This window comes from Brachyhypopomus gauderio, chromosome 5, assembly GCF_052324685.1.
Source record: "Brachyhypopomus gauderio isolate BG-103 chromosome 5, BGAUD_0.2, whole genome shotgun sequence".
Lineage (NCBI taxonomy): Eukaryota > Metazoa > Chordata > Actinopteri > Gymnotiformes > Hypopomidae > Brachyhypopomus > Brachyhypopomus gauderio.
Window position 1 is genome coordinate 4,364,865 of NC_135215.1, and position 58,835 is coordinate 4,423,699.

General features: G+C 41.2%; 2 protein-coding genes and 5 long non-coding RNA genes across 7 annotated transcripts; 1 reads left to right on the forward strand and 6 right to left on the reverse strand.

Moving 5' to 3' along the window:
* Positions 1–285: 285 nt before the first annotated feature.
* On the reverse strand, positions 286–1,181 carry LOC143513787 (uncharacterized). The gene is made up of 4 exons (XR_013130661.1): positions 1,023–1,181; positions 865–942; positions 595–691; positions 286–481 (listed from the first exon to the last, which is right to left on the reverse strand). It is a non-coding gene; the product is annotated as an uncharacterized LOC143513787 (long non-coding RNA).
* A 6,260-nt stretch (positions 1,182–7,441) lies between these two features.
* On the reverse strand, positions 7,442–13,102 carry LOC143513788 (uncharacterized). Its single transcript, XM_077004511.1, has 6 exons — positions 12,893–13,102; positions 12,269–12,409; positions 11,939–12,031; positions 10,912–10,983; positions 10,750–10,812; positions 7,442–10,492 (listed from the first exon to the last, which is right to left on the reverse strand). The coding sequence occupies exons 1-6, from the start codon at positions 12,978–12,980 to the stop codon at positions 9,939–9,941; spliced, it is 1,011 nt and encodes a 336-aa protein (XP_076860626.1). The 5' UTR covers positions 12,981–13,102; the 3' UTR covers positions 7,442–9,938.
* A 12,050-nt stretch (positions 13,103–25,152) lies between these two features.
* Positions 25,153–26,045, reverse strand: LOC143513789 (uncharacterized). The gene is made up of 4 exons (XR_013130662.1): positions 25,890–26,045; positions 25,732–25,809; positions 25,462–25,558; positions 25,153–25,348 (listed from the first exon to the last, which is right to left on the reverse strand). It is a non-coding gene; the product is annotated as an uncharacterized LOC143513789 (long non-coding RNA).
* Positions 26,046–29,755: 3,710 nt separating this feature from the next.
* Positions 29,756–30,539, forward strand: LOC143513790 (uncharacterized). The gene is made up of 3 exons (XR_013130663.1): positions 29,756–29,869; positions 30,221–30,313; positions 30,463–30,539. It is a non-coding gene; the product is annotated as an uncharacterized LOC143513790 (long non-coding RNA).
* A 235-nt stretch (positions 30,540–30,774) lies between these two features.
* Positions 30,775–44,124, reverse strand: LOC143514167 (uncharacterized). Its single transcript, XM_077005040.1, has 9 exons — positions 44,073–44,124; positions 41,874–41,925; positions 41,680–41,765; positions 37,513–37,582; positions 36,889–37,029; positions 36,558–36,650; positions 35,529–35,600; positions 35,367–35,429; positions 30,775–35,109 (listed from the first exon to the last, which is right to left on the reverse strand). The coding sequence occupies exons 5-9, from the start codon at positions 36,944–36,946 to the stop codon at positions 34,556–34,558; spliced, it is 840 nt and encodes a 279-aa protein (XP_076861155.1). The 5' UTR covers positions 36,947–37,029; positions 37,513–37,582; positions 41,680–41,765; positions 41,874–41,925; positions 44,073–44,124; the 3' UTR covers positions 30,775–34,555.
* A 1,122-nt stretch (positions 44,125–45,246) lies between these two features.
* On the reverse strand, positions 45,247–47,373 carry LOC143514168 (uncharacterized). The gene is made up of 3 exons (XR_013130777.1): positions 46,196–47,373; positions 45,865–46,050; positions 45,247–45,361 (listed from the first exon to the last, which is right to left on the reverse strand). It is a non-coding gene; the product is annotated as an uncharacterized LOC143514168 (long non-coding RNA).
* Positions 47,374–55,800: 8,427 nt separating this feature from the next.
* On the reverse strand, positions 55,801–56,697 carry LOC143513791 (uncharacterized). The gene is made up of 4 exons (XR_013130664.1): positions 56,538–56,697; positions 56,380–56,457; positions 56,110–56,206; positions 55,801–55,996 (listed from the first exon to the last, which is right to left on the reverse strand). It is a non-coding gene; the product is annotated as an uncharacterized LOC143513791 (long non-coding RNA).
* Between the last annotated feature and the right edge of the window lie 2,138 nt (positions 56,698–58,835).

Sequence of the window (58,835 nt, forward strand, 5' to 3'; positions counted from 1 at the left end):
ACATGGACCCTTATTACAAACCCTCTTCAATTTTTAAGTGTAGCAGATAACTTGAATCTGATAACCATGAATTGTTCTCCTGGTGCCAGTTATGGAACACAGAGGGCTCAAATTTACACTGCCATGTGAACCCTGACGGCTATGACCTACACACAATCTCAGGGTCTAAAAATGTACCACCTTGAATTCTACTCCAGAGCAGAATAAGGAAGTAGCTAGGGGCCATCTTACAGAACCATTAGTGGACTAGCTTTGTCTTTGAAAGAAGGCAAGTTGAGCAGCAAGTTCTCAAAAGCATTTATTCACAAACCACAGGCAGAGCAGATTTGAAGTTGCTGGAGCCTTTGATCATGCACAGGTCTGTATCCAAGTACACAGAAGGTTGTGGTCTGGAGTGCTGCAGGACGTTCAGGGCACAGCAAAGAATGCCAGAGGTCCCAACCCCATAGAGATGGTCCCACTACATCTGCTTTATTAATGCCTGGGAGGAACATGGGGGAAGTCGGTGAAAAGGAAGTCAGCTAAACAAGGTGAAGGCCAGGAACCATGCAAGGTCTCCAAAATGGGGAAAGCACAACAGTAGTAAAACTTTACCTTCCAGGTCATTCTTTCACTGGCTCAGGATTTGGACCAATCCCCGACCCTTCCACAAGCAGCAGTTTCTTGAGCTGGCCTGGTTCACCACGAGCATCTATAAACAGAGATTGCACCCATAATGCAGATAGCTGTAAGGTTTAGGTCAAGCCACAAAAAACGCCACACTAACCAAATTAAACTAGCAGCCATGAATACAGTGCATCCAAGACCTGATAGTTGTGTCCCAGTAACTGTTGGGAGACAGCGCAATACAGACAACACTCAAACCTTTGTAGTCTCTGATCACTCGTGATAGCAGCAGGCCAGTTTCACGTCGTTGTTCTCGCTCTCCCGTCGAACCGAACGCTGCAACACGAGAGGACGACAAACTCAGAAACCCAATAACTGAACCAATACAAATACAACAACCACACAGATAAACTTACCGAGACTAACGACAGCGATCAGAGTCATAAAAATGAAGACTCGCTGAAGACCCATTACGACTACACACTAAAATATCAAACTCGTTTTGAAACACATCTTTGCTGCTTGGATCGGACATTAAATAGCCGAGTACAAGTCGTGATCAGGTGTCCATCTCGCCTGGCCTTCATTAACAATTACCGTTTATTTATCTTTGGGAACTAAACAGTTAATCCGCGCAGTTTGTTATGAGCTCGTTTGAAGTGACGAATAAACGCGGTCTAACAAGAGGATGATGCGTAGATATTACATGGTTAATCGTTATAGGTCTAGTGATGGGAATTCTAAGCTTTCTATCCAATTGTACTGAAAATAGGTTCACTTCATGAAGCCTCATGAACCAGTGGACAATACCGCCATCTGGTGGACAGAGAAAGCAGCGTATTTTATTAATTCATTTTTAGCGTTTAATTAAAGACTTCTGAGATGGGATGTTGTAAGTAGGATATAAAATTCTTACAAATTCCCTAAATTCTGCGTCGTCAACAATACTAAAGGGCTGTGAGTCTTTCAAAATCATATTTAGCAATGCCTTGTCAATAATTTGTCTTGTTCCTAAGAATTAATGTGACTCATTTTGTATCTAATATACTATTCATAAAAATATATAACATTTCCTATGCACATGAATACCGATTGGAAAACGTACACATTTAAATGTATTAGTGTTAACAGCATTAACAAAAAATGTATAAATAAAGCTTGAATATGTAAATGTAAAACAATATAGGCTCTTCATACCTACATGACAATGTGGCTTTGAGGATGTATGGTTTCATGTTTTGCCCAAAAATGTCTTAGCACTGATGATGTATTGTTGTTGTAAGCCAACTGCTGTGAGCATACTAGACACTTCACCTGAACTAAAACAGTATTCCTGCAGTATTTTAAATGTAAAATAAATGTAGGGATTGTTACCGGTTAAATATACTAAAGCTTATTAAACAGTTCTCAACCTTATTAGATGGCATAAGCTCAGTGATCCCAAACTTCAGAACGTCCTCTTTTTCTGGCAGGTTCCATCTTTGCTATTAGATATGACAGTGCTTGTATGTGTATGTTTGTAGGCAGTGGCGGACTTAGCAATTTGGGGGCTCAAGGCGAATTTAGCTAGGGGGCCCATCAACATTAATATGCGAGAAATAAGTTAGCTAGACAAGGGGGCCCTACAGTGGGAGGGGCCCAAGGCAATTGCCTAGCAACGCCTCTATGCAAAGACCGCCTCTGTTTGTAGGTGTCTAGTCTATTTGTATTTCTCTCTCCCTCGCTCAACCATCGATGCACGAGCGAAGATTTGCTCCTTTTGAACCAGCCTCTGAAACAGTCAAGTGAACGTGAGCCAAAATGAAGCTTCGGACATCATAGTCACGTGATCACTTCAGAATGAATCAAGCTCCAACTCAGTGGTTTGAGGAATTATCGTTTTTTGAGACATGCTGTGACCCAGGGTTGCAACTACATACTTTCTGAGGTGTATGCAAACATACTAGACACCCCCCGCACTCCACTCCCCACCCCCGATCAACTCGGCAAATAATTTTCTGGCATCGATTTGGCGCCCCCTCTAGTGCAGCGCCCCTATGCGTTGCATACGCTGCATACCCCCTTTTTGCACCACTGCTGTGACCTCACTAATTATTAGTATGTGGTTAAAATAAAGTTCATGAATTTGGTACATACACTGAGGGCTCAACAAATTAACATTGCCATGTATCATGGTCAGTAGGGTTCATATCTAGAAATCACTTCAAAATCCTGCTTGGATTCTACACCAGAGCAGAATAAGGAAGTAGCTAGGGACCATCTTACAAAGCCATTAGTGGACTAGCTTTGTCTTTGAAAGAAGGCAAGTTGAGCAGCAAGTTCTCAAAAACATTTATTCACAAACCACAGGCAGAGCAGATTTGAAGTTGCTGGAGCCTTTGATCATGCACAGGTCTGTATCCAAGTACACAGAAGGTTGTGTTTACAAGTCAGTTGTGCTCCGCTAATTATGAGGGGCCGGTCTAAACCAAAAATGCCAGCCCTGATCATACACGACCCATTACTTGTCTGTATTCTGCATAACAGGATTGCAGCGTGAGTTTTTATGTTTTCTTAGGTTTTTGGGTACTGTAGCACCCTCGACAGGCCAAGTTGAGGCACTAAAGACCCACTAAAGGTTTAAAATAAATTGTACTGGCAAAATGATTTAGATCATAGAACTAAATCACATGCTGAGATCAGCTTTGTGTGAGTTTGCGTGGTATTTCTTGTGAGAAATAGTTTTCAGTAAGTTCCAAAATTTGGCCACTAGATGGAGCCCAAGTACTACCATACAGATATTTATAGTGACAAAAAAGACATTTTAGTGAATTAAAAGGTTTATTTCTGGTCAGGCAGTGCACTTTTTGTTATGAGATGTCATTTCAAAGTTAATTATCTCATTGTTCTGAGTCATACTAAGTAGATAAGTTTAACATCTAGTTTACTGAGGGGAGGGACCATTACTGTCATCATAAACAGTGCTCAAAACAAAGGCATGTAGCAACATCAAGGGCATGCACTCAAATCACAAACTTCCAAAGCCAGGTTAGAGAAAAATATTTACAGTGTGAAAGGGATTAGCTGATAAAGTATGTAAATACAAAGGCAAACTGAAAACTTCACATCAAAATTACACACATCAGAATGTTGACACATTTAAGATTACATAACAGCATGTTATGTCATTGTCGGCATGTTAACAGGACATTCTGAAAAATCGACAACATGAGTGTATGGCAGCTGATATGAACGTCTGTGTCTTCCAAAAGCTGGGGACAGGAAGGTTGGTACTTTATAAAACATTCTTCTCTATAGGAATACTTGCAGTAGATTTTGGGCTTTTATAATATGTTTTCTCCACATCCAGGTCACTCTACCCTGAGGTAACACATCTCAAATGGGTGCAGTGTGAATCCTGCAAGGAATGGCTACACACAGATTGTGCTGGCGTGAGTGACGAGGCCATGGACGTAATTTTGATTTCAAAAGTGGGGGGGACATGGATTCGTCGCTATTTAAATATTTGATTTTAACCGTAAAAACTGGGGGGGACCAAAACCGGCTTTTGAAAAAGTGGGGGGGACATGTCCCCCCTGTCCCCCCCCAAAATTACGTCCGTGGACGAGGCTACCAAGGATCCTTTCATGTGTGGCTGCAGAAAAAAAATGCCACTAAATGTTGATAGGTATGTGGTTACTTTGGTTTGGTTTTCTCTTGTTTCCAGTTTAAATGTCTCAGTCTCCTATTCATTTTAGGCTTTTATGAATGTTTGACTGACGACTCTTATTGTTTGTAGGACTCTTATGATACTGCATGAAGATGGAATGGAGGGTCCCACTGGCACTGAGGAAATAAAGGCAAGTCTAGCTCACTAAGCAAATATGGAAAATACACACCATCAAAACTGTTTTGTATGTCTAATACTCTGCATACAACCTCTCGGCAGAAAGTCCATCGAGAACTCCATTCAGATGAGCTAAAGTCAAGTCGGATGTATCTTTGGAAACATCCTGCAACATCATTACGACTCAAGCAGCTTTTAAAGCCAAAGTTCTGCCAATTAAGTGAGGAGAATGTATGTTTACATACACTTAATTAGTTAAGATATACTGCCCACAAGCACCCTGAATGATTTCTGCTTTCATATGTTCATTGCATTTCTGCATACAAAACATGCATGCATGTCTATACATTTAATGTGCATCTTGTCAAACATATGGCCAAATAATGAATGTGGGAAAACAGAATTGGTAATGTTATTTCATGTGAAACATTGCACCTTTATTTGGTGCTGGTAGTCACCGACAATGGTCAGTACCACATTTTTGAGAGTTCATTTAGTCTCTTATCCACTTTGGTGTGTCACACATACAAATATATGTGCAAAATAATTACTATGCAAGATTCCTTGTATATGCACCATTAGGCCATCAAACTGACTGAAATGATCAGGGCAGCTTTGAAAATGGGAAATGACCTTCAGGAACTGGATTTGTTCTTTGATGTCGTGATGCCTGAAGTAAGGAAAAATCAACCCAAGTTACACCACAACATTACATTCCTTTATTAATCACAACTATTTCCTGTATTTGGTTTTGACATCTCTGATGCTATTATGTTTGATGTAATCTATAAATCTATAAAGTTTTCATTACTGTTTTTCATAAGGTGACCATCAACATCCTCATGAAACATGAAGGGTTCTCAAGGGACATGGCTGAGTTATTTATTGCATCAGGTTCTACACTTGAAAAATGACTAGAAATGTAAGTATTCCGCATCAAACTAAATTCTGGTGATTCTTTAAAAATCTCTTTTGAATCTCTTATCTAAGTTTTTTAACCTTTTTTTGAACCGTATATATTTATTTTTTTATTTTTTTATTATCTAATTTTATTATTTTTTTATTTATTTTATTTAATAAGAGAAATAACATTCTATTTTATTTTTAACAATATTTTGTCACTGTAAAATAATTTTATTTATTTTTTTGTTTAGTTTGTTTCCTCTTTGGTTATGTGAAATAAAGACTGTGGTATCCAACACTGGACATTTGTCTCAGTCTCTCTTTCTTATATATGGTACAAACAATTGCATACCGAAAATAGCCAAATAGGCTGTAGGAACTATGACAGTATCTCTGTTTAGGTACACTAGCAATATGTAATAATAGCGTATGTGTCAGACATGAGGAAATTGGGTGTATTTTTGGGTTATTTTGATGTGTGGATTTTTGTTGTGCATTTATTTGGATTATGTTTTTTTTTTGTGTGTTTATTTGCAGTGTGTTTCCACCTGGTGTACTATTGTCTGCGCTCAGAGGACAATTCTTCCCCATTAGAAGGTTCCTATTTAATTGGCTTGATGGACAACTCGGTAGCGCTTCATAGGACTCCTGGATAAAACTGACAACCAATGGCATTGCCGTAGGGTGGAGCATGCACTCGGTTGTTGGATAAAATACGCGGGTGAAACATTGGCAAAACAGGGTGGCAAAACAGGGTGGCAAAACAGGGGCGGGCGGAGGAGCGGATGGGCGGGCGGAGGAGCGGATGGGCGGGCGTAGGGGCGGGCGGGCGGCATACGAGAGCAGCGTGATACGCGCACGGACGGGGATAACCGGGCTGCACGATTGTACTGGGCTCGAACAGGAAGCTGCTGTCATTCCGCCAGCCTTGGGTAAGGGCATCGAGGGGCTGCATGACGGCAGTCTCAGCACCGCCACGAGAGAGTCACGCAGACCGAGACGCCGAGGCTGCTAGGAGCCGAAGCAGACGCTGCTAATCCAACCAGGCTTGAATCCCTCACCCTGGGAGTTGGTGGTATCCGCTCCCGGGTCAATTGTGAGTATTGTTCATTGATTTGGGGTGGAAGCTAGACATCTAAGCTTTGAATCAAACGGCGAGTTGTGTTGGTCGGAGTACTGCTCTTGGTGTTTGTCATCACAGTGGGCGGTTGCTGTGTCCTGTGGGACCGTCGGTCGGACAAAGTGGAGATCGCGCTGGCCGAAGAATCGCCCTGTACTACGGTTACCCCTCCGTCCGCTCGGATTGACTGTGTTCTGGCGACGGCCGTTCTTGTCCTCGTGATGTTTTTATTATTGTGTTTGAGTCATAACTACTGCATCTTAGTCGTACATTAAGCTGTCTGCCGTGTAGCCTGACGTTGGGTAAAGTTGTTCTTTTTATGATTTAAGTTAATGGGTTGCTGCAGCATTTCCAATTTCTGATTTTTGAGTTTCCATTTGTTATTGTGTCTTTTAAATAAATTGTTATTTCTTACATAATTTATGTTGGTGTCTGGAATTGCTCACCCCCAGATTTAAAGAACCTGCGAGTGGTAAACTTGAACACCTTGACGGTTTAAACTTAATTTAGAGTTCCTAGGCTCTTAAAACCCTAGGTGGCGTAGTTGGCTACATTGATTTATTGTAGTGACCCAGCGTGCGGCCCTACATATGCTGTATTTTCATTTGAAAACATTCAAGAAATTTATAACATGCAGGCGTGTACCCTAACGATATCCCACGGAATTGTTCGATCGAATATTTGTAGTTCCCATATTTTATCTATCGAAAATTACTACCAAAAGTATTTTTTGCTTTTTTGTTTACAAAAAGTGCGGGGCGCATGCGCAGCAAATACACTTGTTTAGAGGACACCGAACGCAAGCCAACAGAACTTTCGCGAGCCACCGCTCCATAACTGACGCGAGACAACGCTGTGAGCCACCAGGCAACTGTTGCGCGGCACTGAGCAATACCTGTTCGCGGCACAGGTATTGCTCTTGGTTAATGGTGCGCGACAGCAGCAACAGTACAGTACAGTTTTTGCACTAACCGGTTCTCCAAATTTGGCGGCCTTAGTCCACCATTGGTCCACCATGACCAGTATGGCAGTATTATCACGAAAAAAAAATCCACGGACACAAATGGGTCCGCATGGGTCACATGGGCACACAAGACACACGACCCTACAAAATCCCTGACCTCCTGATCCATACTAGGCCACCAAAACCATCTCTGAAGGAGCTTGAGGGTGTACCGGAAGCCAGGATGGGCAGCAAAGGGCGAGTCATGTCCCCATTCCATGACTCGCTTACATAGGTGTGGGTGGACAAACAATCACCCTGCAGGTTCACCACCCGGGCTAGGAGTAGTGGCTAGGGACTGCTTAACAGCAGCCTCAACATCCCACTGGATAGGAGCGGCAATCTTGGCCACACGGATGATGGTGCTGGGGCCTGACTGTTCCGGAGATGATGCGAATTGATGGGAGAGTGTATCTGGTTTAGCGTTCTTAGTCCAAGGGCGATAGGAGAGGATAAAATTAAATCGCCCAAAAAACATGGACCATCTAGCCTGCCTAGGGTTCAGGCATTTGGCTTGTTGGAGGTAAGCCAGATTTTTATGGTCAGTCCAGGCCATGAACTGGTGTTTGGCCCCCTCCAACCAGTGCCTCCATTCCTCAAGAGCCAACTTAACGGCTAGTAGCTCTATCTCCCACGTCATAATTGTGCTCAGCAGGTGTAAGACGGTGGGAGTAATAGGCGCAAGGGTGTAACATAGGAGGGGTGCCCAAACGTTGGGACAAAATAGCCCCGACACCCTGGTCAGAGGCGTCAACCTCAACAACAAAGGGGAGATCTAGATCAGGCAAACATAACACTGGGGCAGAAGTAAAGTGCTCATTGAGGGCATCGAAAGCCCATTGAGCCTCCTCAGTCCATCTGAACGGACCCGGCGTCTTCCTAGTAAGAGCTATGAGAGGCCCAGCCACATCACTGTAACCTTTAATAAACTGCTGGTAGAAGTTGGCAAAACCCAGAAACCTCTGAATCAGATGGAGTGACTTGAGGACTGGCCACTGAGTGACGGCCTTAACTTTAGCAGGATCCATGGCTAGGGTGTTCCTAGCCACAGTAAAACCCAAGAAATGTACTACTTGGGTATGGAACAGGGACTTCTCCAGCTTAACAAAGAGGTGATGTTCCATGAGGACCTGGAGAACCCTATGTACATGCTTAACATGTTCCTCTTTGGTTTTACTATAGATCGGGGCCCGGTACAGCGACAGCGCAGCCAGAGCTGACCTGAGAAGAGGTATCAGCGAGGCCAAGACGGTGTACAAAAGGAAGATAGAGGACCACTTCGCTGGAAATGACCATAGAATGATATGGCAGGGCAGAAATCACATCACTAACTACAGATGCAGGAAACCGGACAACGCTAGTACCGACTCCTCGCTGACAGAGGAGCTGAACCACTTCTTTGCCTGCTTCAATACAGTCAGACCAGCGACAACAACTACACATTCACCACTCTCAATTAGCACTAGCATGTTAACTCTTCAGGAACATGAAGTGAGACGAGTACTGAAGGCGGTGAATCCCAGGAAGGCGGCTGGCCCCGACGGCGTACCTGGAAAGGTGCTAAAAGCATGTGCCGACCAACTGGCGGGGGTTTTCACCTGCATATTCAACATGTCCCTGTCACAAGCCAACATTCCACCTTGCCTCAAGTCCTCCATCATCATACCAGTTCCGAAAAAAGTCCGTGGTGGAGAGCATAAATGACTACAGGCCTGTTGCACTTACACCAGTAGTCATGAAGTGCTTTGAAAGACTGGTCTCTAAACACCTCAGAGTCTGTCTATCTCCCAACCTGGACCCCCATCAGTTCGCCTACTACACCGTAGGCATGCACCGACTACACCTCCAGATGAGGGGTGATAAAAGGCATTTCGCATAGCCTTGGAGAACTGTTCACAGGTAGTGACAGTCTCTGATTGTTGTTCCCATACTGGCGTTGCCCAGTTTAACGCCTTCCCTGAGAGCAGAGTCATGACATAGGCTATCTTAGCCTTTTCTGTGGGAAACTGAGATGGTTGTTAAAAAATGAATGAACATTGTAGCAAGAATCCTCATTCTATAATGCAGTGACTCACTGAAACAGTAAGCACTGAAATTAAGTGGACGCGCTAAAGAGAAAATCACCTAAAGACGCCAGGGGAAGTATCCGGCTGGCAGGCGAACGCCACAACAAACAAAAAACCCTTCCTAAACTAAAGCAAAAACACACAGGAAGAGAAACAGCAGGGGAAAAACTTAAGAAAGGCCAGGGAGCGTCGCAGGAGGTAAGTACTCGAGCAGGAGACAGAACAACAAACATGAGATAAACTGGTGACAAAACACCAACGACCACAACCGGGAACCAAACTACATAAAAGGGCTGAGTGACGTGAACAAAACAAATCAGCAGCACTACTGATTGCGGAGACCCCGCCTGGAACTGGCTTGTGGACTCCTCCTAGTGGTGGTCCGGGGAGTCGCATCCGAGCCAGCCCTGACACTCACATAGAGAAGCCCATCTCTGCAGCTACATCCAGAATGTTCGGAATCCCCTCCAGCAGGTCTAGGATGTGCTCGGAGAAGATCACTTCTCCTTCCTTTGTAATGATGGCATCAAATATGTCCCGCTCCTCACTGAGAAGGTTTACGTGAGGTCTCTTGCTGGGTCTCTTGCTGGGAAAGGTCTCCCTCTTTCTCTTCCTCCTCATAGGTGGTTGAGTTGTCCTCTTTTGCCTGACAGCTTTCTCCATGCAGATTTGGTGGAAGGCCGCACGATATGACTCCATGTAGGACAGGTAAGAGGTGTGGCTGTGTTCATGCCAGTCCCTGTAGAGAGGCAGACACTGAGGATGCTGCTGGCAGAGCTGCTGCCAGTAGAGCTGCAGTCTGTAGTACTCTTTCAAGTACGGGTCCTGCAAGTAGAGCTGCTGCAGGTACAGCTCCTGGTCTGCATGAGGATCTTCTAGGCTGCCAGGCATCTGAGGACACTCGGTGACATAACCACCATCCCCAGTAAAGACAGGCACGGGGTGAGCTGAGAGCCAGGGTTTTGCACCTGTTATGGACACACATGGCATGATTCCAAAGACTGGTTGCTTTCATTACAGTACACAATGAATGACAATGTTTTGATTTTTGAGAATTTCAGTAAGTCAGTTCTAGCCCATTTGTACAGAATTAACAATATCTTATCAATGTTGATGATGTCATATTTTCTTTTCCATTTTTAAATTGTACACCATTGGATGATAATGTTTTGATTACAATGTTCCCAGCTACAAAGATTGTGAAAAACCTGAAAGCATTTCTTACCTACTGATGTTTTCCTGGTCAGGTCATGTGCAGGAAGCTGGTGGTTCTGCACCTCTGCCAGACCTTACAAACAAATGTAATAAATGTTTTTGTTTTTTACTTTATCATGGATGGTTATTTGGTTTGTTGAATACGCATGTAATCTTCAGTGTTACACAGTACCAGTGTGGAGTGGACCTGTGGGAGGGTGGATGACCCATACAGATGGTCCTTCTTCAGGTGCCAGTCTGGGGTCTAATCAAGGCAAGATCAGGCAGGTGCGTCAAACTTACTATTACATGTTACAAGTTTTGTAAAGTTTATTATGTCCCAGTACATATCACCTAAGGATTGTTTTTGCCAAAAGTTACAGATAAAAGCTAACAAAAATAATTCAAGTTAAATACAATTGATTTAAATAGAACAAAAATTAAATAACGAAATGTTAGAAACAAGGAAAATATATGATTAAAATAAAAATAAAATGTAGACATTTAAAAAACAAATTTGACATAAAAGATATAAAGTGCATCAAATCAAAGCTACAGAATAGCTATGCAAAACTTCACCTGAGAGCTAAAACAGCCGAATTAATCTGTAAGGCATGGGAGCACATGTTTTCTGTTTCTGAAAGTGGCTATAGTCTGTGCACATCTCATGACTTCAGGAAGCTTATTCCTCCTGACTGCAATGTAATGTAGGAGCAGTCATGGGCTGGTGTTAGGGAACTGGTCTTGTGACCGGAGGGTCATGGGTTCGATTCCCAGACCTGAGGCCATGATTGAGGTACCTTTGAGCAAGGCACCTAACCCAAACTGCTCCCCAGGTGCCGGGCTAGGGATGCCCAATGCTCTGGGCATGTGTGTGCCACAGCCCCCTAGTAATCACTAGTGTGTGTGTGTGTGTGTGTGTGTGTGTTCTAACTGCAAAGATGGGTAAGAAGTAGAGGACAAATTTCGATTGCGGTGAAAAAAATCACAATTAAAAAAATATATAAATATTTTTAAAAATAATAATAATGGCCGAAGGCCACGTCACCATATGTAGTCCTTATTTAGGGTCCGTTAATAAGTCAGACTCCACTGAGCCGAGGTGTGTGTATCGTTCCAGCATATCAGTAATGTAAGTCAGTTCTAGCCCATTTGTACAGAAGTAACAATATCTTATCAATGTTTATATGAAAGAAGACAGTCATCAATGAAGAACCCACCAGCAGGCTGGAGGTAGACTGGCTGCATCTGCCTCAGAACCTCCCCTTGAACATGGGGTTGAGGAAGGTGTCTCTGCCTCTCCATGTCAGGGTCTAAATGCAAAACACCAACCAAGGGCACAGAGAAAGTATGAGTGTGTACTGTTAAGAACTTCAGGTCTATAAGAAGGGCTACAGTGCCATGTGTATGCATGGGTCTGCACCTCTGATGGTTCTGCACCTCTGCCAGACCTTACAAATAAATGTAATAAATGTTTTTTTTTTTTACTTTATCATGGACGGTTATTTGGTTTGTTGAATACGCATGTAATCTTCAGTGTTACACAGTACCAGTGTGGAGTGGACCTGTGGGCTGGTGGATGACCCATACAGACGGTCCTTCAGGCATGTTAATATGGCCGACATTTGATGGTCCCGCCGTACTTCTGTGAGGGAAGGGTGCCGGTCCACCTTGGGAGTTGTAGGGCACACCTGAAAATCCCACAGCAGGTAAAGTAAAACCCAGCACAACGCACAGTGAGGCTCATATGCCTTGTAAGTGTTTCCCAATGAACAAGTGATTATAAGAAGGGTCATGGTGCCAAGTGATGTCATTAGAATGTGGGGAGAATGCTCTAGAATTTGTGATGTCATGTTTCCTAGAAACCTGTTTCTTTTTAAAAATGTTTATTTTTATTTGCTTTTTCCATGGCTGTGGGATTTATGAAAATTGTGCTGAGTCAAAGAAATAACCCATGATCCATTAATTATATTGTGCTGTACACAGGAAATAAATAGCTTGACAGTCATTAGTAGAATAAATAGACATAGGTTATTTTTCTAAACCTTAGAAACCTACTACATATATTCAATTTTTATTATGAATAAGGAAATCCATACTCATAAGAACTAAATCTACTGTCTTATATAGAAATATAATATTATGTACAGTATATGAAAATATATTTTTCTCACCATGAGTGGTAAACCCTGGTGTGTCTGTGAAGTAGTTCTGTTCTTCTCCAGGCCTTGGCAGGTGAGTTCTCTGGGGGTAAAAACTCATTCTCAAAATTAAAAGTAGAAAGAATAGAAAGATAGAAAGATTCAGAAAAAATAGAAAGATCTGGGATTGTAAATCAAAACTTATTTGTAAGATTTGTAAGATTTGTAAAGCTTGTAAATCACAGAGCAAATTCTCATATAACCGGTTCTGAGCTTTTCAGCATCAAAACTGAAATCCAAACATTCCACCTTCCCAACCAAACATTCTAAACCAAACATTCCAAAGTTGCTCGTGATATCACAGTTTCCAATTTTTTTAAGGGAACCCCGGCTGATAACATATGTAAGCCTTAATATCGTGTGATTACTCTAAATTATTAAGACACGTTGTAAAAAATCACAAAAAGTAGCAGATTTATTAGATTTTCGGTAAATTCCCGCTGCACGTAGGTCGCCATTTTTATAACTGCTGACGGGCGCAGCAGTTAGTGACGTCAAATGGTTGCAGTGACTGGCCGTAACTTTTGTCTTACCGGTTTTTCTATGCTGATAACGTGTAATAGCGAGCTCTTATTGAAGACTGACGTCGCATATAAGGTCAAAGGGCTTTCTTTTATACATGTCTAGTAGTGACTAAATTCCAATAGTAAGACTGAGTGACAGGCTAATATGTTGTGATTCACATTTAATTAACCCTAATCTTTTTGGCCGCTGCATCTGATGTAAACGTCATGTCCGAGTTGCGTTATCCGTCTTGGATGGAGAACACTACAGCTACGGACTCCTCGACTATCTGTAATTGATTCGTATCTAGCAGATTGTCAGATTTATCAATGACCGCTAATTATATTAAACTATATTAAATTTTGAAAGGTTTAAACGTTAGCGGTAAACGTTGTTGCCGGGACGCCAGTAGAGAATCCAGCAGAGGTGGGACCAAGTCAGTGTTTTGCAAGTCTCAAGTAAGTCCAAGTCTTTATACCTCAAGTCCCGAGTCAAGTCTCAAGCAAAGACACTCAAGTCAAGTCAAGTCTCGAGTCAAGACAGGCAATAGTCAAGTCAAGTCCCAAGTCTGAAACTTGGAATTTCAAGTCCTTTCGAGTCTTTTTTTTTTTTTTTTTTACCAATGTTGCAGGTATATTTTAAATGTAAATAATAGACATGCATTCTTTTTTAAATCTGTATTCTCCTCAAATCTTGATAAAACATGTGCAACTGAAAACACGAAGTATAAAAAAAATTAAAATTACACCTCTTGTGACGGGCGGGGGTGAGCAACAAAAAGGAAGCGATCACGCCAAGTCTCAGGGAAAAAAGATGGTTTAATATAAAGTGTGCAAACCTAAAACCCGTGCAATAGATCCAAATTAAGGATATAATGACCAGCAGTCAACTGGTACAAAGACAAGACATATATAGGCAAACAAACGACCCTCAGGTGAGACGGATCACGGGCTCCGCCCACCTGAGGGACGCACATGACGTCACCAAACAACGACAACAACAGCCGCTGTGGACAGAGGTGGCCGGTAGGGGTGCTGATATTTTCACAGTACAATACAAAGAACCATAACAGCATTTTCCCTCTCTTCTCTTATCTGGTTTCTTGGAGAACATGTGTGAGTGACACAAGACAAACAAATATAAGAACTGAACAATTAACAGGAATCTGCAACTTTAGACATTTCAGTAAACTATTCTGCATTGCATTTGCTGGCCAAAAGTCTGTATGTCATTTGTGCACGATGAATGATGTCCCCATAGCTGAAAACTCGCTCCACTTTTGTCAATATATTTTTTTCTCGACGTAGATGTCTTCAAATACACAATCCATGCTGAGATATAACTGGATATTATGATGGTGACAGAGAGAGGCTCTCTTCCCCGAGTTCAGATACAGAACCCAGGGTTGCCAACTCTCACGCATTTGACCGTCTTCACACGCTCTCACGCCACACATCCGATTTCTCACGCCGGAAAAAAATCTAGTTTATTTACATCTGATCCACATCTATGATTCAATGAGTTACTAGTTCGCTCTGGCACCAACCACTGGCGATCGATCGATCGCGATATAATACTTAATTTGTGTCCATTTTACACCCCGCCCTGTAAAAATTTACGTTCGCCAACCCCCCATTTGATTGGTTGTGCTGCAGCTCATGCACACACAGAGCTGTACAGAGTGTGGAAAAGCAGAGGACTGGTCTGCGTCAGAAGGACGGAAATGAAATTAATGGGGCGCACTTTATAAATATTAATATGCGTTTTAAAATTTAGATTTGAGGTAAAAAAAATCAAGTCTTTGCAAGTAAACAGGTTCAAGTCCAATTCAAGTCCCAAGTTATTGGTGTAAAAGTCCAAGTCAAGTCTAAGTCTCTGAATATTTTTTCAAGTCAAGTCAAAAGTCTTAATATTAATGACTCGAGTCTGACTCGAGTCCAAGTCATGTGACTCGAGTCCCCACCTCTGGAATCCAGCGCATGTTTATGTTCACGTTTCTTCGTGCGGCTCTCACTCCACATTCTGGGGCTTTTGGACTTTCTGTGTAGGAAAACTGTGGGCACTGCATTGTGTTTTAGTCTACGTTTAAAACCAACAGCACCCGTCAACTCTCTCACCAGTCGAGCTCTACTGAATGACTCAAACGCATCGGGACTGATGTGAGCAGAGCCGCGGGTCTTTTGGTAGCTGTATTCGTCCAGTCAAGTTTAGCGCGCTGCAACCCGTTTGACGTCATCTACCCAGCAGGCATTGCGCGTCAGAAAACATGACTGCGCCCATATGTCAAATATTTCGAATAAAAGCGTTGATTTGTAAATAAATCTGCTGCTTTTGTGATTTTTTTACAACATGTCTTAATAATTTAGATTAATTACAGCATATTAAAGCTTACAAGTGTTACCAGCCGGGGTTCCCTTTAAACCAAAACACCAAATCAGCCAGACTGCTACAATAACCTGGTTGTTGGTTCATACACATGGTTCATACACCTTTTCCCTGGTCAAATTCAAGCACTTTCAATGTCTATTTTCAATATTTTCCAGTACCTTCCAGCTTTAGTGAATTACAAATCAGTGATTCTTGAGACAAGGGACAAAACAAGTCTGCCAGATGAAACTCAGATTTGGGGTTACAAATATACATAAAATTGTTTTTACATTCAACCAAAAGACAGACCAGGGCAATGTTGGCACAACTTATGATTTTATGTAGTTGTATAAATATTTTTTTCATTTTACAGTTTTTCTCAGTCGATTTGGATCATTTCTGAGATCAGAATTGAAATTCTCAAAACTGTTAATTCAATCTCCACATCTCCTTGTCACTTGTGCACATCATAATTGCATTTCTCATTGTGTTTCACATTTTGCAAATGCTTTTGTACATTTTGCAAATGAACATGGACAATTGTCTGTTGTTTTTTACATTATCAATTTCTTATATCATGTTTATCAAAATGTGTTGTACAGAATGTTTGTTGAATTGTCTTACCCTCCAAAACATTTAGTCTTTAGGTCACCGCCTGGGTCATTGTATGCAAAAGTGCTGAACATGTCGTCATAATCTCTAAGTCATCATTTTATATTTAGTTATTTAGTTTATTTATTTGTTATATTTTGGTCATTTATCATAATTTGATTAAATTGTTTGCAGGTGAACATTCAGTTACAGTAAGAAAGGGAATTGGTGAAGGTTTAGATCAACCAATGGTTTCAACCACAGGTCAGAGGTGCATCTCACCCTGGTTTAGCATTTTCCTCTTGGGTTGATTACTGCCAGTTGGGTTGATTATAAACCAGTTTGTGATGACATGAGAATGACAGAACGCTACATTGTCCCATCACAAATGTCCTAGTGCAGTGGTTCCCAAAGTGGGGGGCGCGCCCCCTAGGTGGGGCGCGGAGCTATTGCAGGGGGGGCGCGGAGCTTGAAAGTAAAACGTGCACATGTGTCAATATTAGGGATGCACCGATTCCGATATCTGAAAAAATTCTAGATCGGGTATCGGGGACAATGTGACCGATCCATAAAAACAGATCTATTCAGTCTAATTCTATGCTTGTATTGCTTGCTTTTCGGAGTTAGTTCAACCTAATACTCGCGCTGGTGGTATTCCACTTATTCCGTTGATTTGCTGGTTGACCAAAATAAACCTGGGCTCCAGCAATACTTCACTGTTCATACATGAACTGGTGAGTTGTCCAAAGCTCATTTAATGCGTTACTTACAGAAATAAAATAAAGAGCAGTGGTCTGACTCGGTCTACGACAGAAAGCTAAAAAAACAATATTCCATACGCGCGCTCAACTCGCTCCCTTAAAGAGACAGTACACATATTTCTGGCCGTTACATGCTTTGTGCTCTGCGTGATGTCTGCGCTTGCAAACTAGCCGCATATGTATTGCTGTTTCTCTTATTTCATCTCCTTATTTATTTTAAATTATATTTAGAATTCTTGAACCATTTAAAAGGTTTCTTGCAGTTTATTTTTTCACGTTTGACCAAAGTTGTGAACCTATTGTTTTTGTAAGTTTCAGGTTCTTTGGTATTATTTATTTTACATTCAATGTTATATTCATAATTGCACTGACTGAACAAATGCAAGTTGTGTTGTTTTTACATGTTTTATGTGTGTTTAAGTGTGCTATACTGGTGCAGAGTTTTCAATAAACTTGTAATTCAGTATGTCTGTGTTTTAAAAAAAATGCTTTAAGTCGATTCAGCACAGTTTTACTCTATCAGATCGGTATCGGCAGAGGCGGTCTTTGCATAGAGGCATGGCTAGGCAACTGCCTTGGGCCCCTCCCACTGCAGCCCACTGTAGGGGCCCCCTGATTAGCTGACTTATTTTTCGCATATTAATGTTGATGGGCCCCCTACCTAATTTCGCCTTGAGCCCCCAAATTGCTAAGTCCGCCACTGGGTATCGGATCAGTATCGGCCGATACGAAGCCTCAGATATCTGAATCGATATCAGAAGTGAAAAACGTGAATCGGTGCATCCCTAGTCAATATGAGGGGGGGGGGGGGGGTGTAGGGGGGGCACAAAAATATTCTCATCTACTAAAGGGGGGCACGGCAGAAAAAGTTTGGGAACCACTGTCCTAGTGTTTCCTCCCACCTGTTGACCAGTTGTTGGTAGAGTTCATTCAAAAACGAAAGAAGGAGGTCACTGTTATAGGGACCAATCTGGCTTTTGTGAAGGACCAAACCAGCACTTGAGATTGCAGAACAAATAGTTATATTTGCTTCTCTCTTGACCAGGTACATTACTGTACTTCATTTTATTTAAATGCTTAATTGATCTATATGTACAAAAAAATATGTATTACAGTAATAGCTTTTCAGCTGCCTTTGTTTTTGGAGAACTTTGCATTTTATACAATATTTAAGGTTTTGAACCTTAGGTTTTCATTTTTGACATGCTGTGTGCAAGCATTTGTAAATAAGACAAAAATGATCCAGAATTTTGTTATTGGATATTGTGTGTATAGAAAATGTAAGCATTATGGAAACATGTAAAATGACTGGATTTTGTGCAAAAACAACATGAATTGTACTAATTGCATAGCCACTGAAGACTGATGTTGTGTTCACTGTGTTTAGAGTTTTGAAAATGTGACTACAGATTGGACAAACGCATGTTAGCAGTCATAAAAAACTGTAACAATATTAAAACATTTGTCAGTGCTCACTGATTAAGTAATGCATAACAAACAATATAGCTAAAAAAAAACAGCAAATGTTTTCTTCCCTTTGACAATAATGTATGTTGCACTGTTATGTTGCACTGCATTTACTTGACTTCTTGTTAATCACTGAGGACCAATCACTGGTTTTCCGTGTTTCCCTGCGTACACCAGCCTGTGGAGAATCTTCCTTTCCAGTGCCGTGGCCTCCTGTCCTTGACCCAGCCTCCAGAGGTCAGGGGAGCCTGGGGTGCTGATGTCTCAGTAACCCCCAATGCCCTGCCTGACAATTACAATTACCCACTATCAACTTTTATTGTGGACTTAAGATGTCCAGTGAAATGTACCTGACACTTGACAACAGGTTTTAGGTGTTTTCTTGTTTTAAAAAATTCCCCCAGAGTTTACTTTTTTAAAATCATTTTTTTAAATTGTTTGATGGTTTTAGAGTAGAGAGCAATATGACTCAGCTGACAAATAGTTATCCCATCTATAAACACAAGTCACATGCAAAATTCAGAAAATGCTGTTGCTACCCCAAAACCGCTTCACCAGAATACAACCATGCTTCTGTTCATTCTTCACAGCAACCAAGAAGAAGATTTCTGCATGATATTTCTGCATGATATAACACAGTACACTGAGTGAAAACATTAGTGAAAGTGGTAAGCAATTCAGTAACAGTTTGTACAGCCCCAGAATACATTAACAGACAAACAAGAATGTAGAACAGTTTAATTTGCTAGATTTCATGCAAGTTCGGACAGTGTCAGGTTACAGAAACATTTGCTGGATGTTAGGGTAATGTCATCAGGCAATAGTGATATTTGAAGCAAAACAGGAGACTAAAGCTGTTCTGAAACACCTGGCTGCAGTTTTGTGGCGTGAGGGGAGAGCTGAAAAACAGCAATGCAATGGTTACAGCAGCTCGATTATGCTTGACTGACAAGAACACAATCAGTTAGATACCAGAATAATGCCTTCCCTTTACTGTATGCATGTGGAAGCGTAATTCATCTGGAAGAGAACAGACCAGGAGCAGAGCAGGAGCTAGCTTAATCCACCTGCTGAGCAATGGAAGATACACTCATGTGTATTTTTGAAAATCCGGCAGCAGTTTTTTTTTTTTTTATGAGAAAGGATCCAAATAGCCTTTTTTGCCAGTGATGCCTCATATACTAAAAGGGATTGTCTTCATTGGTTACTAAAGTGGATGTTCTTTGCGTGCCCATACACTCCAGTGACACTCTTGCATGCACCCACCAGGGTGTGCTGTTGGAACACAACGGTGGTTGGAGGCTGCCGGTATCCTCTCTCTATTAGACATCTGTCTCGTTAAACCTTCCAGACAGTGGGTTTTCTCTGGCTCCAATGATCAGCATGTCAGCATTATCTATCAGACAGAAGGGGGGAAGGGAACCTAACACATGAAAGACCAACTGTTGCAGATGCTTAAGTGAAAGTCAGAAACGGAGCGAACCTACTGCTGTTAAATATCAAGCTCCATTCTTACTGTCATGTCATGTCCCTTGAAGTGTTGTTTTACCTTTTAAAACGTGTTATTGGCTTGTGTGCTTCACGAGTTCAAATCGTGTGTTTATACACGTGTGTTTATACACGTGTTGACACATTCGTTGTTTTCTTGCTGTCCTCTTTGTGACAATTTGTCATTCCCTATTTTTATCCTAAACACAACCTTTTCGAAGAGCCTAAATGGTTTTAACACACAGGAATTTACAAACGTCCCCAGAACTATTCACACTTGAAGTAACTCCCAGTCAGAGTTTCTAAGGTAAAACAGGACAGGCCTCCACAGTCTCCTCCATTTTACTCCAGTCTTGACATCGCAAGGGAAACTAAATCTGTCATCCACATTGACAGCAGTTGATATTTTGACTACTTAAAATGGAATCTATGAAAACTCTGTAAATACTGTAAAATGTCATGAAATCAGGGAGAGACAAACACAGATCATAGTTGAAATGTGTGGAAGAGTCCACCCAGCACTCTACAGTCATGGCCAAAAGTTTTGAGGCCTCAGGTTTTTATGGTGGCAATTTGTATTAACTCTAGATTGTGAAGAGTGATTAGATGAATTACAATTAATAGCAAAGTCATTCCCTGTCATGAAAATGACCGTATCACAAAAAATACTGCATTCCAGCCACAGCATTCAGCAGACTGGTTGCTTTTAAAGAGAGTAAGTTACAGGGTGATCTGTGTAAAGTTAGAGATAGATGGGGTGATGATGAATGTCATCAGTGCTTATGCTCCTCAGGTAGGTTGTGACTTGGAGGAGAAAGAGGAATTCTGGAGAGAGTTAGATGAAGTTGTTTTGAAGGTTCCTAAAGAAGAGAGAGTGGTTATTGGAGCAGATTTAATGGGCATGTTGGTGAAGGAAACAGTGGTGATGAGGAGGTGTTGGGTAGATATGGTGTTAATGAAAGGAATACAGAAGGACAAATGGTGGTAGATTTTGCTAAAAGGATAAAGATGGCTATAGTTAACACTTAATTTACGAAAAAGGAAGAGCACATGGGCACATGGGCAACACGGTGGCTTGGTGGTTAGCACGTTTGCCTCTCAGCACTGGGGTCTTGGGTTCAAGTCCCTATCTGAGTGGAGTTTCCATGTTCTCCCTGTGTTTGTGTGGGTTTCCTCTGGGATCTCCGGTTTCCTCCCACAGTCCAAAAACATGGAGGTTAGGTAAATTGGCAGTCAACAAAAAAAAAATTCTCCCTGAGTGTGTGTCTGTGTCTCTATGTTCAATAAAAAAAAGTAGTGTCTGTGTCTGTGTGTGTGCTTGTATGCCCAGTGGTGGATGGTGCTCTGCCACTAGGGTCTGTCCTCTCTCCCCTTCCTGCACCCCATTCAGTCCCCCAGGGGACTGTGGCTTCTGGTGGAGAGTACGCTGTGCGCAATTGGCTGCCGCTTCTCGCCGGTGTGTGTGTGATTGATTGTCTGTGACTTGTACCTGTGTTAAATTGTAAAGCGCCTTGGGAATCTGGAAAGGCGCTATATAAATCGAACATTCATTCACAGGGTAAGGTATAAGAGTGGTGTTACCAGGGGAGAGTGTAGCTAAACAGAATAGGATGGTGATGTGTAGGATGTAGATGGTGATGTGTAGGATGTAGATGGTGATGTGTAGGATGTAAATGGTGATGTGTAGGATGTAGATGGTGATGTGTAGGATGTAGATGGTGATATGTAGGATGGTTTTGGAGGTGAAGAAGAGGAAGAGAGTGAGAGCGGAACCTAAGATCAGGTGGTGGAAGTTAAAGGATGAGGACTGTGGTGTAAAATTCAGGGATGAGGTGAGGCAGGTACTGGGTAATGGTGGTGGTGTTCTGGATACCTGGGATGAGACTTCAAATGCAGTGAGGGATGTGGCTAGGAAGGTACTTGGTGTGACCTCAGGACAGAGGAAGATAGACAAGGCGTCGTGGTGGTGGAATGAGGAAGTTCAGGAAAGTTTGAGAGGAAAGCGGTTGGCTAAAAAGAATTGGGATTTTCAGTGAGATGAAGAAAGTAGACAGAGGTACAAGGAGATGTGTCGTAAGGCAAAGAGAGCAGTGGCAGAAGCTAAAGAGAAGGCATATAGCAATCTCTATGAGAAGTTGGACACTAAGAAAGGGAAAGGATCTGAATGAATGAATGAATGTTCGATTTATATAGCACCTTTCCAAATTCCCAAGGCGCTTTACAATTTAACACAGGTACAAGTCACAGACAACCAATCACACACACACCGGCGAGAAGCGGCAGCCAATTGCGCACAGCGTACTCTCCACCAGAAGCCACAGTCCCCTGGGGGACTGAATGGGGTGCAGGAAGGGGAGAGAGGACAGACCCTAGTGGCAGAGCACCATCTACCACTGGGCATACAAGCACACACACACACACACACACACACACACTCAGACACTACTTTTTATTGAACATAGAGACACAGACACACACTCAGGGAGAATTTGTTGACTGCCAATTTACCCAATTTAGGATTTGTACAGATTGGCCAGACAGAGAAACCGTGATGGGCAGAATGTGCAGCAGGTTAGGATGATAAAGGATAAAGGTGGTAATGTGTTGTCTGATGAGGAGAGTGTCTTGGTGGAAGGAGTATTTTGAGGAACTGTTGAATCAAGAGAATGAAAGAGAAAGAAGGTTAGAAGAGGTAGAGGTTGTGAATCAGGAAGTGCCCCAGGTGAGTAAGGAGGAAGTAAGGGCTGCAATTCAGAGAATGAAGTGTGGTAAGGTAGTTGGACCGGATGATATTCCAGTGGAGGCATGGAAATGTTTGGGAGAGACAGCAGTGGAGTTTTTGACTGTCCTCCTGACTGTGGCAACCTCTAAACGGGAATATCCCAAAGAAGAAGTCTTGTATTTTATAAGTGCATGAATAAGTGAGATCTGGACACAGAGAGCTTTAGCCGCTGCACCAGTTTCACGTGCGACAAGACCTGCATAGGACACCACCTCAGTATAGCAGTGCTCACTGTACCTGAGGGCAGGGAGCAGCTATATAACCACTGACACAACAGTAGCCGTATCAGAATTCGTAGGAGGTAAAAGGAACTTTGCGTTATCATTTCGGAACGGTTTAAGCCTGGCTACAGAGTGCAACAAAAGTTACATAAGAACGTAGCTACATTTTGGTTGGCGTTAAGATTCTGGTAGGGGGAGTAGACATCCAGTTATAGGCCAGACAGTCTGTTTATTCAGCTCCAGTCCTTTGCCTGAAAAGACATTTATTTCTTATTTTTCTAGAGTGAACCCCACTGTGCTGGGTCACCCCCATGCCAATGCACATACCTTGTCAGATCACCCGTTGTTCTTCACCTACTGCCTAAAAGCAGAATGTCTGCTGTTAAATGCAGCTGTGCTGTAAAGTCAGTTAGGATGTGTGTGATGCTGTGAGAATAGGAAAGGGTGTAATGCATTCTATAGACTTCTATAGGCTTTTATAGACTTCTATAGGACATGCAAGACTTAATTCTGCAAGGAGATGTCAACTCTGTTGAGTAAAATATTTATATTACAGACTTCCAGATAAAATAGGTGAGGTTTTTGTTGTTTTAATTTTGGAAGTTGTATTGTCCTTTTGGGGATGTGACATCCTACATTAAGGGTTATTAAAGTCTGCATAGATGCTGATGTTTTCTATAGGCCTTTTCTATATTCTATGTATAAATAACTTGATTATACTGAGTATCCTGATTAATGAAATGGTCTAAATGATGGAGATAAGTTAAGACTGAATGTTTGTGTTCATTTAATGGAAGCTTAAATGAGATTTTACACGTCACGTTTAGCAAAATTATAAATGCTCAGTCTCTTTGACAGCTAGTATCAGGCTAAGATAAACATCAAAACTCAAAAGGAATGAAGAAAAGGATGAAAATGTACAATTCTTCGATGGCTCTCCAAAGACGTATCCTACATGTTTTGCACTGCTAGAATACTGTTCCAACAACCGCTGGCCAAAAACTTTTGTTAAATTGTTGTTGTATGTTCTTTCAATCCTAACATTTGGTTATAGACGGTGTCTTGAAACAAATCAGAGTCTATGACTCTAAGCCTCCATCTTTCTCCAAAAGACTGGGAAATGGATATACTAAGGTAACTAAAATATACTAGTTTTGTTAAGAAAGCAATTATAGACAGGGGTTTCAGGAGACCTGGAACCTTGCTGAATGGAGCATACAGTATCCACAACAGTGGCTCCAAAGAGATTGCCAAAACTGTGGTGTTTTCATATGCACAGTAAGTAAACAAGTGTTGCTTTTTCTCCCCCTCTATACCTTAGAGTATTCTTTATTCCTCCATGTTTTCTGCATAGATGGCTGAAATGGAGGTGCAGGGATAAAACTTAGAGAAGGTATTGTAGTTGGGCCTATGGCTAATGCCCTCACAGGTAATCAGTAATCTTTAACCAAATACATTTACCATCCCAACCTCGTTACATTTTAATGGTTTAAACCTCACTCCGTTTTCATTAGCTGTGACATCCATCATATAGGTCCTAAAATAATATTTGGAGTGCTTTTAGAGCAAGACATGTAGTAGCCCAATTGTGTCCAAATACATTTTAGCATTGAAAATGCCCAAGTCTTTAAAAGCAGATGTCTTTTATACCAACTCCTCCAAACATGTTTTGGTACATAATACACACCTAAAAGGGTTAGAAATAGGCTACATTTGAACATAACATGTAAGAAGTCAGCACTTAGTGCAGATAAAAACTGCAAGAGAACATGGACCCTTATTACAAACCCTCTTCAATTTTTAAGTGTAGCAGATAACTTGAATCTGATAACCATGAATTGTTCTCCTGGTGCCAGTTATGGAACACAGAGGGCTCAAATTTACACTGCCATGTGAACCCTGACGGCTATGACCTACACACAATCTCAGGGTCTAAAAATGTACCACCTTGAATTCTACTCCAGAGCAGAATAAGGAAGTAGCTAGGGGCCATCTTACAGAACCATTAGTGGACTAGCTTTGTCTTTGAAAGAAGGCAAGTTGAGCAGCAAGTTCTCAAAAGCATTTATTCACAAACCACAGGCAGAGCAGATTTGAAGTTGCTGGAGCCTTTGATCATGCACAGGTCTGTATCCAAGTACACAGAAGGTTGTGGTCTGGAGTGCTGCAGGACGTTCAGGGCACAGCAAAGAATGCCAGAGGTCCCAACCCCATAGAGATGGTCCCACTACATCTGCTTTATTAATGCCTGGGAGGAACATGGGGGAAGTCGGTGAAAAGGAAGTCAGCTAAACAAGGTGAAGGCCAGGAACCATGCAAGGTCTCCAAAATGGGGAAAGCACAACAGTAGTAAAACTTTACCTTCCAGGTCATTCTTTCACTGGCTCAGGATTTGGACCAATCCCCGACCCTTCCACAAGCAGCAGTTTCTTGAGCTGGCCTGGTTCACCACGAGCATCTATAAACAGAGATTGCACCCATAATGCAGATAGCTGTAAGGTTTAGGTCAAGCCACAAAAAACGCCACACTAACCAAATTAAACTAGCAGCCATGAATACAGTGCATCCAAGACCTGATAGTTGTGTCCCAGTAACTGTTGGGAGACAGCGCAATACAGACAACACTCAAACCTTTGTAGTCTCTGATCACTCGTGATAGCAGCAGGCCAGTTTCACGTCGTTGTTCTCGCTCTCCCGTCGAACCGAACGCTGCAACACGAGAGGACGACAAACTCAGAAACCCAATAACTGAACCAATACAAATACAACAACCACACAGATAAACTTACCGAGACTAACGACAGTGATCAGAGTCATAAAAATGAAGACTCGCTGAAGACCCATTACGACTACACACTAAAATATCAAACTCGTTTTGAAACACATCTTTGCTGCTTGGATCGGACATTAAATAGCCGAGTACAAGTCGTGATCAGGTGTCCATCTCGCCTGGCCTTCATTAACAATTACCGTTTATTTATCTTTGGGAACTAAACAGTTAATCCGCGCAGTTTGTTATGAGCTCGTTTGAAGTGACGAATAAACGCGGTCTAACAAGAGGATGATGCGTAGATATTACATGGTTAATCGTTATAGGTCTAGTGATGGGAATTCTAAGCTTTCTATCCAATTGTACTGAAAATAGGTTCACTTCATGAAGCCTCATGAACCAGTGGACAATACCGCCATCTGGTGGACAGAGAAAGCAGCGTATTTTATTAATTCATTTTTAGCGTTTAATTAAAGACTTCTGAGATGGGATGTTGTAAGTAGGATATAAAATTCTTACAAATTCCCTAAATTCTGCGTCGTCAACAATACTAAAGGGCTGTGAGTCTTTCAAAATCATATTTAGCAATGCCTTGTCAATAATTTGTCTTGTTCCTAAGAATTAATGTGACTCATTTTGTATCTAATATACTATTCATAAAAATATATAACATTTCCTATGCACATGAATACCGATTGGAAAACGTACACATTTAAATGTATTAGTGTTAACAGCATTAACAAAAAATGTATAAATAAAGCTTGAATATGTAAATGTAAAACAATATAGGCTCTTCATACCTACATGACAATGTGGCTTTGAGGATGTATGGTTTCATGTTTTGCCCAAAAATGTCTTAGCACTGATGATGTATTGTTGTTGTAAGCCAACTGCTGTGAGCATACTAGACACTTCACCTGAACTAAAACAGTATTCCTGCAGTATTTTAAATGTAAAATAAATGTAGGGATTGTTACCGGTTAAATATACTAAAGCTTATTAAACAGTTCTCAACCTTATTAGATGGCATAAGCTCAGTGATCCCAAACTTCAGAACGTCCTCTTTTTCTGGCAGGTTCCATCTTTGCTATTAGATATGACAGTGCTTGTATGTGTATGTTTGTAGGCAGTGGCGGACTTAGCAATTTGGGGGCTCAAGGCGAATTTAGCTAGGGGGCCCATCAACATTAATATGCGAGAAATAAGTTAGCTAGACAAGGGGGCCCTACAGTGGGAGGGGCCCAAGGCAATTGCCTAGCAACGCCTCTATGCAAAGACCGCCTCTGTTTGTAGGTGTCTAGTCTATTTGTATTTCTCTCTCCCTCGCTCAACCATCGATGCACGAGCGAAGATTTGCTCCTTTTGAACCAGCCTCTGAAACAGTCAAGTGAACGTGAGCCAAAATGAAGCTTCGGACATCATAGTCACGTGATCACTTCAGAATGAATCAAGCTCCAACTCAGTGGTTTGAGGAATTATCGTTTTTTGAGACATGCTGTGACCCAGGGTTGCAACTACATACTTTCTGAGGTGTATGCAAACATACTAGACACCCCCCGCACTCCACTCCCCACCCCCGATCAACTCGGGAAATAATTTTCTGGCATCGATTTGGCGCCCCCTCTAGTGCAGCGCCCCTATGCGTTGCATACGCTGCATACCCCCTTTTTGCACCACTGCTGTGACCTCACTAATTATTAGTATGTGGTTAAAATAAAGTTCATGAATTTGGTACATACACTGAGGGCTCAACAAATTAACATTGCCATGTATCATGGTCAGTAGGGTTCATATCTAGAAATCACTTCAAAATCCTGCTTGGATTCTACACCAGAGCAGAATAAGGAAGTAGCTAGGGACCATCTTACAAAGCCATTAGTGGACTAGCTTTGTCTTTGAAAGAAGGCAAGTTGAGCAGCAAGTTCTCAAAAACATTTATTCACAAACCACAGGCAGAGCAGATTTGAAGTTGCTGGAGCCTTTGATCATGCACAGGTCTGTATCCAAGTACACAGAAGGTTGTGTTTACAAGTCAGTTGTGCTCCGCTAATTATGAGAGGCCGGTCTAAACCAAAAATGCCAGCCCTGATCATACACGACCCATTACTTGTCTGTATTCTGCATAACAGGATTGCAGCGTGAGTTTTTATGTTTTCTTAGGTTTTTGGGTACTGTAGCACCCTCGACAGGCCAAGTTGAGGCACTAAAGACCCACTAAAGGTTTAAAATAAATTGTACTGGCAAAATGATTTAGATCATAGAACTAAATCACATGCTGAGATCAGCTTTGTGTGAGTTTGCGTGGTATTTCTTGTGAGAAATAGTTTTCAGTAAGTTCCAAAATTTGGCCACTAGATGGAGCCCAAGTACTACCATACAGATATTTATAGTGACAAAAAAGACATTTTAGTGAATTAAAAGGTTTATTTCTGGTCAGGCAGTGCACTTTTTGTTATGAGATGTCATTTCAAAGTTAATTATCTCATTGTTCTGAGTCATACTAAGTAGATAAGTTTAACATCTAGTTTACTGAGGGGAGGGACCATTACTGTCATCATAAACAGTGCTCAAAACAAAGGCATGTAGCAACATCAAGGGCATGCACTCAAATCACAAACTTCCAAAGCCAGGTTAGAGAAAAATATTTACAGTGTGAAAGGGATTAGCTGATAAAGTATGTAAATACAAAGGCAAACTGAAAACTTCACATCAAAATTACACACATCAGAATGTTGACACATTTAAGATTACATAACAGCATGTTATTGCATTGTGGGCATGTTAACAGGACATTCTGAAAAATCGACAACATGAGTGTATGGCAGCTGATATGAACGTCTGTGTCTTCCAAAAGCTGGGGACAGGAAGGTTGGTACTTTATAAAACATTCTTCTCTATAGGAATACTTGCAGTAGATTTTGGGCTTTTATAATATGTTTTCTCCACATCCAGGTCACTCTACCCTGAGGTAACACATCTCAAATGGGTGCAGTGTGAATCCTGCAAGGAATGGCTACACACAGATTGTGCTGGCGTGAGTGACGAGGCCATGGACGTCATTTTGATTTCAAAAGTGGGGGGGACATGGATTCGTTGCTATTTAAATATTTGGTTTTAACCGTAAAAACTGGGGGGGACCAAAACCGGCTTTTGAAAAAGTGGGGGGGACATGTCCCCCCTGTCCCCCCCCCAAAATTACGTCCGTGGACGAGGCTACCAAGGATCCTTTCATTCTCTTCCTGAAGAGCTCAGAGGCATTTCATCCCTGCATAGTTTTAAGAGCAGTCTCAAAACATTCCTGTTTAGATCCGCTTTTAGTTAAGAAACTCTGTCTTAATAGTTTTATCTTATTTACTTTACTTTTTATTATCTTACTTCACTTTTTACTTTTTATGTTATTTTAATATTTTTATCTTTAATTTCTTTTAACATTTTCTTTTTGTCTTTTTGTCTTTGTCTTATCTCCTTTTAATGTTTATTTTATTTATACTGTAAAGCACTTTGAGTTACATGTATGTATGAAAGGTGCTATACAAATAAAGATTATTATTATTATTATTATTATTTCATGTGTGGCTGCAGAAAAAAAATGCCACTAAATGTTGATAGGTATGTGGTTACTTTGGTTTGGTTTTCTCTTGTTTCCAGTTTAAATGTCTCAGTCTCCTATTCATTTTAGGCTTTTATGAATGTTTGACTGACGACTCTTATTGTTTGTAGGACTCTTATGATACTGCATGAAGATGGAATGGAGGGTCCCACTGGCACTGAGGAAATAAAGGCAAGTCTAGCTCACTAAGCAAATATGGAAAATACACACCATCAAAACTGTTTTGTATGTCTAATACTCTGCATACAACCTCTCGGCAGAAAGTCCATCGTGAACTCCATTCAGATGAGCTAAAGTCAAGTCGGATGTATCTTTGGAAACATCCTGCAACATCATTACGACTCAAGCAGCTTTTAAAGCCAAAGTTCTGCCATTTCAGTGAAGAGAATGTATGTTTACATACACTTAATTAGTTAAGATATACTGCCCACAAGCACCCTGAATGATTTCTGCTTTCATATGTTCATTGCATTTCTGCATACAAAACATGCATGCATGTCTATACATTTAATGTGCATCTTGTCAAACATATGGCCAAATAATGAATGTGGGAAAACAGAATTGGTAATGTTATTTCATGTGAAACATTGCACCTTTATTTGGTGCTGGTAGTCACCGACAATGGTCAGTACCACATTTTTGAGAGTTCATTTAGTCTCTTATCCACTTTGGTGTGTCACACATACAAATATATGTGCAAAATAATTACTATGCAAGATTCCTTGTATATGCCCCATTAGGCCATCAAACTGACTGAAATGATCAGGGCAGCTTTGAAAATGGGAAATGACCTTCAGGAACTGGATTTATTCTTTGATGTCGTGATGCCTGAAGTAAGGAAAAATCAACCCAAGTTACATCACAACATTACATTCCTTTATTAATCACAACTATTTCCTGTATTTGGTTTTGACATCTCTGATGCTATTATGTTTGATGTAATCTATAAATCTATAAAGTTTTCATTATTGTTTTTCATAAGGTGACCATCAACATCCTCATGAAACATGAAAGGTTCTCAAGGGACATGGCTGAGTTATTTATTGCATCAGGTTCTACACTTGAATAATGACTAGAAATGTAAGTATTCCGCATCAAACTAAATTCTGGTGATTCTTTAAAAATCTCTTTTGAATCTCTTATCTAAGTTTTTTAACCTTTTTTTGAACCGTATATATTTATTTATTTATTTATTATCTAATTTTATTTATATTTAATAAGAGAAATAACATTCTATTTTATTTTTAACAATATTTTGTCACTGTAAAATAATTTTATTTTATTTTTTGTTTAGTTTGGGGGGGGGCGGGCGACATACGAGAGCAGCGTGATACGCGCACGGACGGGGATAACCGGGCTGCACGATTGTACTGGGCTCGAACAGGAAGCTGCTGTCATTCCGCCAGCCTTGGGTAAGGGCATCGAGGGGCTGCATGACGGCAGTCTCAGCACCGCCACGAGAGAGTCACGCAGACCGAGAGGCCGAGGATGCTAGGATCCGAAGCAGACGCTGCTAATCCAACCAGGCTTGAATCGCTTACCCTGGGAGTTGGTGGTATCTGCTCCCGGGTCAATTGTGAGTATTGTTCATTGATTTGGGGTGGAAGCTAGACATCTAAGCTTTGAATCAAACGGCGAGTTGTGTTGGTCGGAGTACTGCTCTTGGTGTTTGTCATCACAGTGGGCGGTTGCTGGGTCGGACGAAGTGGAGATCGCGCTGGCCGAAGAATCGCCCTGTACTACGGTTACCCCTCCGTCCGCTCGGATTGACTGTGTTCTGGTGACGGCCGTTCTTGTCCTCGTGATGTTTTTATTATTGTGTTTGAGTCATAACTACTGCATCTTAGTCGTACATTAAGCTGTCTGCCGTGTAGCCTGACGTTGGGTAAAGTTGTTCTTTTTATGATTTAAGTTAATGGGTTGCTGCAGCATTTCCAGTTTCTGATTTTTGAGTTTCCATTTGTTATTGTGTCTTTTAAATAAATTGTTATTTCTTACATAATTTATGTTGGTGTCTGGAATTGCTCACCCCCAGATTTAAAGAACCTGCGAGTGGTAAACTTGAACACCTTGACGGTTTAAACTTAATTTAGAGTTCCTAGGCTCTTAAAACCCTAGGTGGCGTAGTTGGCTACATTGATTTATTGTAGTGACCCAGCGTGCGGCCCTACATATGCTGTATTTTCATTTGAAAACATTCAAGAAATGTATAACATGCAGGCGTGTACCCTAACGATATCCCACGGAATTGTTCGATCGAATATTTGTAGTTCCCATATTTTATCTACCGAAAATTACTACCAAAAGTATTTTCTGCTTTTTTGTTTACAAAAAGTGCGGGGCGCATGCGCAGCAAATACACTTGTTTAGAGGACACCGAACGCAAGCCAACAGAACTTTCGCGAGCCACTGCTCCATAACTGACGCGAGACAACGCTGTGAGCCACCAGGCAACTGTTGCGCGGCACTGAGCAATACCTGTTCGCGGCACAGGTATTGCTCTTGGTTAGTGGTGCGCGACAGCAGCAACAGTACAGTACAGTTTTTGCACTAACCGGTTCTCCAAATTTGGCGGCCTTAGTCCACCATTGGTCCACCATGACCAGTATGGCAGTATTATCACGAAAAAAAAATCCACGGACACAAATGGGTCCGCATGGGTCACATGGGCACACAAGACACACGACCCTACAAAATCCCTGACCTCCTGATCCATACTAGGCCACCAAAACCATCTCTGAAGGAGCTCGAGGGTGTACCGGGAGCCAGGATGGGCAGCAAAGGGCGAGTCATGTCCCCATTCCATGACTCGCTTACGTAGGTGTGGGTGGACAAACAATCACCCTGCAGGTTCACCACCCGGGCTAGGAGTAATGGCTAGGGACTGCTTAACAGCAGCCTCAACATCCCACTGGATAGGAGCGGCAATCTTGGCCACACGGATGACGGTGCTGGGGCCTGACTGTTCCGGAGATGATGCGAATTGATGGGAGAGTGTATCTGGTTTAGCGTTCTTAGTCCAAGGGCGATAGGAGAGGATAAAATTAAATCGCCCAAAAAACATGGACCATCTAGCCTGCCTAGGGTTCAGGCATTTGGCTTGTTGGAGGTAAGCCAGATTTTTATGGTCAGTCCAGGCCATGAACTGGTGTTTGGCCCCCTCCAACCAGTGCCTCCATTCCTCAAGAGCCAACTTAACGGCTAGTAGCTCTATCTCCCACGTCATAGTTGTGCTCAGCAGGTGTAAGACGGTGGGAGTAATAGGCGCAAGGGTGTAACATAGGAGGGGTGCCCAAACGTTGGGACAAAATAGCCCCGACACCCTGGTCAGAGGCGTCAACCTCAACAACAAAGGGGAGATCCAGATCAGGCAAACATAACACTGGGGCAGAAGTAAAGTGCTCACTGAGGGCATCGAAAGCCCATTGAACCTCCTCAGTCCATCTGAACGGACCCGGCGTCTTCCTAGTAAGAGCTATGAGAGGCCCAGCCACATCACTGTAACCTTTAATAAACTGCTGGTAGAAGTTGGCAAAACCCAGAAACCTCTGAATCAGATGGAGTGACTTGAGGACTGGCCACTGAGTGACGGCCTTAACTTTAGCAGGATCCATGGCTACGGTGTTCCTAGCCACAGTAAAACCCAAGAAATGTACTACTTGGGTATGGAACAGGGACTTCTCCAGCTTAACAAAGAGGTGATGTTCCATGAGGACCTGGAGAACCCTATGTACATGCTTAACATGTTCCTCTTTGGTTTTACTATAGATCGGGCCCGGTACAGCGACAGCGCAGCCAGAGCTGACCTGAGAAGAGGTATCAGCGAGGCCAAGACGGTGTACAAAAGGAAGATAGAGGACCACTTCGCTGGAAATGACCATAGAATGATATGGCAGGGCAGAAATCACATCACTAACTACAGATGCAGGAAACCGGACAATGCTAGTACCGACTCCTCGCTGACAGAGGAGATGAACCACTTCTTTGCCTGCTTCAATACAGTCAGACCAGCGACAACAACTACCCATTCACCACTCTCAATTAGCACTAGCATGTTAACTCTTCAGGAACATGAAGTGAGACGAGTACTGAAGGCGGTGAATCCCAGGAAGGCGGCTGGCCCCGACGGCGTACCTGGAAAGGTGCTAAAAGCGTGTGCCGACCAACTGGCGGGGGTTTTCACCTGCATATTCAACATGTCCCTGTCACAAGCCAACATTCCACCTTGCCTCAAGTCCTCCATCATCATACCAGTTCCGAAAAAAGTCCGTGGTGGAGAGCATAAATGACTACAGGCCTGTTGCACTTACACCAGTAGTCATGAATTGCTTTGAAAGACTGGTCTCTAAACACCTCAGAGTCTGTCTATCTCCCAACCTGGACCCCCATCAGTTCGCCTACTACACCGTAGGCATGCACCGACTACACCTCCAGATGAGGGGTGATAAAAGGCATTTCGCATAGCCTTGGAGAACTGTTCACAGGTAGTGACAGTCTCTGATTGTTGTTCCCATACTGGCGTTGCCCAGTTTAACGCCTTCCCTGAGAGCAGAGTCATGACATAGGCTATCTTAGCCTTTTCTGTGGGAAACCGAGATGGTTGTTAAAAAATGAATGAACATTGTAGCAAGAATCCTCATTCTATAATGCAGTGACTCACTGAAACAGTAAGCACTGAAATTAAGTGGACGCGCTAAAGAGAAAATCACCTAAAGACGCCAGGGGAAGTATCCGGCTGGCAGGCGAACGCCACAACAAACAAAAAACCCTTCCTAAACTAAAGCAAAAACACACAGGAAGAGAAACAGCAGGGGAAAAACTTAAGAAAGGCCAGGGAGCGTCGCAGGAGGTAAGTACTCGAGCAGGAGACAGAACAACAAACATGAGATAAACTGGTGACAAAACACCAACGACCACAACCGGGAACCAAACTACATAAAAGGGCTGAGTGACGTGAGACATAGAGAACAAAACAAATCAGCAGCACTACTGATTGCGGAGACCCCGCCTGGAACTGGCTTGTGGACTCCTCCTAGTGGTGGTCCGGGGAGTCGCATCCGAGCCAGCCCTGACACTCAGATAGAGAAGCCCATCTCTGCAGCTACATCCAGAATGTTCGGAATCCCCTCCAGCAGGTCTAGGATGTGCTCGGAGAAGATCACTTCTCCTTCCTTTGTAATGATGGCATCAAATATGTCCCGCTCCTCACTGAGAAGGTTTACGTGAGGTCTCTTGCTGGGTCTCTTGCTGGGAAAGGTCTCCCTCTTTCTCTTCCTCCTCATAGGTGGTTGAGTTGTCCTCTTTTGCCTGACAGCTTTCTCCATGCGGATTTGGTGGAAGGCCGCACGATATTTCTCCATGTAGGACAGGTAAGAGGTGTGGCTGTGTTCATGCCAGTCCCTGTAGAGAGGCAGACACTGAGGATGCTGCTGGCAGAGCTGCTGCCAGTAGAGCTGCAGTCTGTAGTACTCTTTCAAGTACGGGTCCTGCAAGTAGAGCTGCTGCAGGTACAGCTCCTGGTCTGCATGAGGATCTTCTAGGCTGCCAGGCATCTGAGGACACTCGGTGACATAACCACCATCCCCAGTAAAGACAGGCACGGGGTGAGCTGAGAGCCAGGGTTTTGCACCTGTTATGGACACACATGGCATGATTCCAAAGACTGGTTGCTTTCATTACAGTACACAATGAATGACAATGTTTTGATTTTTGAGAATTTCAGTAAGTCAGTTCTAGCCCATTTGTACAGAATTAACAATATCTTATCAATGTTGATGATGTCATATTTTCTTTTCCATTTTTAAATTGTACACCATTGGATGATAATGTTTTGATTACAATGTTCCCAGCTACAAAGATTGTGAAAAACCTGAAAGCATTTCTTACCTACTGATGTTTTCCTGGTCAGGTCATGTGCAGGAAGCTGGTGGTTCTGCACCTCTGCCAGACCTTACAAACAAATGTAATAAATGTTTTTGTTTTTTACTTTATCATGGATGGTTATTTGGTTTGTTGAATATGCATGTAATCTTCAGTGTTACACAGTACCAGTGTGGAGTGGACCTGTGGGAGGGTGGATGACCCATACAGACGGTCCTTCTTCAGGTGCCAGTCTGGGGTCTAATCAAGGCAAGATCAGGCAGGTGCGTCAAACTTACTATTACATATTACAAGTTTTGTAAAGTTTATTATGTCCCAGTACATATCACCTAAGGATTGTTTTTGCCAAAAGTTACAGATAAAAGCTAACAAAAATAATTCAAGTTAAATACAATTGATTTAAATAGAACAAAAATTAAATAACGAAATGTTAGAAACAAGGAAAATATATGATTAAAATAAAAATAAAATGAAGACATTTAAAAAACAAATTTGACATAAAAGATATAAAGTGCATCAAATCAAAGCTACAGAATAGCTATGCAAAACTTCACCTGAGAGCTAAAACAGCCGAATTAATCTGTAAGGCATGGGAGCACATGTTTTCAGTTTCTGAAAGTGGCTATAGTCTGTCCACATCTCATGACTTCAGGAAGCTTATTCCTCCTGACTGCAATGTAATGTAGGAGCAGTCATGGGCTGGTGTTAGGGAACTGGTCTTGTGACCGGAGGGTCATGGGTTCGATTCCCAGACCTGAGGCCATGATTGAGGTACCTTTGAGCAAGGCACCTAACCCAAACTGCTCCCCAGGTGCCGGGCTAGGGATGCCCAACGCTCTGGGCATGTGTGTGCCACAGCCCCCTAGTAATCACTAGTGTGTGTGTGTGTGTGTGTGTGTGTGTGTTCTAACTGCAAAGATGGGTAAGAAGTAGAGGACAAATTTCGATTGCGGTGAAAAAAATCACAGTTAAAAAAATATATAAATATTTCTAAAAATAATAATAATGGCCGAAGGCCACGTCACCATATGTAGTCCTTATTTAGGGTCCGTTAATAAGTCAGACTCCACTGAGCCGAGGTGTGTGCATCGTTCCAGCATATCAGTAATGTAAGTCAGTTCTAGCCCATTTGTACAGAAGTAACAAAATATTATCAATGTTTATATGAAAGAAGACAGTTATCAATGAAGATCCCACCTGCAGGCTGGAGGTAGACTGGCTGCATCTGCCTCAGAACCTCCCCTTGAACATGGGGTTGAGGAAGGTGTCTCTGCCTCTCCATGTCAGGGTCTAAATGCAAAACACCAACGCAGGGCACAGAGAAAGTATGAGTGTGTACTGTTAAGATCTTCAGGTCTATAAGAAGGGCTACAGTGCGATGTGTATGCATGGGTCTGCACCTCTGATGGTTCTGCACCTCTGCCAGACCTTACAAATAAATGTAATAAATGTTTTTTTTTTTTTACTTTATCATGGACGGTTATTTGGTTTGTTGAATACGCATGTAATCTTCAGTGTTACACAGTACCAGTGTGGAGTGGACCTGTGGGCTGGTGGATGACCCATACAGACGGTCCTTCAGGCATGTTAATATGGCCGACATTTGATGGTCCCGCCGTACTTCTGTGAGGGAAGGGTGCCGGTCCACCTTGGGAGTTGTAGGGCACACCTGAAAATCCCACAGCAGGTAAAGTAAAACCCAGCACAACGCACAGTGAGGCTCATATGCCTTGTAAGTGTTTCCCAATGAACAAGTGATTATAAGAAGGGCCATGGTGCCAAGTGATGTCATTAGAATGTGGGGAGAATGCTCTAGAATTTGTGATGTCATGTTTCCTAGAAACCTGTTTCTTTTTAAAAATGTTTATTTTTATTTGCTTTTTCCATGGCTGTGGGATTTATGAAAATTGTGCTGAGTCAAAGAAATAACCCATGATCCATTAATTATATTGTGCTGTACACAGGAAATAAATAGCTTGACAGTCATTAGTAGAATAAATAGACATAGGTTATTTTTCTAAACCTTAGAAACCTACTACATATATTCAATTTTTATTATGAATAAGGAAATCCATACTCATAAGAACTAAATCTACTGTCTTATATAGAAATATAATATTATGTACAGTATATGAAAATATATTTTTCTCACCATGAGTGGTAAACCCTGGTGTGTCTGTGAAGTAGTTCTGTTCTTCTCCAGGCCTTGGCAGGTGAGTTCTCTGGGGGTAAAAACTCATTCTCAAAATTAAAAGTAGAAAGAATAGAAAGATAGAAAGATTCAGAAAAAATAGAAAGATCTGGGATTGTAAATCAAAACTTATTTGTAAGATTTGTAAGATTTGTAAAGCTTGTAAATCACAGAGCAAATTCTCATATGACCGGTTCTGAGCTTTTCAGCATCAAAACTGAAATCCAAACATTCCACCTTCCCAACCAAACATTCTAAACCAAACATTCCAAAGTTGCTCGTGATATCACAGTTTCCAAATTTTTAAAGGGAACCCCGGCTGATAACATATGTAAGCCTTAATATCGTGTGATTACTCTAAATTATTAAGACACGTTGTAAAAAATCACAAAAAGTAGCAGATTTATTAGATTTTCTGTAAATTCCCGCTGCACGTAGGTCGCCATTTTTATAACTGCTGACGGGCGCAGCAGGTAGTGACGTCAAATGGTTGCAGTGACTGGCCGTAACTTTTGTCTTACCGGTTTTCTATGCTGATAACGTGTAATAGCGAGCTCTTATTGAAGATTGACGTCGCATATAAGGTCAAAGGGCTTTCTTTTATACATGTCTAGTAGTGACTAAATTCCAATAGTAAGACTGAGTGACAGGCTAATATGTTGTGATTCACATTTAATTAACCCTAATCTTTTTGGCCGCTGCATCTGATGAAAACATCATGTCCGAGTTGCGTTATCCGTCTTGGATGGAGAACACTACACCTACGGACTCCTCGACTATCTGTAATTGATTCGTATCTAGCAGATCGTCAGATTTATCAATGACCGCTAATTATATTAAACTATATTAAATTTTGAAAGGTTTAAACGTTAGCGGTAAACGTTGTTGCCGGGACGCCAGTAGAGAATCCAGCGCATGTTTATGTTCACGTTTCTTCGTGCGGCTCTCACTCCACATTCTGGGGCTTTTGGACTTTCTGTGTAGGAAAACTGTGGGCACTGCATTGTGTTTTAGTCTACGTTTAAAACCAACAGCACCCGTCAACTCTCTCACCAGTCGAGCTCTACTGAATGACTCAAACGCATCGGGACTGATGTGAGCAGAGCCGCGGGTCTTTTGCCCAGACAGCACAAGTACGTCTCAGAGACGTCGTATTTACATCAGTATATCGTAGAAACATCGCGTTCCATTTTCGAACGTCGCATATACATCATATGCACATCTAATTTACGATTTAAAGCGGGAGCGTCATATTCATCGCCATTGCATCGCTGCGACGTCAAAACAACGTTTCCCATCCTGATGTGGCAGAGTGAGATTTTTGGGGCAACCCCACTCCCTCCCTAATTGTAAATTGCGGTGGAGCCGTGTGAGTCGCGGGGTAGGTTAATCCTGGCATTATAAATAGCGGGGGTGTGGTTACGGGTGCGGATTCCCTTCTGTCATCCGGTTTTCCCAGCACCTCTAACGGTGGCAAGTTATCGTGGTTGGGCCTGGCTTCCTTTGGTGGACCAGCTTAATACCGTCGGGGTATGGCGCTTATTTTGGCGTCTGATTATCGGTGCGTGCGGTGCGCTGAGAACTAACATGCTCTGCTGTTTCGTCGCAGTTCGGTGGGCGCGTCATTGGAATTACTGTGCTGATCTATCTACCACGGGTGGGCAGTTACTATTTGCCCTTGATTTTACAAAACGTTGGCATATTAAAGAGTTTGCTAAGTAATGTTTTGATTGATTGATAGCATCAACAACAGCTGCAATGAAGGCATGGATAGTTATGTCCTGTGTTCGACACATACTGTGTTGTATGTGAGTGCTGTGTTTGTTTCAGTCTGTTAGAAAAATCATGTACTGACGAGGCCTGACAGCAGTGCATCCTGTTATATTTAATACTGAGATATAATTATAACATTATTTTTCTGTATATTCTAACTGACATGCATATACATTTTAAATTAAAGTTATGGTGTTGCATCTGTAAAGATGGTTGGTTGTGTCTATATGGCTACAATGATTTTGAGCTAGAATAAACAACATTCAAACAAAAAGTGAGAGCTACTGCACATTTATAGAAATAATAGAAATAATTGGTAATAATTTTTTATTTTACAGTTAAATAAATAACAGCAGAACCTAAAGCAAGAAGTTTACAAAAGAAAAAAAAACACCAACAGTGCAAGGTTAGGCCAAGTATTTACAACAATAATAACAGCAACAACAGTAATTTAACAAAAACAATAATTTAAAATCACAAACAATAAACATCACCAATAATAATACATAATAATAACCAGCCATTAATGCATTTTATTTGCAAGCTGGACATGTATAATCTTTATCAACTGGAGGCTTCTGGATGCAGTCATGGTGGTACCATCTCTCACAGTTGTCACAGCATATCTGGAACAAATGAAAAGCAGGTCTGAAAACTGAAATTACTATCATGCTTTACATTTTTAGTCCAAAGATTTGATGCAGTGCTCTATTGATAAGTTAAGTGCAAAGATGTTACAAAATAAATGATTGAGAATTTACTGCACTCATTTGCATGTCAGAGTTAGCATATTAAACTGCCTAAAAGGTGAGTGTAACATTCTGCTTGACGCAGAGCAGGGAGGCGGACACAAACGCTGAGAAGAGCGAGATTTATTCAAGGGGATTCCATAAACAGAGTCGTAGTCACGGGCACGGGTCATAACGGGAGGGCAATCAGGAATAAGAGTGTGTATTACAAGGGCCCAGAGGTAGAAGCCTGGATGCAAAGCAGTGAAAGGATGAGCCTTTTGAAAATGAAAATGTGAGAATTAGACCTTCCTTACTTGAACAGGAAGCCAGCATGGTGTTTTCAACAAGAATCACATGTTGACAAACAATATGAGCTGCAGTATTTTGAATGCTTTCTAGAAGCCAGCAAAATGTGAGTTACAGTAGTCAAGTGTAAAGATGACTAGAGCTTACTGATGTTGCTCGTATTGATTTAGCATTTCAAGAGAAAAGATCAAACTCATGAGGAGCTCCAGCAATGACACTTGAAGGTGAGGTTGTGTGTGAGCCATCCCAGGCTACATGACCAGATAAACCCTGAAGATAGGATGAGAACCAAGCATCACAAGAAAGTGATGAAATTCACATGTAGTAGTTCACAGTATCAAAAACAGTAGACCAATCTAGTAGGATGTGAACAGAAGACAACCTTTTCCTGGCTTTGTGGGGAGGTTTTGTTATTGACAATACAGCAATATCTGGTGAATACCCTGGTCTGTACCACAGATGGTTGACTTAAAGAAATTTGTTCCTCTCAAGATACTAATAAAACTGAGAAAAGACAGCCTGTTTCAAGGTCTCTGACAGAAATTTGAGAAAATGGGTCTAATTCACAGTATAACTGAGCATAATTATAAATGAGTATAATTCGTAGTTTGTAGGATTTAAAGGATCCCTGAGAAAATGCTATATTATGACATTATGTACGACTAATAGCCTAATATCTCATATTTGTAGTACTAATATCTCAACAATAGTACATGCAGATCAATGTATTTAGATGTGTTGCTGCGCTTACCCAGTTTGTTTGATCATGATCCTCCATTCCACAGTAATGGCACAGGTTGCTCAGATTGTCTGAGATGAAAGTATTAATACATTTCCTCATTTTTACATGTCAAACATATGTCCATACAGGATGTGGTACTAATTAACTAGCATAAAACGTATATTATTTTAATAAAGAACATGCATTTCAGAGGACATAAATTTTATGCCATTTACAGTGACCAACCACAAAGACAACACGCCAGATTCCTGGAGGAGAGTCATGGCAATGCCCAGCCTCAGCTCATTGACTGCCTCTTGAGTGGTTTGGGTGTTGACAGCCATTTCCTTTAATATGCACTCCCCAAACTAAGGACAGTTTAGATCGATCAAAATGATAAGCCTGCATTGCTAAATAATAAGGTTGACTGTTAGACAACAAAATCTTTAATACAAGTAACTAAAAGATCTTGACAAATGCCACTTGACCTTCATCATCATAATTTGGGTTCAAATGTAAAAACGGATAAAGTTCTTGTGAACTTTTAAATTAAAATTATAATGTTACAACAACTGCTGTAGTCTACTGTACACTCACGTTCAAAGCCAAGACACCACCACGATCCTGCTGACGTGCATGACGGAGAGTGCTGCACGTTACAGCCTGTCTTTCGCAGGAACGCCCTTTAGTGTAATTATGACAATACACACTCTTATTCTCAAAAATGCATTTGGGATGATTTCTAGTATGTGTATGATTTATTGTGATTTATAATACCACTGTATATTTACCTTGTTGCTTCCAAGCACCTGCCGTAAAATGCACCCCCTTGTAACTCAGTCTCTGTTGATGGTAGGTCAAATTCACTTTAGAATTACACAGCTGAGACCATTTCATGTTGATTGAGTTTCATTAATATAGGACAATACAGTTAAGCAATGTATAATCATCCTTCTCTAATACATTTGTCCTGGCAAATTACTGGGGATCAATACACTCGCCATGACGTTCTAGAATGTTGACGTATAATGGAAAGGACCAATGAGCGTCCAGCAGTCCTGTACCTGTGGGTGAGCAACAGACGGACTTCTTCAGGGAAACCCAGGTAGGTTATGTAGTTATAACTCTACTGATGTAAAATAAATAATGAAGTAATGTTTAATAACTGGTTGTTTCCAAGAATCTAACTATCTCTGAAAGTTAAATCTTAGCTATCCATTTTACTACAACGGCCTACGGTTAAAGTGTTAGCATCTAAGCTAACCATCATTTTACTACAACGGCCCTGACGGCAATCGCGCGAGACAACACCGCGAGTTCAAACCAGCTTGTCCGTTAGCTGTAGCCTAGGTTAGCTAGCTAGTTCGCCTTAGCTTAGCTTCTTTGTAACTAAAAGACAAATCGGTATGACAAAAAAGGGAAAGGGAGTGTAATCGCTAGTGTTGTTGGCTAACTTATTTCCTTACTTTTTAGATACACTACACCAGGGGTCGGCAACTGGCGGACCGCGGTCCGTATCCGGACCCGAACGCAGTCCTGTCCGGACCCAATCTCATTCCTGATTAACTGGATACGGACCCAAAAAAAAAACATATTTATTCATTTTGACGGGAGAATTAATTTTAAACCGGAGTATTTATTTCAGGGCTATTGAAAAAAACACTCCGTCACGAGTGTTACGTTCACCACCCCAGCTCAACAACTTGCGTTCGCCACCCCCCAGACCTCAGGTGACAGCTATCTGCCAAAATTGGACCGCGGACAAATTTAGTTGAGTACCCCTGCACTAGACAATGTCAACAGGAAATGGAAGACATCATGTGACACATCCGACCTTATTTCCGATGGAGAAAACGGACCTAAATCAAGGTACATTCATCTTCCACTGAGGTAATCTAGACATAAGTATATATTGTGATTTAGATGACTTCAACTATAACTTACTTGCAGATCAAAAAAGAGACCATGTTGGTGGTCAGATGAAGAGTCTCAACCAAAGCAAAGAGGCCCAAGAGCAAATTACCTCGGCCACCACCACCACCACAAGTACACAGTAAGCACAAAAACACCCAAATATTGTGTAGGAGCAGGATTGAGAAACCCTGATGTACAGAATGTTCTCTACAAATATTTTAAACTCCAAATAATATATACATACATAATTAAAATGCACTGTCCCTTACTAAATCAAATCAAATATATTTGTATAGCACTTTTCACAACACAAGTTGTCACAAAGCGCTTTACAGGATTTACAAGGTTAACAATACTATGGGTCCAAATCCCTAATGAGCAAGCCAAAGGCGACAATGGCAAGGAAAAACTCCCTAGATGGTGGGGAATAGGAAGAAACCTTGGGAAGACCAAGACTCAAAAGGGAACCCATCCTCCATTGGGCGGCCCGTTAACACACAAATTACACAAAAACAAATTATACAGACGAATACACAAGTCACAAACAAATCACATAATCAGGCTAAGTATAAGGTAACTAGAATAAAAGTTCTGGGTGTTGATATTGTCAATGTAAATGTCTTTACACATTTCAACCCATTTAGAAACATAAATAGATCACTTTATTAATCCCAGAGGGAGTCACGTATTGCAGCATTGTTATAATAGTATTCATGATGCTAAAAACACACTTATTGTGAACATTACACTTTGCTCTGCTGACACCACTCAGTGGTCATATTCTAATGGATACTTTTCAAAGTAAGAAAGCACTGCTGATCTAAACTGTCATTAAAATCTGATCAATTAAGTCTGATTAAACCTATTGTGTCAATGTTTCCCCCCCAGCATCAAACCCGCCACTACACAGTCAGAATGTGGATTTTAGAACAATGTCCTCCTATCACAGTAAGGTTATAGGGTACAGTAAAACAGATACTCCATGTAAACTTAGCTTGTTCCCTAAAATGCAGACAGTATCTGCAGTGTACCTTTATAAAGAAATTACAAACACATATGAACACACATGTACTTACCAGACATATTCTTTCCACAGCGCCACAGCCACAATAGGAGTCCTCCGATTGGTCTCACATCTCCACCTCATGGTAGGACACATACTGAAAGTTTAAAATGTTTACTCTAAGCAGTGCAATATTACACATACACTGGGTCTTCATATTAAATATTTGTTGTTGGGCACAGCAGTTTAAGGCAATGTCCTTATTTTATCCTTATTTTTGTCCATTGCATTGACTCTAATTACTGCATGTTTTTACTACTTTTTTAGCATCAAGAGCTCGCGCCTCAGGACGTTTAATACCCTCCCAGTGCACTCGTATGTTTTCAAAAATTTAATTCCAAACAAACTCAATTTCACTAAACATCCTTGCTCAAATTAAATATATCCATGTATATAATAATGTGAATGCAAACCTTTTTGAATATTCATTTAAATTTTATTGTTGTGTATGTTATATATGTCACAGCCACTGATTGATGCATCCTTGAGGCTATTGGTGAGGTGCAGCTGCAACTGCAGCATTTAACTGCAGTTGTTCAGGCAATGGCAGGAGAGAGGAGCAGAAATCTTCCAACACCACTGGAAGAAGATCTGGAAGAAAACATACTCCCCCTCCAGTGTGCAGAGGATTTCGTGCGTCTAGAACATGATTTGACCAACAGTGACACAAAAAAAAAAGGTCAGTACTGAAATATACCATTTTAACAAACTCGCACAGAGTACACATTTTGTAAACATCTTGTAAAAGATAAACATTTATTTAGGAACAAAGTAATTATCTTTTCTTTCGAGTACAAAATTAAGAACGATATATCCATCCATCCTGAGGGTTGATTTAAGGAACATTATTATGAACTCCTTAATGTTTGTACTCATACCTTTGTAAATTTTAAAAACCTTTTATGAATTCGGTCCCTGGTTTTTATTTATCTGTCTGTCTGTCTACAGATGTCAAAGCTGTCATTAGATGGGGGCAGTCAGGGCCTGGTGGTTAGGGAACTGGTGTGGCAGAGGAGAAAAAAAGGAATTGGGCACACTCGCATCAAGGAACTTGTAGTATATAAGTATGAAAATAAGACCATAGTATACCAAACATGACAAATATAGTACCATAAAAAACAAATCACAAATAGCTTTGTTTTATAATTGACATTTATCATCTTGGTTGGTGATCCTTAGTTTTGATGTGTATAGTCACAACAGGGCTGAATTATCTTATCCACAAAGGCTTCATGTTGGTATCAGTTTTTAAAAAATTATCATGTGTGCTTCTGCAGCCAAAGTGCCCCTTTCTGGATAGAACTGGACACCACTGAGTAAAATAACTGACTTTTTAAGAAATTTTAAGATGGCATATCTCAGAAATGATTTGCAATGCATATTACATGAAACAATTCAGTGTCACTCTTAAATCTTAAGACGCACATACATTTAATTAGAAATGCTTGCCTTCTAATATGAAAAGAAATTAGTGCCAAATTGAAAAGCAGTCATTGGAAAAATGTATTCAAAGTATAATATCCATAGTGCCGTATTGCTCTAAATCACAGGCATACTAATTAGTACCTGCACTCATCTGTTGTGTTTTCATCCCTCTTTCCATCCCATTCATTTTTCCACACCCACAAGCCATAGAGTTTCTGTATCTGAACAGCCACTAAACTTCATGTACACAGCTTTTCATTAGCACTTCTTAGCAATAGTGCCTAAATGGCTTATTAGCAACAGGCTCATCCTTAGGCTCAAAATTATCTTAGAAACTAAAACATACAAGTAATTTTCTAATTAAACAATGTTGTACTTACAGCATCTGCGATGAGAAATCCTCAGCTGTCCCACCCATGTGAAGCTGATGCAGAAAAGTCGATGAAAGACTGGCTTCGTCTGGCGCCTGACAGACTTCATCGCGGAAGACCACGCTGAATCAACGTGATCAAGTCGATTTAAGCCCTTCGTGTTCATACATGGACAGTTCCGTTTTTGTTACAGCACTGAGAAAATGATTTACAATATCATAGTTAAACAACTACAACACTTTTATTATTATATGGTGTTAAAGAAAGGAATACGGAAGGACAAGTGGTGGTAGATTTTGCTAAGAGGATAAAGATAAAGATGGCTGTAGTTAACACTTACTTTAAGAAAAAGGAAGAGCACAGGGTAACATATAAGAGTGGGGGAAGATGCACACAGGTCGACTATATCCTCTGTAGGAGACAAAACCTGAGAGAGGTTAGTGATTGCAAGGTGTTACCAGGGGAGAGTGTAGCTAAACAGCATAGGATGGTGATATGTAGGATGGTTTTAGAGGTGAAGAAGAGGAGAGTGAGAGCGCCACCTAAGATCAGGTGGTGGAAGTTAAAGGATGAGGACTGTTCGCAATTGTCATGGACAGACTGACACGCAATTCCCGAAAGATGATTATTTTGAATAATAATAATAATGTGATTTACATTTTATCATTTTTTAGTAATTGTTTGTTTATGCATGTGAATTGGTTCTAAAATACAACTTTTCAAAATAATATTTTATGTACACTTTAGAATTTGTTAAGTTTTTGTTTGTGCATGTGAATTAGTTAATACAACTTTTCAAAATTGTAAACTGGCTGTCTCTTTACATCTTTTAAACTGGTTGTCTCTTTAAATCTTTTAAAGGCAAAATCTGAATAACAGGAAATAGGAATTAAACTCCACAAACAACTATTTCGTTATCTAGCTAGTTGTCTACCTGGGATTATATGCAGGACAAGAATAAATAGGCTACTGCTGCTCGCGTGAAGATCTTTAAAAGAACAAAACATGCAAACTCTGCGAAAACGCTCGACGGAATAACGGACTCGCATGGCTTGATCTAAAAACGACGTTGGTAAGACGATGTATAGACGCTTTAACGATGAAGCTGTAAGCGTCGTATAAACATCGTAAATACAGCTTAAAAGCATCAGATGATGAACGTCGTTCGGAGATCAGATGGACGTCGTTTAAACATCAGGTAACGACGTCTATGCGACGTCGTGCCAGTGAGCAAACGACCGACCGCAGATGCTTTAACGACGTAACTGTGAACGTCGTATAAACGTCTTGCCGACGTATCTGTGCTGTCTGGGTGGTAGCTGTATTCTAGTGATGTGTCGGTCGCGGACGAACCGGTTCAAAGAGCCGGCTCTTTTAAGTGAACGACGAGAGCGGGTTCCCCTCTAAGACTGAGCCGGTTCCCCTCTACATTCAGCAGCAAAATTAATTTTTCCAATACTCACTTTATTGGAAGTGCATTTTTAACAGTAACAATGTATTGAAGCAGGTTCGGTAACCGAGGCAGAAACTGCTTAATCCAAAAATCCAGAGGAGGAAAACTTTATTGATAACGCAACCCTGGCGCACGCAGGCTCCGCCCCCCCAGTGTCACTTAAAGGGCCAGACTCCTTGAGTGGCCAAGTGTCCGTTAGTGAACTCGCCGTGAGCAGTAGTAGTCGCTACAGTATCTCCTGACATTACGTTTGTGTAGCTGCGCGGTATTATTAGTACATTTATTTGTAAACGTAATACAAGCGAACTGTTCAAGTCAGACAGCTATTTGTTGTGAAACGAAATACCATTACAATTTCAAGCATTTTAAAGTAGGCTACGTTAGTCAAAATTCCAGCACTTGCAACACAAAGCAACATTAAAGTTCGTCAGGTAAATGTTCCTTCCACTGTTTTGAGAGGTGTTTCTTTATACTACCACATATCGTTACGGGAGGACACTGCAAAGAATGTCTTGTAAAACGTGCTTGCGCTCTCACAGGGTCACGCGCAACGTGCGGAGTCGAGCGCTACGGTCAGACGCAAAAGTAGAATTGAGACAAGAAGAAAGCAAAATATATATATTTACTAGGGAAAATAAAAATAGTAACGCACAGTTACTTGGGTAAGTAACTTTAATCTGATTACTGCACTGGAAATAGTAGCCCAACCCCCCCCCCCCCCTCAACAAAGTACGTTCGCCACCCCCCCCCCTAATAAGGAGCCATTTGGGAGCCGAAAGAGCCGACTCTTTATGAGGAGCTGAGCCAAAAGAACCGGCTCCCTAAAAAGAGCCGAAATTCCCATCACTACTGTATTCGTCCAGTCAAGTTTAGCGTGCTGCAACCCGTTTGACGTCATCTACCCAGCAGGCATTGCGCGTCAGAAAACATGACTGCGCCCATATGTCAAATATTTCGAATTGATTTGTAAATAAATCTGCTGCTTTTGTCATTTTTTTACAACATGTCTTAATAATTTAGATTAATTACAGCATATTAAGGCTTACAAGTGTTACCAGCCGGGGTTCCCTTTAAACCAAAACACCAAATCAGCCAGACTGCTACAATAACCTGGTTGTTGGTTCATACACATGGTTCATACACCTTTTCCCTGGTCAAATTCAAGCACTTTCAATATTTTCCAGTACCTTCCAGCTTTAGTGAATTACAAATCAGTGATTCTTGAGACAAGGGACAAAACAAGTCTGCCAGATGAAACTCAGATTTGGGGTTACAAATATGCATAAAATTGTTTTTACATTCAACCAAAGGACAGACCAGGGCAATGTTGGCACAACTTATGATTTTATGTAGTTGTATAAATATTTTTTTCATTTTACAGTTTTTCTCAGTCGATTTGGATCATTTCTGAGATCAGAATTGAAATTCTCAAAACTGTTAATTCAATCTCCACATCTCCTTGTCACTTGTGCACATCGTAATTGCATTTCTCATTGTGTTTCACATTTTGCAAATGCTTTTGTACATTTTGCAAATGAACATGGACAATTTCCTGTTGTTTTTTACATTATCAATTTCTTATATCATGTTTATCAAAATGTGTTGTACGGAATGTTTGTTGAATTGTCTTACCCTCCAAAACATTTAGTCTTTAGGTCACCGCCTGGGTCATTGTATGCAAAAGTGCTGAACATGTCGTCATAATCTCTAAGTCATCATTTTACATTTAGTTATTTAGTTTATTTATTTGTTATATTTTGGTCATTTATCATAATTTGATTAAATTGTTTGCAGGTGAACATTCAGTTACAGTAAGAAAGGGAATTGGTGAAGGTTTAGATCAACCAATGGTTTCAACCACAGGTCAGAGGTGCATCTCACCCTGGTTTAGCATTTTCCTCTTGGGTTGATTACTGCCAGTTGGGTTGATTATAAACCAGTTTGTGATGACATGAGAATGACAGAACGCTACATTGTCCCATCACAAATGTCCTAGTGTTTCCTCCCACCTGTTGACCAGTTGTTGGTAGAGTTCATTCAAAAACGAAAGAAGGAGGTCACTGTTATAGGGACCAATCTGGCATTTGTGAAGGACCAAACCAGCACTTGAGATTGCAGAACAAATAGTTATATTTGCTCCTCTCTTGACCAGGTACATTACTGTACTTCATTTTATTTAATTGTGTAATTGATCTATATGTACAAAAAATATGTATTACAGTAATAGCTTTTCAGCTGCCTTTGTTTTTGGAGAACTTTGCATTTTATACAATATTTAAGGTTTTGAACCTTAGGTTTTCATTTTTGACATGCTGTGTGCAAGCATTTGTAAATAAGACAAAAATGATCCAGAATTTTGTTATTGGATATTGTGTGTATAGAAAATGTAAGCATTATAGAAACATGTAAAATGACTGGATTTTGTGCAAAAACAACATGAATTGTACTAATTGCATAGCCACTGAAGACTGATGTTGTGTTCACTGTGTTTAGAGTTTTGAAAATGTGACTACAGATTGGACAAACGCATGTTAGCAGTCATAAAAAACTGTAACAATATTAAAACATTTGTCAGTGCTCACTGATAAAGTAATGCATAACAAACCATATAGCTAAAAAAAAACAGCAAATGTTTTCTTCCCTTTGACAATAATGTATGTTGCACTGTTATGTTGCACTGCATTTACTTGACTTCTTGTTAATCACTGAGGACCAATCACTGGTTTTCCGTGTTTCCCTGCGTACACCAGCCTGTGGAGAATCTTCCTTTCCAGCGCCGTGGCCTCCTGTCCTTGACCCAGCCTCCAGAGGTCAGGGGAGCCTGGGGTGCTGATGTCTCAGTAACCCCCAATGCCCTGCCTGACAATTACAATTACCCACTATCAACTTTTATTGTGGACTTAAGATGTCCAGTGAAATGTACCTGACACTTGACAACAGGTTTTAGGTGTTTTCTTGTTTTAAAAAATTCCCCCAGAGTTTACTTTTTTAAAATCATTTTTTTAAATTGTTTGATGGTTTTAGAGTAGAGAGCAATATGACTCAGCTGACAAAGAGTTATCCCATCTATAAACACGTCACATGCAAAATTCAGAAAATGCTGTTGCTACCCCAAAACCGCTTCACCAGAATACAACCATGCTTCTGTTCATTCTTCACAGCAACCAAGAAGAAGATTTCTGCATGATATTTCTGCATGATATAACACAGTACACTGAGTGAAAACATTAGTGAAAGTGGTAAGCAATTCAGTAACAGTTTGTACAGCCACAGAATACATTAACAGACAAACAAGAATGTAGAACAGTTTAATTTGCTAGATTTCATGCAAGTTCGGACAGTGTCAGGTTACAGAAACATTTGCTGGATGTTAGGGTAATGTCATCAGGCAATAGTGATATTTGAAGCAAAACAGGAGACTAAAGCTGTTCTGAAACACCTGGCTGCAGTTTTGTGGCGTGAGGGCAGAGCTGAAAAACAGCAATGCAGTGGTTACAGCAGACAAGAACACAATCAGTTAGATACCAGAATAATGCCTTCCCTTTACTGTATGCATGTGGAAGCGTAATTCATCTGGAAGAGAACAGACCAGGAGCAGAGCAGGAGCTAGCTTAATCCACCTGCTGAGCAATGCAAGATACACTCATGTGTATTTTTGAAAATCCGGCAGCAGTTTTTTTTTTTTATGAGAAAGGATCCTTTTTTGCCAGTGATGCCTCATATACTAAAAGGGATTGTCTTCATTGGTTACTAAAGTGGATGTTCTTTGCGTGCCCATACACTCCAGTGACACTCTTGCATGCACCCACCAGGGTGTGCTGTTGGAACACAACGGTGGTTGGAGGCTGCCGGTATCCTCTCTCTATTAGACATCTGTCTCGTTAAACCTTCCAGACAGTGGGTTTTCTCTGCTGTTAAATATCATGCTCCATTCTTACTGTCATGTCATGTCCCTTGAAGTGTTGTTTTACCTTTTAAAACGTGTTATTGGCTTGTGTGCTTCACGAGTTCAAATCGTGTGTTTATACACGTGTGTTTATACACGTGTTGACACATTCGTTGTTTTCTTGCTGTCCTCTTTGTGACAATTTGTCATTCCCTATTTTTATCCTAAACACAACCTTTTCGAAGAGCCTAAATGGTTTTAACACACAGGAATTTACAAACGTCCCCAGAACTATTCACACTTGAAGTAACTCCCAGTCAGAGTTTCTAAGGTAAAACAGGACAGGCCTCCACAGTCTCCTCCATTTTACTCCAGTCTTGACATCGCAAGGGAAACTAAATCTGTCATCCACATTGACAGCAGTTGATATTTTGACTACTTAAAATGGAATCTATGAAAACTCTGTAAATACTGTAAAATGTCATGAAATCAGGGAGAGACAAACACAGATCATAGTTGAAATGTGTGGAAGAGTCCACCCAGCACTCTACAGTCATGGCCAAAAGTTTTGAGGCCTCAGGTTTTTATGGTGGCAATTTGTATTAACTCTAGATTGTGAAGAGTGATTAGATGAATTACAATTAATAGCAAAGTCATTCCCTGTCATGAAAATGACCGTATCACAAAAAATACTGCATTCCAGCCACAGCATTCAGCAGACTGGTTGCTTTTAAAGAGAGTAAGTTACAGGGTGATCTGTGTAAAGTTAGAGATAGATGGGGTGATGATGAATGTCATCAGTGCTTATGCTCCTCAGGTAGGTTGTGACTTGGAGGAGAAAGAGGAATTCTGGAGAGAGTTAGATGAAGTTGTTTTGAAGGTTCCTAAAGAAGAGAGAGTGGTTATTGGAGCAGATTTAATGGGCATGTTGGTGAAGGAAACAGTGGTGATGAGGAGGTGTTGGGTAAATATGGTGTTAATGAAAGGAATACAGAAGGACAAATGGTGGTAGATTTTGCTAAAAGGATAAAGATGGCTATAGTTAACACTTAATTTACGAAAAAGGAAGAGCACATGGGCACATGGGCAACACGGTGGCTTGGTGGTTAGCACGTTTGCCTCTCAGCACTGGGGTCTTGGGTTCAAGTCCCTATCTGAGTGGAGTTTCCATGTTCTCCCTGTGTTTGCGTGGGTTTCCTCTGGGATCTCCGGTTTCCTCCCACAGTCCAAAAACATGGAGGTTAGGTAAATTGGCAGTCAACAAAAAAAAAATTCTCCCTGAGTGTGTGTCTGTGTCTCTATGTTCAATAAAAAAAAAGTAGTGTCTGTGTCTGTGTGTGTGCTTGTATGCCCAGTGGTGGATGGTGCTCTGCCACTAGGGTCTGTCCTCTCTCCCCTTCCTGCACCCCATTCAGTCCCCCAGGGGACTGTGGCTTCTGGTGGAGAGTACGCTGTGCGCAATTGGCTGCCGCTTCTCGCCTGTGTGTGATTGGTTGTCTGTGACTTGTACCTGTGTTAAATTGTAAAGCGCCTTGGGAATTTGGAAAGGCGCTATATAAATCGAACATTCATTCATTCATTCATTCATTCATTCAGATCCTTTCCCTTTCTTAGTGTCCAACTTCTCATAGAGATTGCTACATAGATGTGGCTAGGAAGGTACTTGGTGTGACCTCAGGACAGAGGAAGATAGACAAGGCGTCGTGGTGGTGGAATGAGGAAGTTCAGGAAAGTTTGAGAGGAAAGCGGTTGGCTAAAAAGAATTGGGATTTTCAGTGAGATGAAGAAAGTAGACAGAGGTACAAGGAGATGTGTCGTAAGGCAAAGAGAGCAGTGGCAGAAGCTAAAGAGAAGGCATATAGCAATCTCTATGAGAGAAGCCACAGTCCCCTGGACACACACACACACACACACACACTCAGACACTACTTTTTATTGAACATAGAGACACAGACACACACTCAGGGAGAATTTGTTGACTGCCAATTTACCCAATTTAGGATCTGTACAGATTGGCCAGACAGAGAAACCGTGATGGGCAGAATGTGCAGCAGGTTAGGATGATAAAGGATAAAGGTGGTAATGTGTTGTCTGATGAGGAGAGTGTCTTGGTGGAAGGAGGTGGAAGGAGTATTTTGAGGAACTGTTGAATCAAGAGAATGAAAGAGAAAGAAGGTTAGAAGAGGTAGAGGTTGTGAATCAGGAAGTGCCCCAGGTGAGTAAGGAGGAAGTAAGGGCTGCAATTCAGAGAATGAAGTGTGGTAAGGTAGTTGGACCGGATGATATTCCAGTGGAGGCATGGAAATGTTTGGGAGAGACAGCAGTGGAGTTTTTGACTGTCCTCCTGACTGTGGCAACCTCTAAACGGGAATATCCCAAAGAAGAAGTCTTGTATTTTATAAGTGCATGAATAAGTGAGATCTGGACACAGAGAGCTTTAGCCGCTGCACCAGTTTCACGTGCGACAAGACCTGCATAGGACACCACCTCAGAATAGCAGTGCTCACTACCTGAGGGCAGGAGCAGCTATATAACCACTGACACAACAGTAGCCGTATCAGAATTCGTAGGAGGTAAAAGGAACTTTGCGTTATCATTTCGGAACGGTTTAAGCCTGGCTACAGAGTGCAACAAAAGTTACATAAGAACGTAGCTACATTTTGGTTGGCGTTAAGATTCTGGTAGGGGGAGTAGACATCCAGTTATAGGCCAGACAGTCTGTTTATTCAGCTCCAGTCCTTTGCCTGAAAAGACATTTATTTCTTATTTTTCTAGAGTGAACCCCACTGTGCTGGGTCACCCCCATGCCAATGCACATACCTTGTCAGGTCACCCCTTGTACTTCACCTACTGCCTAAAAGCAGAATGTCTGCTGTAAATGCAGCTGTGCTGTAAAGTCATTTAGGATGTGTGTGATGCTGTGAGAATCCCCAAAGCAAAAAGGAGTTCAGTTCTCAGAGGCCAAAATAGGAAAGGGTGTAATGCATTCTATAGACTTCTATAGGCTTTTATAGACTTCTATAGGACATGCAAGACTTAATTCTGAAAGGAGATGTCAACTCTGTTGAGTAAAATATTTATATTACAGACTTCCAGATAAAATAGGTGAGGTTTTTGTTGTTTTAATTTTGGAAGTTGTATTGTCCTTTTGGGGATGTGACATCCTACATTAAGGGTTATTAAAGTCTGCATAGATGCTGATGTTTTCTATGGGGCATTTTGGCAGAAGACTATAGGCCTTTTCTATATTCTATGTATAAATAACTTGATTATACTGAGTATCCTGATTAATGAAATGGTCTAAATGATGGAGATAAGTTAAGACTGAATGTTTGTGTTCATTTAATGGAAGCTTAAATGAGATTTTACACGTCACGTTTAGCAAAATTATAAATGCTCAGTCTCTTTGACAGCTAGTATCAGGCTAAGATAAACATCAAAACTCAAAAGGAATGAAGAAAAGGATGAAAATGTACAATTCTTCGATGGCTCTCCAAAGACGTATCCTACATGTTTTGCACTGCTAGAATACTGTTCCAACAACCGCTGGCCAAAAAATTGTTAAATTGTTGTTGTATGTTCATTCAATCCTAACATTTGGTTATAGACGGTGTCTTGAAACAAATCAAGAGTCTATGACTCTAAGCCTCTATCTTTCTCCAAATGACTGGGAAATGGATATACTAAGGTAACTAAAATATACTAGTTTTGTTAAGAAAGCAATTATAGACAGGGGTTTCAGGAGACCTGGAACCTTGCTGAATGGAGCATACAGTATCCACAACAGTGGCTCCAAAGAGATTGCCAAAACTGTGGTGTTTTCGTATGCACAGTAAGTAAACAAGTGTTGCTTTTTCTCCCCCTCTATACCTTAGAGTATTCTTTATTCCTCCATGTTTTCTGCATAGATGGCTGAAATGGAGGTGCGGGGATAAAACTTAGAGAAGGTATTGTAGTTGGGCCTATGGCTAATGCCCTCACAGGTAATCAGTAATCTTTAACCAAATACATTTACCATCCCAACCTCGTTACATTTTAATGGTTTAAACCTCACTCCGTTTTCATTAGCTGTGACATCCATCATATAGGTCCTAAAATAATATTTGGAGTGCTTTTAGAGCAAGACATGTAGTAGCCCAATTGTGTCCAAATACATTTTAGCATTGAAAATGCCCAAGTCTTTAAAAGCAGATGTCTTTTATACCAACTCCTCCAAACATGTTTTGGTACATAATACACACCTAAAAGGGTTAGAAATAGGCTACATTTGAACATAACATGTAAGAAGTCAGCACTTAGTGCAGATAAAAACTGCAAGAGAACATGGACCCTTATTACAAACCCTCTTCAATTTTTAAGTGTAGCAGATAACTTGAATCTGATAACCATGAATTGTTCTCCTGGTGCCAGTTATGGAACACAGAGGGCTCAAATTTACACTGCCATGTGAACCCTGACGGCTATGACCTACACACAATCTCAGGGTCTAAAAATGTACCACCTTGAATTCTACTCCAGAGCAGAATAAGGAAGTAGCTAGGGGCCATCTTACAGAACCATTAGTGGACTAGCTTTGTCTTTGAAAGAAGGCAAGTTGAGCAGCAAGTTCTCAAAAGCATTTATTCACAAACCACAGGCAGAGCAGATTTGAAGTTGCTGGAGCCTTTGATCATGCACAGGTCTGTATCCAAGTACACAGAAGGTTGTGGTCTGGAGTGCTGCAGGACGTTCAGGGCACAGCAAAGAATGCCAGAGGTCCCAACCCCATAGAGATGGTCCCACTACAGCTGCTTTATTAATGCCTGGGAGGAACACGGGGGAAGTCGGTGAAAAGGAAGTCAGCTAAACAAGGTGAAGGCCAGGAACCATGCAAGGTCTCCAAAATGGGGAAAGCACAACAGTAGTAAAACTTTACCTTCCAGGTCATTCTTTCACTGGCTCAGGATTTGGACCAATCCCCGACCCTTCCACAAGCAGCAGTTTCTTGAGCTGGCCTGGTTCACCACGAGCATCTATAAACAGAGATTGCACCCATAATGCAGATAGCTGTAAGGTTTAGGTCAAGCCACAAAAAACGCCACACTAACCAAATTAAACTAGCAGCCATGAATACAGTGCATCCAAGACCTGATAGTTGTGTCCCAGTAACTGTTGGGAGACAGCGCAATACAGACAACACTCAAACCTTTGTAGTCTCTGATCACTCGTGATAGCAGCAGGCCAGTTTCACGTCGTTGTTCTCGCTCTCCCGTCGAACCGAACGCTGCAACACGAGAGGACGACAAACTCAGAAACCCAATAACTGAACCAATACAAATACAACAACCACACAGATAAACTTACCGAGACTAACGACAGCGATCAGAGTCATAAAAATGAAGACTCGCTGAAGACCCATTACGACTACACACTAAAATATCAAACTCGTATTGAAACACATCTTTGCTGCTTGGATCGGACATTAAATAGCCGAGTACAAGTCGTGATCAGGTGTCCATCTCGCCTGGCCTTCATTAACAATTACCGTTTATTTATCTTTGGGAACTAAACAGTTAATCCGCGCAGTTTGTTATGAGCTCGTTTGAAGTGACGAATAAACGCGGTCTAACAAGAGGATGATGCGTAGATATTACATGGTTAATCGTTATAGGTCTAGTGATGGGAATTCTAAGCTTTCTATCCAATTGTACTGAAAATAGGTTCACTTCATGAAGCCTCATGAACCAGTGGACAATACCGCCATCTGGTGGACAGAGAAAGCAGCGTATTTTATTAATTCATTTTTAGCGTTTAATTAAAGACTTCTGAGATGGGATGTTGTAAGTAGGATATAAAATTCTTACAAATTCCCTAAATTCTGCGTCGTCAACAATACTAAAGGGCTGTGAGTCTTTCAAAATCATATTTAGCAATGCCTTGTCAATAATTTGTCTTGTTCCTAAGAATTAATGTGACTCATTTTGTATCTAATATACTATTCATAAAAATATATAACATTTCCTATGCACATGAATACCGATTGGAAAACGTACACATTTAAATGTATTAGTGTTAACAGCATTAACAAAAAATGTATAAATAAAGCTTGAATATGTAAATGTAAAACAATATAGGCTCTTCATACCTACATGACAATGTGGCTTTGAGGATGTATGGTTTCATGTTTTGCCCAAAAATGTCTGAGCACTGATGATGTATTGTTGTTGTAAGCCAACTGCTGTGAGCATACTAGACACTTCACCTGAACTAAAACAGTATTCCTGCAGTATTTTAAATGTTAAATAAATGTAGGGATTGTTACCGGTTAAATATACTAAAGCTTATTAAACAGTTCTCAACCTTATTAGATGGCATAAGCTCAGTGATCCCAAACTTCAGAACGTCCTCTTTTTCTGGCAGGTTCCATCTTTGCTATTAGATATGACAGTGCTTGTATGTGTATGTTTGTAGGCAGTGGCGGACTTAGCAATTTGGGGGCTCAAGGCGAATTTAGCTAGGGGGCCCATCAACATTAATATGCGAGAAATAAGTTAGCTAGACAAGGGGGCCCTACAGTGGGAGGGGCCCAAGGCAATTGCCTAGCAACGCCTCTATGCAAAGACCGCCTCTGTTTGTAGGTGTCTAGTCTATTTGTATTTCTCTCTCCCTCGCTCAACCATCGATGCACGAGCGAAGATTTGCTCCTTTTGAACCAGCCTCTGAAACAGTCAAGTGAACGTGAGCCAAAATGAAGCTTCGGACATCATAGTCACGTGATCACTTCAGAATGAATCAAGCTCCAACTCAGTGGTTTGAGGAATTATCGTTTTTTGAGACATGCTGTGACCCAGGGTTGCAACTACATACTTTCTGAGGTGTATGCAAACATACTAGACACCCCCCGCACTCCACTCCCCACCCCCGATCAACTCGGCAAATAATTTTCTGGCATCGATTTGGCGCCCCCTCTAGTGCAGCGCCCCTATGCGTTGCATACGCTGCATACCCCCTTTTTGCACCACTGCTGTGACCTCACTAATTATTAGTATGTGGTTAAAATAAAGTTCATGAATTTGGTACATACACTGAGGGCTCAACAAATTAACATTGCCATGTATCATGGTCAGTAGGGTTCATATCTAGAAATCACTTCAAAATCCTGCTTGGATTCTACACCAGAGCAGAATAAGGAAGTAGCTAGGGACCATCTTACAAAGCCATTAGTGGACTAGCTTTGTCTTTGAAAGAAGGCAAGTTGAGCAGCAAGTTCTCAACAGGCACCCTCGACAGGCCAAGTTGAGGCACTAAAGACCCACTAAAGGTTTAAAATAAATTGTACTGGCAAAATGATTTAGATCATAGAACTAAATCACATGCTGAGATCAGCTTTGTGTGAGTTTGCGTGGTATTTCTTGTGAGAAATAGTTTTCAGTAAGTTCCAAAATTTGGCCACTAGATGGAGCCCAAGTACTACCATACAGATATTATAGTGACAAAAAAGACATTTTAGTGAATTAAAAGGTTTATTTCTGGTCAGGCAGTGCACTTTTTGTTATGAGATGTCATTTCAAAGTTAATTATCTCATTGTTCTGAGTCATACTAAGTAGATAAGTTTAACATCTAGTTTACTGAGGGGAGGGACCATTACTGTCATCATAAAC

Bases quoted from the DNA above. Each gene is read 5' to 3' on its own strand.
- LOC143513788 (XM_077004511.1), bottom strand. From the start codon at position 12,980: ATGAGTTTTTACCCCCAGAGAACTCACCTGCCAAGGCCTGGAGAAGAA. The intron at 12,410-12,892 runs GTGAGAAAAATA...TGGGATTTTCAG, and splicing joins ACCAGGGTTTACCACTCATG to GTGTGCCCTACAACTCCCAA. The intron at 10,493-10,749 runs GTAAGAAATGCT...TGTCCATAACAG, and splicing joins GACCAGGAAAACATCAGTAG to GTGCAAAACCCTGGCTCTCA.
- LOC143514167 (XM_077005040.1), bottom strand. From the start codon at position 36,946: ATGCCTGAAGGACCGTCTGTATGGGTCATCCACCAGCCCACAGGTCCA. The intron at 35,430-35,528 runs GTACTGTGTAAC...TTTGTTTGTAAG, and splicing joins CACAGGTCCACTCCACACTG to GTCTGGCAGAGGTGCAGAAC. The intron at 35,110-35,366 runs GTAAGAAATGCT...TGTCCATAACAG, and splicing joins GACCAGGAAAACATCAGTAG to GTGCAAAACCCTGGCTCTCA.